General features: G+C 40.4%; 2 protein-coding genes across 6 annotated transcripts; one reads left to right on the top strand and one right to left on the bottom strand.

The window, feature by feature from the left end:
• The first annotated feature begins 25,823 nt into the window (after nucleotides 1-25,823).
• Nucleotides 25,824-35,107, top strand: LOC124273222 (nuclear nucleic acid-binding protein C1D-like). Its single transcript, XM_046708439.1, has 5 exons — nucleotides 25,824-26,258; nucleotides 28,105-28,171; nucleotides 32,852-32,907; nucleotides 33,120-33,264; nucleotides 34,376-35,107. Exons 1-5 carry the CDS (start codon nucleotides 26,121-26,123, stop codon nucleotides 34,480-34,482), a joined length of 513 nt encoding a protein of 170 aa, XP_046564395.1. The 5' UTR covers nucleotides 25,824-26,120; the 3' UTR covers nucleotides 34,483-35,107.
• Nucleotides 35,108-35,329: 222 nt separating this feature from the next.
• LOC124273220 (cilia- and flagella-associated protein 36-like) lies at nucleotides 35,330-56,119 on the bottom strand. Of its 5 annotated transcripts, none has more exons than XM_046708437.1 (11): nucleotides 55,999-56,116; nucleotides 53,046-53,110; nucleotides 52,510-52,620; nucleotides 51,727-51,941; nucleotides 49,431-49,572; nucleotides 48,722-48,850; nucleotides 47,227-47,466; nucleotides 46,615-46,888; nucleotides 44,349-44,398; nucleotides 36,998-39,577; nucleotides 35,330-36,787 (listed from the first exon to the last, which is right to left on the bottom strand). In XM_046708437.1, exons 1-9 carry the CDS (start codon nucleotides 56,102-56,104, stop codon nucleotides 44,394-44,396), a joined length of 1,287 nt encoding a protein of 428 aa, XP_046564393.1. In that variant the 5' UTR covers nucleotides 56,105-56,116; the 3' UTR covers nucleotides 35,330-36,787; nucleotides 36,998-39,577; nucleotides 44,349-44,393. The 5 variants fall into 5 exon arrangements, with proteins under 5 accessions (XP_046564393.1, XP_046564391.1, XP_046564394.1 ...); XM_046708435.1 differs by lacking the exon at nucleotides 44,349-44,398 and having other exon boundaries at nucleotides 35,330-36,579; nucleotides 36,632-36,787; XM_046708438.1 differs by lacking the exon at nucleotides 44,349-44,398 and having other exon boundaries at nucleotides 55,999-56,119.
• Nucleotides 56,120-72,089: the final 15,970 nt, after the last annotated feature.

The raw sequence follows: 72,089 nt of genomic DNA, 5'->3' as shown, positions 1-72,089 counted from the left end.
GGACACTAAAAATGGACTGCGCACATTGTTTCCATATGGGGAATCGAACCGGATCTTCGGCGTGACGAGCGAACGGTTTAACCACTAGGCTACCCCACCGTCCCTCCACCCATGGGAAACAGCGGCATGGTATCTCAGTGGGCTGACACCGTTAAACCGACATGCGTCCAAACATGTATAACTCACGTGCATATGTATGTTCAACGTATGTGCATGCATGTTGCTGTGTAAGTGCACAACATTGACTGCGACGTTCAGCAATTAACCGAGTTAGAATCGATCTTCAGTAACCCATGCTCGTCGTAAGAGGCGACTAACGGGATCGGGTGGTCAGGCTTGCTGACCTGGTTGACACATGTCATCCCAATTGCGTAGATTAGTACCCATGCTGTTGATCACTGGATTTTCTGGTCAGACTCGATTATTTACAGACCGCCGCCATTTATCCCGATTGCGTAGATTGGTACTCATGCTGATGGCCACTGGATTGTCTGGTCCAGACTCGATAAAATACAGGCTGCCGTCATATAGCTGGAATATTGCCGAGAGCGGCGTAAAACAGAAAACCAAACCATTCAGCTTAATTATCTTGTGCACACTGAAAGTATACTCATGCCATTAATGGTTCAGCCTTCAATTTTTTTTCATTATTTGGGTGTTAGGGGGTTGGGGTGGGGAGGGGGTGACATTATTGGCATGAGTATAGATTAACGTTCCCTTGAGTGTTTATTCATTTTTTGTTAGTAGATACGTGTTTTACATTCAAACCTTGCCAAAGTTGGACCTTGCTGCCAAGTAAACAAATGCCTTGTGCCGTCTTTATATCATTAGTACTCGATCACTGTCTACAAAGAATTAGTTTTATATTCATTATTCGATGAACATTTGCCACTGACGTAAGATCGTGCTATCTGTAATGTTTACAGTGTTATTGAATGTATGTTTTTCTGTTAAGATAATCTTAGAGCTGTTAGCTAAAGTACGGATTGGAAAACATTGACGCCGACGGAACCTGCACATGTGAAAAGCAATATCAAGGCTATGAATGACAATTAGAAATGAAAATGTATGTCAACCTCTTTATTTTAGGAACACGTTTCAGTGTATATCCACACTCCTTCATCAGTTGAATGAGAACTGGGATGTAGAGAGCTTCTATACTGACATGTGAGGACCACAAAATTGATCAGATAACACAGATGGACACTTGACAAGGGAAGCCAGTGGTTCATTTGTGCTGACGGGTAATGACAACGGACAAATGGAAGCCCAAAATAAATTAGTACTGATAGCTAATAAGCATTGATTGGCAAGGCAGTAAGAATCCCGAAAATTTGTTCCCCATGATAAAGAGTTGAAATACTTTTATTTCCCTGTTTTGGAGAGGAAATGTGCTTAGTGACGCCCAGTACTGTTGTGAGTGATCTGTCTGTAACCAGTGACAGTGTATTGTTGAATATTTCAGACGAAAGTATAAACAAGTCTTTCTTCAAAATACAAACACATTCTATCTAAGCGCACAACAAAAACGCGTGGGTGAGGTTTAACGCCGCTTTTAGCAATGTTCAGCAACATCACGGCTTGGGACACTAAAAAAATGGACTTCAAACATTGTTTCCATATAGGGAATCGAACCCGGGTCTTCGGCGTGACGAGCAATAGGTTTAACCACTAGGTTATCCCACAACTAAAAGTACTAATAATCGTCCAACGGTATAGCAGCCATAACTAGTGCTCAAGATGTGACGTCATTCAGGTGGTGTGCCGTGTGCACACTGTCAGTGTTTCTTCTTGTCAAAATCCAAAGTGTGACTCGTGTTTACTGGGAATGGATTTTTTCGCGACCACAGCCTACTTGCTCGTCACTCAACTCATGAGGTTTCACATCTGGAAAATGTACCGTATACTGAATCGGCTCGCGGGTTTCACCATTTGCACACAATCAAACATCAACAAAGGCGATGGGCGTTTACTTGTTTTACTGGAGTAGTTCACCTGATACAATGCCACTTGTCACGAGGATAAACACATTTTCATGTTTTTGGCTAAGCGTTTTCTCCATTTGTTAAAACATTTTATGGTTGTCACACCAATGTTAACCCGATTCACATATATGCTGTGCAGTGTTACATACATGACATCAAACTGCCTTATTTAACAGGGGCGACGGGGTAGCCTAGTGGTTAAAGCGTTGGCTCGTCACGCCGAAGACCCGGGTTCGATTCCCCACATGGGTACAATGTGTGAAGCCCATTTCTGGTGTTCCCTGCCGTGATATTGCTGAAATAATGCTAAAGGCGGCGTAAAACCATACTCGCTCACTCATATTTAACAGAAAATCTCAGTAACGTAACCATAGTAATTCGTTCTCAGTCAACTGCTTTTTCAGTCATTTTCAGTGTTGATGACCCCAGTTCTTCCATACATCTATAGTTAAACTCTCATGCCCTAACATATTAACTATAGCAATATGAAAAAACCGATGGTAATTATCTAGTACCATATGACATTCATCATTGATATATTCTACCTCAGCGATCAGCAATGATGTATCCACTTTCAATGATATACAGTCGAGCACCGTTGTGTCGAACTCTGATAACTCGATATCTCGGTTGTCTCGATATAACATCTCGGTCCCGTCAAAATCCTTCATAATTTATCATTATTCAAGCTCTTTGAGCTCGATACGGATGTCTCGATATTTCGGATATCTCGATATAATTTCATGGTCCCAGCATCACCCTATTAACTCGATATTTGCAAAGAAACTCGATATTCACCTACCTGTCATAGGCAAGTATCCCTCTGAACTGAGGTTGTTTCCATACGTTTACACACGGTGCGGCATGAATGAAAGGGATACTACAGTGTAAACTAATTAGGACTAATTGAGTTGAAGGTGTCACTTGTTTGTTATTTAATTAGGATTAATTAAGAAGGAATTGATTAGGAAGTACCCACTGCATCCTCCTTCAGAGATAACCAATGTAGCCCTTTAGTACTGGGGAAGTTTGGTCAAACTTTGACGTGTTGGCGTGTTGCCTTGATGAGTGGTATCTTCTGCATCAGTCATATATGCCCGCATTATGATATTATCAGTGAAAAGTCATTGATCAACGTCATGTCTTCGATCAATAATAATAGAAGTTTAGTTTCGATATGTGTGGGGGCGCGGTGGGCGATCTGGGCGATCTGGCTAAGGTGCCAGGCTAGTGATCCAGCGAGATTGAGGTGTCCGGATCGTGACCGGGTGTAAAAACCTCGGAGTCAACTTTGGGTGCAGACTCTTTCAGTGTTGTCACAACCCCTAGTGTACAGTACACATCCCTGTGCACTTAAAAGAACCCACGAATCCGTTTGTATATGACCAGATGGTAGCCACATGAATACGTGCAAACACCAAGTTGCGGGTACAGCAACGTGCAGTGAGCTTGGACAAAGTACTGTGACTATGTGTCCCAGTCCACCCAGCTGTGAATGGGTACCTCGTTAGGATGAGAAGGCCACAATAACTCGGTGCGCCTAGTGGCTGCAAGAGTTGTATGATCCCCAGGGAGTTGAGATTGATAACACGATGTGCCGTTGTGACTGACAATGATCGAGGGAAAAAATACCAGCGCCTTGAGCAAGCACTAGTTGCCTGGATATGTGCGCTATGTAAATATCATATTATAATAATAATGTGTGATCGCTGATATGTACTCGGTACGTGATAGAGCTCCAGTGGTGTGCCCCTTGTAATTAGCATATAGGGAGGGACAGCAGAGCATCACTGATGAGAGTTTCAGGGATTTGTAAGTCAGTGTATTGTGAAGTTAAGTATCATGGATATTTTAGAGGATGTCTTTATGAAACAATGTGCTCAGTTTCCACTATCAAATATACCCAGGGGCGGTGGGGGTAGCCTAGTGGTTAAAGCGTTCGTTCGTCACACCGAAGACCCGGGTTCGATTCCCTACATAGGTACAATGTGTGAAGCCCATTTCTGGTGTCCCCCGCCGTGATAGTGCTGGAATATTGCTAAAAACTGCGTCAACTAAACTCACTCACTCAATCACTGAAATATACCCCATACAATACCTATTTTCCCTTATTTTTTTGTTGAGTATATTTCAAGTATTGATCAGGGCGGCTCTATGCTTACTTTCTTGTCCCAGATCAGGGATGACAGAAGCCAAGGAAGGTTCACATCAGCAGAACGAACGACAACTGTAAGCTCGAGAACAGTTATTTTCAACCGTTCACTTAAAGGTTTATTATGTATGGATAGACGGAAATGCAGAGGGATTGGGACATTCGTAGTGCCGGTGCTTCACCGCACAACAAAATCCCTCCATGCTGTGGAGGTTGTCCAGTTAACCAGGGCAGGACGTTAACAGTGGATTGTATCTCTTCTGCACAAGTGACCTTTGTTCCTCTGAAATAGTGTCCATTACCCCAAGTTAATCTCTGGATAGCCTCCCCTTGATTGCCCCGGAAGATAGTTACTGTGTTGATATTGGAGGGCTTGAGATGTGATCCATGGACAAATAGGTGAATCCTAGTAATTAAGTAGGCAAAGACTGGTGATGATGATGATACTGCCAGTCCACTCCGATCAATACTGCTTGACCACTTAGGTCAATCCTGTCCGGCAGTTGCATCAAGTTTCAAAGCCACGCTAGATATGCCATAATTTCTGTGTTCTATCGTAAACATCTCTTCTTTGCCATTTTATAATTCAGTTGACTATTGTGCGGCATCAAACAATATATTAAGTTTCAGAAGGCATTTGATCATTCCAGAATTTTCAATGACCTAAATTCTTCTCTCACTCCAAGATGTCTTTGTCTTGTATTCCCTTTGACTGTACGTGTCTTGACCTCACGTGTCTACCGCCTGTCTCATGTAATCATGATGTGTTCCACCGACTGTATGTGTTCATGAAGTGTTCCACCGACTGTATGTTGTGCTCATCACGTGTTCCATCAACTGTATAATGTGTTCATCCTGTGTTCCACCAACTGTATAATGTGTTCATCCTGTGTTCCACTGACTGTTTGATGTGCTCATCCTGTGTTCAACTGACTGTCTGATGTGTTCCACCGACTGTATGTTCTGCTCATTGCGTGTTCCATCATGCAACTCTATAATGTCTTCATCGTGTGTTCCACGACAGTTTTATGAGTTCATCCTGTGTTTCACCAACCGTATAATGTGTTCATCCTTTGTTCCACTGACTGTTTGATGTGTTCATCCTTTGTGCCACTGACTGTTTGATGTGTTCATGATGTATTTCACCGACTGTATGGTCATATAAGTGTTCACTGAGCCCTGTCTTCCACCGACTGTTTAATGTGTTCATCATGTGTTCCACCGACTGTTTGATGTGTTCGCCTGTGTTCCACCGACTTTATGTCCTGTTCACAAACCGAAACATGAGTCTCATTGACCTACTTTCCAGCCGATCCGAAACTTCTCGTGTGAAAGTGAAAAGACACACTACAAAAAACTATGGTTACACTGAATTCGAATTTCTTGTTTCATAGGTAAAAGGTATTTACAAATACATTTCAATTTTATTGTTTAATAAAATCGTATTTCTATATTTTATGTGGAGGTTTAGGCAGCATACGTCACAGACTGCCCCTGCTTGAAGAGGTCGTACAATGATTCACAATTCATTTGGCTCACTGGTTAGACCTGTTATGTGTTCTTTGCGCTAATTAAGTGTATTTTAGTAACGTACATTGTGATTGATATAATATCAAGTCCGTACCAGACCGCCAAACTTTTCTAGCGGCCGAGCCTCATTTTGAGGTTTCCACGATTTCCAGATTTCCGTTTGTCAGAGCGCGCTGTACGACAGAGCACGCTTCACAACGAGTTTGCAAGGATTAGAAGGAGCGTATTGTTGCAATATACACGTGATTAGATGTATCAAATAATACTAATTAATATTTATATATCCAGCTGAATGAGTTGGTCTCAAACCTCTGGACTGGTTATTGTACTAAGTTGCGCAATAGGACGGAACCCAGTCAGCACGAAATGAGACTGTTGTGTAATCAATGTTTTGACTTGCGTGTGTTCCGCCGACTGTGCAGTGTGTTCATATTGTGTTCCACCGATTGTATGTTCTGTCCATTTTGTCATTCCACCTAATATACAATGTGATCATCCTGTGTTCCACCCACTGTATGTGTTCATCCTTTGTTCCCAAAGACTGCATGGTGTTTTCATCCTGTGATTCACCCAACCGTATGGTATCATTGCTCCAGGCCCCCTCTTACCATACAATATTTTCATCCTGGGTTGCCCCTGATTATTTAACAACTACACCCTATGTCCTCCCTCACTTCCCAGTCATGTTTTCACACTCTACTGCCCACTGACGCCGGGTTGCCTCAAGCTTGTCCCTACCTCAGTACGTTTACCAATGATAGCCTGGACTACGGCAGTGGTGGCCAAGGAAACCACGAGTGGACCTTGACATCTCCATCCGTGCATACCCATCTCTACGGAGAACACACCAGCATCATCAAACCACACATCATCCGCTCTCAGTTTCAGAACCATAGTGCTGATGCCATTCTCCTGGATTATCCAACCACGGCGTGATTGCCTGATACGGTTACGTGCAGAAAGTAAGGACGGAATGGCCACAGAGCGGAATCAAGACAATTACCACAGCCTGATGTAATTATTGAAATACACGTATGGAGGCTGGTTAAGATGGGAATTATAAACAACACTGTCACGGAAAATTATCATCAATAACTGATTTGATTTAGTGCTTGTTTTTCATCTTAAACCTAATTCCCTTCTTATAAAGTAAGTTGTTACCAGTTATCGATTCTGTCTTCATCGCCATGCTCACATTCTATGCACCGTTACATAAGTATTCGCAGATCCATAATTTGTCTTACAAGAGTGAGTGAGTGAGTTTAGTTTTACGCTGCACTGCAATATTCCAGCTATATGACAGTGGTCTGTAAATAATCGAGTCTAGACCAGACAATCCAGTGATCAACATCATGAACATCGATCTACGCGAGCTTGATCAACCGACACCGTTAGTAGTCTTTTACGACAAGCATGGGGTACTGAAGACCAATTGTAACCCGGATATTCACGTGTTGTCGTAAAACAGATAGAAACAAGTAAAAAATAGCAATCACATACTTCACATAGATACTGGTTCGTGTGAAATCTATGTGAGTAATTATTAATCAATTATTAAATTAAACGTCACAAAGTGGTGGCTATTATACTTAATTCCACTGGGGTTATCGTAATGGTTACAGCGTTCGCTCGTCACTGGAGGTCCGGGTTCGAATCCCCCATGGGTACAGTATTTAAACCCATTTCTGGTGTCCCTAGTCGTATTATTGGTGGAATATATCTAAAAGCGGAGTAAACCATACTCACTTAATTCAGCATAAGCATTGTGCGGTTTTGGTTCTTACGTGTATATTAATGTACATAATTCAATCTTACGAGAGATAATATTCACATCTATTTGACCCGTATAATAGTAGCCACTGCCCATCTACCGTAGACGAACTGTACACTATGAAATTGTATTGGTGTGCTACAGTTGCACTTCAACTGGATGGCCACAAGGTTAACTCACACGGAACTGATCGAGGGTCTGATTATTGGCACCGTTGCATAATCGAAAATTCCAAGGATCAGGGGGGATATGGAGAACGGTCTTAGGTTCAATAAACCCATTACACATGAATTTATGAATTCATGGATGGTTTAGCCATCGTGGGATTAGCTGGCGTGACCTGCACGCTAATATGGCGGATGTTCTTCATCCTAACTTGAGATTAGTGGCTCTGATATGGGCACAGACATGGCCGATATTCCCTGTACTTGTGAATCGTGGACCCAAACTTAAAGTATTACCAAACCGATTGTAGGAGTGAGTGCGAGTGAGTGAGTTTAGTTTCACGCCACACTCACCAATGTTCAAGCTATATGGCGGTTGTCTGTATATAATCTAGTGTGGACCAGACAATCCCGTGATCATCAGCATGAGCATCGATTAAAGCAATAGGGATACAATGACATGTGTCAACCAAGTCAGCGAGCCTAACCACCTGATCCCGTTAGTCGCCTCTTGCGACAGGCTCCTGGTTACTGAAGATCAACTCTGGCCCGGACCTTCACGGGTCGATTGTATGAAGAGGCACAAACCCGTCACGACACAGCTGTTCTCCGACACCATCTACATATTTACCGTTGGTCGGAACTAGTTGCCGAAATGACAGGTATAACCCATGCAGTCTTGGATTCCGTAGGTTTAAATAGTAGCTGGGATTGTGATAAAAACAATGCTGCCTTGGGATTCGTGGAACCGCGCCAACATGGAAGATATTACAGATGCCATCATGGGATTCGTAGACTAGAACTAGTCGCCGATATGGCAGGTATGACACACGCCATCATAGGATTCGCAGACCAAACCCCCGCCATCATGGCAGCTATTACCGATGTCATCATGGAATTCGTAGGCCCACACTGGGCGCCGACGTGCCTGGTTTCACCCATGCCTTCATGGGATTCGTGAGCCCAAATCGGTCGCCACAGTTACCATTCACTTTTTAGACATCAACTTGTTAGTTGGAAGCGCAGGCTAAATCTAAAGAGTCCGTCAAAACGCTGGCAGTGATAACAGAATCAAACCCGCCATCTGCACCGATTCCACCTTTAAAAGATATTTGATACTGAGTGCATACATAGTTGGACTTTCAAAAAAGTATTATTCCATTAGAAAAACACATTTAGATGCCATTCCTTCATATCTTTGTTTTCTATCAGTTAATGAGGTTGTATTTTCGAACAAACGAATATTCAAGCTGATAACCCATCAAAATGATAACAAATGTAGCAACAGTGTTTGTGGCGCCAATTAGAACCACATGTATGTAGCTGCATACAACCTGAATTGGGCGATGAACCGAGAGTGAGTGAGTACGGTATTACGCCGTTTGTTAAAAAGAAAATATGCCAGGCGAGGAACACAAGCCACGGACCATAAACGACTGAAAACAAGCACTTTACATTTTTTTAACTAGAAAAATATAGTACTCACGTGTTGTAGAGTTCTGTATCCATACCACATAGATGTCCGTTCTTCTAGGCATGACAATCCTTTAAACAACACGTCCGGCCACAGCACCGCCACGCGTACAATGTCCACTCAGAGTCCGGCACAAGGGGAGAGAAATGTGGATCTGACCGTACCCCTAGGTCCTGGGACAAGTCGAGTTCACCACGACAGTTCCCCTTCTTACACCTCGTGGTGAACCTCACAGCCAATGTTTAACACCTCAGCTGACATTCATCCACGACTAACGTCCTCCGAAAATATCGGGCCATGCCCTAGGGTCCTCTCTGGAAATTATTTTAGAGTTCCGAACGGTATCTGTAATGCCTTACTTAATGTGCATCAAGGAAAGCTAAGAGCAGGGAGGGAGGTTCTGTGCGCGGCTGTAACACCGTCCCGGCGATTCTCGCCGCCGGCAGTCAGTCAGCATAGTCCCTGCCAATATACCAGCGGTTAATATATGGTCCCAAATTTCCATCTCTTGAAAGCTTGAGTTAATAGGTTTATATAATGCTGATGCATATTCATAACCATGCAGGAAGGATGATCTTATGATAAATGTTTCCTGTGTTGTGTTACAGATTGTGTTATTTTATTAGATTGACGAGTTGTGTTATTTACTACAATAAAAGACTGGGTATGTTTACGTCTCTATTGCTTAAAACATAGACTGTCAACAAATCTAACTTTACTTATCGGAAGGGTCAAGCCGTTAGATGGGTCAGTTGAGACGCAATGGACAAACGTTCCCCACAAACATCGGTTTGATCGCGTGCGTCTGTCATCTAAGACAATGTGGGGGCGATGTGGGTTGTTTGATGCTAGAAAATGTCATGTTGCTTGAAATGCCATTTGTTGAGGTCGGCTAAGATGAGGGCTCCACAAGGTGGTCATAGCGCTACTCCAATAGGTTAACATGACCTTACGATAGTCGTACGTTAAGATGGATTTAGCATTTTTAGGTACGGGACCTGGTGCACTGCAACATTCATATGCTTACACGTGTTTTAAAACTTTGCACACATGATAAATAATTTCGTAAACATGATGGATTAGAGAATTATGATTAGGCAACACAAGGTTAGATTAAGGCGCTATAAAATGCCTAACTTGATATCATAACTTGTAACTTATTAAAGTGTGGACCAGACAATCAAGTGAGTAACATTTACAGCTATGATTGGATGCGACGTGCATCAGCCAAGTCAGCGAGCCAGGCACGAGTGAAGATCCCGGTTACAATTGGTCTTCAGTAACCCATGCTTGTCGTAAGAGGCGACTAACGGGATCGGGTGGTCAGGCTCGCTCACAACCAGTTGATATATGTCATCGTATCCCAAGAGCATAGACCCATATTCGCGATGTCAATCACTGGATAGTCTGGTCCAGACTCAATTATTTACAAAGCGCTGCCATAGTGCTGAGAGCGGCGTTAAACAATAAACAGTAAGTATGACCACTCAGCCTCGTTAACCGCCTCCGTGGTGTAGTGGTTAGAGCGTCCGCCTGGAGAGCGGAAGGGCGCGGGTTCGATCCCCGACCGCGTCATACCAAAAGACGTTAAAATATGGTACTTGTTGGTCCCTGCCTGGCGCTCGGCATTAATGGGTACAACAAGGACTGGTCGGCTCGGAGTCAGTATAATGTGTCTGAGTGGGGTATTCTTGCTTCACTGCGGCATGGTATCTCAGTGAGCTAGCACTATAAAACCAACTTAAGTCTGGGCTAGTACAAGCAGCCGCACATACACATACACACGCATGCACGTCGTCATATGAGCGAAATATTCTAAGCACGATGATAAACCCCATTTCACCTCACCTCACCTCAACCTCGTTAGTCACATCTTATGACAAAGTTGCTACCCCTTCGACCTGATAGGGTAAATATAAGGATAGCTTAAGGTCAGTTAAACGCTGACTTTATAGAATATTTGACTGTTAACAAGAGCATCTGGCCTCCTGCATTTGGGCACTTTGGCTTTGGACAGGTGAGGTGAGGTGAAATGGGGTTTTACGTCGTGCTTGAGAATATTTTGCTCATATGACGACGTGCATGCGTGTGTATGTGTATGTGCGGCTGCTTGTACTAGCCCAGACTGAAGCTGGTTTTATAGTGCTAGCCCACTGAGATACCATGCCGCAGTGAAGCATGAATACCCCACTCAGACACATTATACTGACTCCGAGCCGACCAGTCCTTGTTGTACCCATTAATGCCGAGCGCCAGGCAGGGACCAACAAGTACCATATTTTAACGTCTTTTGGTATGACGCGGTCGGGGATCGAACCTGCGACCTTCCGCTCTCAGGGAGGAAGCTGTAACCACTACACCACGGAGGCGGTCGCTTTGGACAGGAAAGGACAAAATCAGTGGCTATATTTATATGTTTGTGGTTTAATAAGCGACATAGATAGGATAGAATATTAAACACTGGTAATTTTCCACTGTGCAGAAGGGCCGTTTGGGTAGGGGAGTGGGTCAACATTCACCATTTGGGCTGAAACCCGGGTTCTATGCTCCAAATGGGTTCATCGTTTCCTGTGTCCTCCGAATGCTGGAATATTATTATGATGCTACAAAACACAGTAGCTACGTTGGTACTCTACGTGTAAGTGAGTGAGTATGGTTTTACGCCGCTTTTAGCAATATTCCAGCAATATCACGGCAGGGGACACCAGAAATGGGCTTCACACATTGTATGCATATAGAAAATTGAACCCGGTTTATCAGCGTGACGAGCGGACGCTTTAACCATCAGACTACCCCACCGTCCCTATACATGAAAGAGAGTATACACTCATCGCACAGGAGCTTGTAACGTAAGTGAGTGAGTTTAGTTTTACGCCGCACTCAGCAAAACACTGGCATCAAGGTATACTGACGGGATCTTAGCTCTATATAAAAGGTACGACCCCGTCAGTGACAGTATAGATATTGACGCCAGTGTTTTGCGTTACAAGTCCCTGTGACTCATTGTATCCTGTTTCAACATGCAACAAAATGGCGCCCTAAGATTATGTCAAGCCGGAAGTGAGGCGTACGTGACTGAGTCTTCTGTGGATGTTATTTGCCTCATGTTTCTTGTCACAACTACGTTGATTATTCACTTCCTCACTGGCGGGCATTAAGCCCGTGTAAACCTCATACAAATCTGTCACGTGTTCGTCTGGCACAGGTGTCGTCTGCCAGACACCGAGCTGAATTCGCAAAGGAAGAAGCAGCATCTGAGAAAGTTACGACTACGCCGTTGGTCTCGCGGCCATGCAATATGTAAAGGGCTGTCGGAGTTGACGCGTCACAGTTGGGCTTCTTGCCACGTTCAATGAACGGGGGACGACAGAGGTTAAGTATGAGGATCCTCCCTGTCAGACCTAAATGTATTGTTGAAAGGGGGATGTTCAGCGACCTAGGATTCGGCTCGCCTCCAATGACATGGCAGCTGATTTAGTGATATAGAGTTATGCATGTTTCCCACGAGTAGTATAAATCTAAGGATACCAATATTCGTCGTGATCACATGGCTAGTATGTATGTACCGATGATGAATATTTTTATCACGTATTCTGACTATCAAGTGAATGAGTATGTTTTTACGCCGCCATTACCAATATTCCAGCAATAACACGGCGAGGGACACCAGAAATGGGCTTCACACATTGTACCCATATGGCAGTGTATGTAATAAGGCCCGTCCAACCGCCCGAGGCGGGCTAGATTTCTGACAGACGGGCGAAATTTACAGTAAATTCACCATATCTTGGTGTCTGGTCTGGTTAAATCCATTTTGGGCTGGTAACATTTTGAAGTTACCAGCCCTGATGTCTGGCTGGGTTTTCGGCTAAATTCATACACTGCATATGGAAGATCGAACCTGTGTCTTCGGCGTGACGAACGAACGCTTTAACCACTAGGCTACCCCACCTCCCATCTGACAAACAAGATGTACTGTTTGGAAACATGTTAGAGACATATGGTGGTTATGATAAGTGTGTATTACTATATTCATTAACATATGTATTATACTGATCATACATGCAGCTTCCTGTGTTACGAGGGGCGGTGGGGTAGCCCAGTGGTTAAAGCGTTCGCTCGTCACGCCGAAGGCCCGGGTTCGATTCCCCACATGCACTCATTGTGTGAAGCCCATTTCTGGTGTCCCACGCCGTGATATTGCTGGAATATTGCTAAAAGCGGCGTAAAATCAAACTCCTGTGTTATGTTTTTGAAAGGCCTTTAGAAGTTGGACGAACATGAATAAATGACACATTTTATGGATAACAACTTCTTTTAATTCTTTATCAGAGCTAATTCCTGTTCACCTGATAAAGGAACAAGAATTAACTCTGAAACAACGTGATAAAGAATAAAAACAAGCTGTTGTCAGTAAAGTGTGGGGGCGGTGGGGTAGCCTAATGGTTAATGCGTCCGTTCGTCACGCCGAAGAGCCGGGTTCGGTCCCCCATATGGGTACAATGTGCGAAGCCCATTTTGGTGTCCCCCGCCGTGATATTGCTGCAATATTGGAAAAGCGGCGTAAAACCATATTCACCCACTCACTCAATAAAGCGTGTCATGTCGTCATTACCGTGTTGATTTCTATGGGGGTACCCGTTTTGTATGTTTGTTTGTTTGTTTCCTTGTTTGTTTAGCGCCGCCTTCAGCAATATTCCAGCCATATGACATCGATAGCAATGATCCAGTCTGGACCAGATAATCCAGTGATTGACATCATGAGCATCGACGGTGACATGTATCATTAACCATGTCACAGTATATAACGGATATGTTTGAAACAACGCATTTCGTGCCCAAGCTTATTGTGCATGTGTCGGGTATCTAGTTCAACACTGGAACTGTTTGACATATCTTGAAACATCAGTACTTATTTACGATTTGCAGAACTGTAACATTTTAGATATCGGTATTCAATTGCAAGCTTGTCTGAGTTATGCCCCTTTACAGGACAGTGTGACGTACTGTTACTCCAGATATTGGTTGACCTATCGATGACCTTATCTAGTCGACGTATGAGACAATGAGCGACAGGGAATTAAGGATTATCTATCCAGAGTGAATGGGTTCTGTTAATTATGCCCTTTTAGCGGGATAGTCTTATTTCGGAGATTTAGTTACTGACTGACTATATTGGTTGACGCCGCTTTTAAATGCCTATGATAGGCGGGGAACAATTATTGTACCCATGTGAATGGGTTCGAATCCCGAGCGGAACGAGCCAACGCTTTAACCATTAGGCTACCCCACCGCCCCTTTAGTAAGTGAGTTGGACGCCCATTTTAACAGTATTCCAGTCATATCGTGTCGTGTCAGCATTGTGTGGGACCAAAGGTTGAAGGGATGCAGAAATCAGACGTTTAACACTATAGTGAAACCCACGAGTATGGTTATGGTGTTGACAAGCCTAGAAACAAAGGCCGAACCGGGACTGGAACCCGTAATCATAGGTTTACCAAAGGGATGCCTTTCTACCCCTGATCGACTGGGCCACCCGTGGCTCCATTCGAGTGAGTAAGTTTTGTTTTACGCCGCTTCTAGCAATATTCCAGCAATATCACGGCAGGGGACACCAGAGATGGGCATCACACATTGTACCCATGTGGGGAATCGAAACCGGGTCTTCGGTGTGACGAGCGAACGCTTTAACCACTAAGCTACCCCAACGCCCCACCTCCATTCGATGAGTGAAAACTATGGAATCCGAGAAGGGATATTGTCGCGTTGTCGCATTGTCGCCCTCTCAAAAACAAATAAAATGAGGCAAAATAAACCAAAACGCAACACGCGACATCGCGACATTTCGCTCATTTGTCGCATTGTCGCGATTTCGCGTGTCGCGTTTTGGTTAATTTTGCCTCATTATGCTTGTATTTGAGAGGGCGACAACGCGACAATGCGACAATGCGACAACGCGACAATGTCCTTCCAGGATTCCATAGAAAACAGAGCAGAACAGAACTTTATTGCTTTTCAGGCCGTAAAACAACTGCATATGAAGATCACAATGATTACAGACATTTTGGCGACAGGGCTGGTAGTCTGAATATAAGACATATAACATACACATAATAAATAGTTGTACATAGTACTTTCTTTTACACAGAGGACTTCCATCTAAATTTTACAGAAAAAGTGACTTTATAATTCACTTAACCACTAGGCTACCCTAACGCCCCGCTTCCATTCGAATACTGAAAACCGATGCCGTCATGTGTCGCGGGGAACACAGAATACGCTGTAGTGAGCATTTGTTATTGTGTCCCTGTCAACGATATCCCACCGCGCAGCTAAATCTGCTTCACATACATTACCATGGGTGAAATAGATACAAACACGACGAGCAAACCCCAGAAGGCCTACCCAATATATTGATAGCTGAAACTATTCCTTGGCGTTCGCTACAATGGCGTGTGTAGTAGATCCGCAAGGAATTGTAATCATCTGTGTGACTGAACTAATGTAATGAAGGGAGCATGTGGATTAATGGGATATCCCGGAGACTGCAAAGCAAACACACTCTGTCGCTCCCATGCTCAGAACATCATTCTAACTTGTCTTCAGGGGCCAAAACAAATACGACCTATCTGAATGAAGTGGAAACGGACCGCACTGATCTATGGTAAAACTGGGCATGTGTCTATAAACTCCAGCTCCATCGCTGACAGGGGTCTAGTCACTGACCTTTGGGAGATATATGTGGGTTGTGTTTGTGATGAACAAACTCTGGTCTCAAACAATCTGGTACTATCAACTGAGGTGTATATATTTCGTAATAAACACTTGACGGTGTATTCAATTTCCCGTCGCTGACGTAGACATCATAAACTTTTACTATTTGCCTGGAAGAACAGATTAATGACCCTCTGTCGAGCATAAAACGGTCCTACCGGCGTGGGTGGATCTGAAAAAGGACTGTCGGTACCATAAATAACAGCACATGTGAAACAGATAAGATATTGTTATGAAACTAATTAAGAAATATTGTGAATGCAATAGACAATCGTAAAACCAGGCAGATAATAATATCAATGTAACATAATTTGGGCAATGGTGTCATTATGAAACTAATCAGACAATAGAGTCAATGTAAAACAAAACAGAAAATGCTGTTAGTATGAACCGATTCATGCATGTATAGTTGTGAAACCATGTGAAACAAATCCGACAATGCTGACAATGATAAACAAGTGACAGAATGGTGTCAGTGAGAAACGATTCGGGCTAAGGCATCAATGTGAAACAAGTCAGAAAATCGAGAACAATTTTATGAATGTACAACTTCTTTATTCTATGTAAGCGACGTTTCGACATAGAATCTAATGTCGTTGTCAAGCAAGTGTAACTACCACATCGCCATGTAGACGACGTATGACTTCTTTGATTGGTATTCTAGAAGTTGAGGAGATGAAGCATGACAATTTTATGGATGTACAACTAGTTTATTCTGTATGGGCGACGTTCCGACAACGACATTAGAATCTATGTCGAAACGTCGCCTATACAGAATAACAAGTTGTACATCCATAAATTTGTCCTCATTCGTTATCTCCTCAACTTCCAAAATTCCAATCAAAGTCAATGGAGAGCAATATAAAACAAATCAGGTAACGGTGTCAGTGTAAAAACAATGGAGAACAATGTGAAGGTAAGGTTTGGGCGTTTTTAGTCAAGTTCAATTTTCAAGTGTACGCTTAATTTAGACAACTTCATCGTAAGAATATCAATCAAACAACGATATAAAACCTGTACAGATATGACAGATGTCAATGGCATGACAGCGCGATGCCATTCGTACTTCCTGGTATGAACTTGCGCTATGCTTTCAATCAATAACTGGTGCCGAGTGAGAACGTGAGTTTCCGGCTCACACGACCACAATAAATAAAACGTTCCCACAAATATGTATTGATTGGCCATATTTATTTTATGTCGACCTTTCAGAATATATTTCACGTCAAAAATACGATGCATGTATTTTATTTATAAAAGTAGCCATCGTTTTAACTTTCATTCATAGTTTTTACAGATATGTGTTTATGGGATGTATTCTGGGACAAAGTTTGGCGTCGTCGAGGTCAAAGTTCAAATATTCATAAAACATTGAAACGTACACTTAATACGATAAACTTCGGTGAAGATTTTAAAGACACATGGAGGAAGATCCAAGAATTAGGCCTTTCACAACTATACAAAACTAAAACAAAGACATCAAGCTTTTTTGTGGGATAATAGATGCTCTAGCATTTCTGCCTTGTGAAGATGTGAAAGATGGGATGGATGGTTTGCAGTCTCAGTGCCCTGATGAACTTCAAGACTTGGTAGCTTACTTCAACTCCACACATGTATCAGGAAGCTTTCGAACCATTCAAATTCCAGGGGCCATGGGAGAGTAACAGCCACCATTGAGATTAAGAAGATCTAGAGTAGCACCCATGTTTCCACGAGAACTTTGGACTGTTCATACAGTCACTGTTGAGGATCGCCATCGTACCAACAACACCTGTGAGGCAGTGAATCGTGGCTTTCATGAAATGATTGGTCATGATCACCCATCTGTTTGGGTTGCAGTTGAGTCACTTCAAAAGGATCAAGCTTTGGTATCAACAGCTCTACTCAAGATGACCCAAAGCCTGCCACCACGAAAGAAGATGAGGATGGCGACCGTGACACTTCAAAAAGGACTGAAGCAACTGTGTATTGACTACATCAACAACGAAAAAACAATGGAAGAATTTCTGAAGTCTATTGGTGCCACTATTAGACTGTACTAAAACAGTACTGAAACAACTGTCATTAACGAAAAAACAATGGTTAAATGTATTAGAATGACCAATGAAGTGCTATTCATTTTAAACTATCAATGTGCTATATTATATGCTATTCTTGTGTAGTTTAATATAAAAATAACATATCATTTATATCATGTTGTATTATAATTGTGGGCAAAGCAAAGTTCCTCTCCTGTAAAAGTTCCTGTTGTGGTTGTGAGCAAAGTTCCTCTCCTGTAAAATGTTGTGGGAAAGTTCCTTGTGGGTTCCTCTCCTGTAAAAATTGTTGTGGGCAAGTTCCTCTCCTGTACATCCTTATAAAGATAGTACATATTAACCCTTTGCATGATAACATATTAACCCTTGTATTAACCACCGTATTTACTTTGATCATTGATAGTTTGTAGCGATACGTGTACATGACCTTGAATTATATATAGTCGTACTAGATCTATACGTGCGTGTAGAACGAAGTGCAGTTATTGACTCAACACGGAAACGTACACTTAACACGATAAGCTTTGGTGAAGTTTTATGTATATGTCTTGTAAAATCAGTTTAAATGTCTGGTAAAGTCAGTACATATTAACACTTAACGTGATCTTACTGAAAATCGGCATTAAACCTAATCCATACTGGCCAACGCGTACACCGTTATGCATACAGATATAGTCTGTCTCACAGTCCTTGAACTATATGATTTTCCCTACAGCCTAGCCCTCCCTGCAGCGGTAAGGCCCTAAATGAAGCAAAGTCAAGATGGCTCATTTTCAATTTAAATGGTTAAATTTGTTACAATCAAAATTACACATATTTGGAGACTAAGCGTTAGTCAAACTCAATGTCTTGCTTGCGTATGCTGTGAAACAAGGGCCTCATACAAAACTGTATACCTAGTCACGTAAAATAAGATGTATGATAGATACATAACAAGTATTCATTTCAATATTGTACAGATATATCGCTACTTACTTAGTGTGTGTTTTTTCGATAATGATGTAATTCTGATCTTTATACAGATCAGTTTAAACTCGATAAAAAAAAAAAAGTGTTTAGTTTCCAAATGAATCTCTTTAGTTTCCGTACGAAACTAATTTATCGAACACAGCTCTCATAAAACAGCCATTCTCAGTTAAAATGTACAATTGCCAGTGGAAACTCGAGGGGAAAAAATGTTTAATGTTCGGTAAATTGCTTTACTTTTCATGAAGTACAAGCATTAGAGAATCTGTTACCAAATATTCAGCACTCAGGCACAAACAATTACCTCGTAACAGCTGTTTATACTATTGTACCCTGAAGTTACAATGAAATTTACGTGACGACACCCAAGTCATAATGACAAGCTGCCTTTCAAACAGCAATACATTGATTTTTTCAAAAAAAGCAGAATAAGATAGACAGTTTTGCATGTCATTTGTGTGGAATAGCAATCTCAATATCTGGGTGTGTACTTTATTATTTCAGATCTTTTTATACTGGGTATGAAGGGAAATGTCATTGTTAAAATTGATACGCTTTCTCAATTATAGAGATAAACAAAGTTGCTGCGTTTCATATTTGGTTATCACCTGTCACTGTGATGCTGTATCGTCAGGCAATAATCACACATGGTGGTCACAACGATCCCAACAGTCATCGGCATAACAACTCATTCTATTTAAGTGACGTAAATTACACATTTTCGTTAATTTCAATACAAATAAACAACACAAAATGACAAAAGGTGCAACTCTTAAATACTTTTATTTAGAACGTTTTCTTCCAAATTGACAACTAATTAATGAAACCAACAACTTATGGTTAACATGATCATGAACATTAGCCACAGAGGCCCTGGTCAAAATACCTCTGTGACGTTAATTACCTGTCAACAACATTAATGGACATTAATGATACTGTCATAGGTCATAGAGTAAACCATTTCAATAAGTTTCTGTAAAACTTCATATATTCAAACAACATAATTGTTTCCATATATATCCAAAGTGTACCGAAATTCTATCCCCTTTGTCTGTGTAATGTATTCAGCAATCATTCGGTGTAGCCCTTTTATCATAAACCCCCCTCAGGGCAGGACCCTTAATTCTTAACGACCTTGCACAACGCGGCGTAATGTCCCTATGCATAAAACCCGACTCACATGGTCACTCAGGGAGACCAAGCAAGGAGACCAGTCAGAGACGACGCGACGAAACGGGCCCAGATCACCCACCGAAGCGGACGGACTGTGCGGCTAGTCGGGGCGTCGGCCAAGGCCGTCGCCTCACCAACGACTACGTCGACGATGAAGAATCTCCGTCCGACTTCTGAATGTGTGTAAGTGACAGAGCGGGTCTCCTCATCGGGAACATTGGCCACTCGGTCCCGATGTGCGTTCTGTCACGTGATTTCCATCTTATGTACCATTTCGACCATTATTATCCAACCATAATAAACATGGCTGCTGCTGACTTCAACTATACTGCTGACTTTTGTCTTCCGCCTCTTAAACTACCATCCGAGAGTACCACAACGAACGCTCTTGGACAATACTATAATAAGCAAGGAGCACAGCAGAACAAAGCAGAACTCGCGAAGAACGTTTGACTTTTGAACTTATAAAACTTTGAAACTGCAACATGAACTTCATCTTTAAAAAAGTCCAGGAACTGTCATCCATAACGTAAAGTACACATTTACATCATCAACGCACTGGCGAATAGTTTGTTCATCAGTGGCACTCAGCTTGAACATTCTACGGCTTTTACCCGTTGGCACTGGATTTTCTTGTAGTATGTAGAGAATGTTGTGTCGTTCCACCCATATCTCGTCAGCTTTTCTTGGCCACTTGTATGTGCTTAGTTGCTTGTATGCTTGTTCCATGAATGTGATGAACACCTCATTGTCCCGTTATCTATGTTGGTGACTTTGCCAATATATGATTCACCTTCATACAGAGCACAGACGTAATCATCAACGGACAGAGCTTTATCCTTGTGTGCTTGAACTGGCACTGCATTAGCCTCGGCGACATTTTCGTCAAGAGCTTGAACTGACTCAGGTATCATCTCGACATTCCTATTTTTGGTCACTACCGTCGCATTAGATCCTGAATCAGACTCTCCGTTTGATGCTTGTGCAGATCTCTGCATCTTCTGTGTCTTGAAGAGAGGCTGAACATTCCATCCACAGGCTGTGTTGACCTTAAATCCCACCACCTCAAAACATTCCGAACACGTACACGTCATTTCTCGTGTCATCAGGTTACCTGGACAATTAGAGACACTTGAGACAGAGTGAAGCTTCAATGTCCCCTTGACTGGATTTACATCTTTCTGTTGGGATTGAACAAGCGTAGTTGCCAGGTCAAATTCATCTCTTTCTATGTAGAAATATGAGATCTTACTTGAAGTTGATTTTGACCACTGGTAGTAGGCACTCTGAATGTTAATGTTTTGTGTCTTGACAGCATTGTCTGCCATACGTTTGGCCGCACCTCCAATCCCATCACAAGCACCTTTACCATGGCCGGACTCAAAATACTGCCATGATCCTCTGCATCCAAAGAGAGTCTGATGACGAGCTATGACATCAAATGCACTTCTGTTTCTGTACTGTGACGTAGGCGAATCGGTCCAGTAATGCACATGAGTGACATTTTGGCAAATAGATTTTACATCTTCAATGAGTTTTTGGAGGATAGCAAATACCACTGAAAAGTTGTGTTGTAAGACAGAAGAGACATAAATTGCTCTTGTGATGCAGTTCTCCATTGTCATCCCGGTAGTAGATAACAGCAGGGTGTAGAGTGACCATTTCCTCATTCCAATAGGCGGACTGTACCTCGTCCATAATCTGACAACTGTAAGTTTCAGCGAAGTCCATCTGGACCAAAACATGTTGCTGATGAAGGTTATCTTTCATGTTTCGGAACTCCTTAAACTGGTTCTTCACCCGTTTAACATGTTCTGTAACTTCTAGGAAGTGTTGTTTCATTTGGGATAGAAATTCCGCTTTTGGGATGTGTACATCAATTATTTTCATTCTCTGCTTTCCGTCCTCAGTTGTTACTTTCCTCCATTCCTTAATGGTCACTGTAGTGATATCATCATCAAGTCCAGTGAGCATATCAGTGATGTCAGCTTCACTATAAGTTTCAACAAACTTGTCTGGACTTGTAATTGTGGTCAGATGTAGAGCTTTTAGGGATTTTAACTTTAGGGCAAAGTTCTGATGTCTGATGCAGAGACATGTTACACGTGCAGCAAAGTTGACTAGTGCTACATGCTTTGGTCTCATCTTGCAAAATGATGCAAAAGACAACTTAACATGAGTGTACTCCGACTGGAACTTGAGATGGAGGTTTCTGAGATAGTCACTGCAGACATACTTCTGAACTTTCTGACCCTTCATCTCACCCTTAACAGCGTCTTCTTTTCCTGGCATTAGTCTAGAGTTGTCCTCCCTCTCCAGAAATGAAGTGACCTGGCGTTGTAACTGAAGCCTTGCTATTCTCATCCTTCGGGATTGACCAATATTCAGGAGTTTAGAATGTGATGTCATAAGACGTCTTCGATCCATACTGGTGCTCTTTGACAAAGTCATTGTGATGTGGTATTTTCTGATAATTTTACCTGACGCAACTTGGGCCACAAGTCCCTTCAAACGAGAAGAATTTGTTTTGTTTGCAGCAGCAATTTCTTCTGTGAGACATTTTCCCAAGATTAGTTTTTTCCTGATCTTAGGACTCTTCATAGGACTTATACCAGCTTGTCGCATTTCAGTGTCAACCATTTTACCAGGACTCGGCTCAATGTTAGTTGGAGTTTTTATCTTCTTTTGCAGTCGCTCATAGCGCTTTTCAACAGTTTTAACCCGCCGCTTTAAATTCAAATTTTGCTGTGACAAGTTGTTAATGTTTCTTCGGGCTTTAGGCACTGCTCTGCTGATTCGTTTTCTTGTTCTTGCTGGTCCTGTCTTCACCCTCCTAAAAGGGGGTAGCTTTACAATCACTGGTTCGTGTGTTGTACTGGACACACCATTGTCATCAGACATTGCCGTCACTATAGGCCCCTGTAAAACAACTTCTGCCGTTGCTTCAATCTGGTTCATAGTAGCAAGAATGGATTTTACTTTTTCTCTATATTTTTTTACATTTCTTTTGTTTCTCTCCCTACGTTTTTCTGTTTCAGCTCTAGACAGAGTACTGGTTTGCTTATAATACTTCTTATCACACTCTGTTTCGTTCCTGTTCCATTTGTTTCCCAGTTCTGACTTTTTCCGTTCTCTGTAGTCTCTTTGTCTCTCTGCTTGAGATTTAGCCATAATATCTGCAATAGTTTACCACAATTCAAGCAACAATGTATAAATTCCATCATTTAAAGGTCAAATGCAACGTAAAACACAACTTTGCAGATTCTGATACCTTTCGGTATGGACTTACCGAAACAAATCGTCAAAAATGCAAATTCAACTTATAAAGTTAAAAAATAACGCGATGAAAAAAAACGCGCGAAATCGGAGTTCAAACGTTTCACTAATTTTCCCCAGACTTTTCTGGGGAAAACGGGTTTCAACAGCTGGGCTGCGCTCATAGCATGTGCGCAGTGAAAAAGGTTCGCGCAGCTTGGAAGCGGGTTGTCGGGTGAATACTCGGTGAAGGCTTTGGTGTGAGCTATTTTTCTAATGTTTTGTTGATATCTCACAGGCGCGAGCTTTTTATATGTTATGACAGTAAATTAACTGTTTATATAATTTCATTTGTCTATTTCACCACACGTTCTTCTTACCGAGTCACTTTCTCAGTTCGATACTTAAAAGCAATGTCATTATTTAGCGTTGTACAGAATTTCTAACTGTGATATAGATATGTCGTTGTCACAGACAAAACTCAATGTCTTGTTTTATTGACACCTGTGTGTCTGCCTGCCTGTCTGACAATATTCAATACACAGCTGCCATCACTGACCACATGCAATTTGAACTTAACACCAATAAGGCTATACACCAGAAACAAAATGCATTGATTTATGACCCGAGTTCGGTCTCTGTCACATTATGTAATTACACAGACAGGCAGGTGTGATACTTGAACACATGACATGTTATGATGTCTGTTGATTGCAAAATGTTATACACAAAAAATGAGCATGTATTTACAAAACACAACATCTCTCTATATACACACACAATGAGCCGTGAAGGCATCTGCAAATGAACCAGCCGTTACACTTAAGTGCACACCCACCCGCTCTGACTGGGTTCGGTATCCCGGCTGCTTCGTTTCTTGGGAAGTAAACCGAAGTACACAATTTTGCACTTTTGATTTGCGATTGTACGCTTATAATTTTGTTTATATGTTTTTTCATTACCAGCAATGTATATTATATGTCATGAATAAGTGATAATTGTGTTTTAATTATGTTTGATTTTTTGGTTGCATGTGACCTTAACATAATGTCACTTTCCAAACTCTGTGGAATCTCTCAGAAATCCCAAATAAAGTAATGTAATTTACGTTGTAATTTACGTTGTAATATACGTTATCAGTAAATATAAGTCTTTATAAATGCATTATTATGAATCGCATGCAATGGCATCACTACTTTGAACAGTTTCCCAATAGCCATTTGTTTAAGAATAAAACATGCATGTTTTTTAAGTATTATCATTATACCAGGTGTGCAGTTTTACAAGTATTATATTATACTAATGTAGAGGCTGACAAGTAATTTAGAGGCACTGACAAGTAATGTTCGTCACAATTCCTGTAATTTACGTTGAAGGGCCATGCATGGAAGGCAGAGAATGGTTTTCATGAAACATGTCTGAATTATGAAAGTATTTAACTTGATTAATCAATACATTATCATAATGTTACAAAAACGTAACTCAGAAACATTATACATCATGTGGCAAAACAGTACAGTCATCCTTACCATTGGAAAACACTTATTCCACTTCAGGAAACTTCCGTTCGTCAATGTTCTCATTCGAATGACGTGCAGAAATGACCCCTGCTTCCAACACGTGATTGCACAGGGTATTTGGGGTGCACATTTTCACTTACACGGAATTTCTGAACATGTACTAAACGTAAATTACAAAACGTAAATTACATCCTTATATTACATGTCCAGGATGAGGGCTACATTGCTCCGTTTTGGTGATTTAATGTTTGGAAACATACACGGTTATGCTATCCATTTAAATGGATTAGGGCCAGCATCGATTCCTATGAGACTTATTTTACTGTGACCGTCACGTAGGATTACATTCTTAAAAAATCGTTCTAATAACTAAAGATAAAATGGGTTAGTTCGTTCTGTAGATTCTCCTTGTTGATCAGTTGACATTCGTTTGAAAACAATGTTGTTCTCTGCATAGCATACCACTCATTTTACTTATTTAACTTGTTTGTAAATAGTAAATGTTATGTACATCAGTTACCATAACGTAAATTACGTTACTTCTACCGACAAAATTGAAACAAAAATTGTCTTTCTGTTTCTTTCTCATCCATGGTTTTTATTATCTTGAATATAAAAACTCACTTTGAAATTTTATTATGCTGGTTTACAAGGTTGACTTGTCTTTGGAATATTATCTAGAAGAGAATCATTGACGGCAATATCTATCACCGACAGCACAAAAAGCATAACCAACAGTAAAGGAACAGTCAGTTTCAAATATTTTCTCAAATGTTTGTGACTATTGGAGTTTACCATAAACTTCTATGACATTTGACTATTGAATACTGTCGATTTCACATGAAAATCAGTTTCACTTTATGGATAGCAGGGACTGTAACCAGTCCGACAGCATTTGTACAACTTAACTGAGAATGGCTGAAAATCATGATATATTAACTTTTAGTGGTCAGCGCATATCCTCTGAAGAGTTGCGTCCCCCTTAACCGGTGACGGTTCAACTTGACAGCTTATCGAATATAATGCACCAGAAAACATATTTATATTATAATTGCTACTGTATAGTTCTATTTCAACAATGTTTACAACACATTTTATTTCGGTTATAACAATTCAGGCTGTGAAATAAAACGGAAGCATCATATATATGTTTTAGGTGATAAAGAAAACATAGGAAGCTGTACGGATTATCGGAGCGATCTAATACCAGTGACACCGCCCTGTCACAACATGTGGTGAGAAAACGAAAACAGTTTTATGGTGAGAAAACGAAGACAGTTTTGAAGTTTTTGAAGTGCTGAATCTGGTGAACAACTAAAAATGACGAGTGGTCAAGATGGTGGTGGTATTCCGAGTGAAATGAAAGAAAAGCTGGCTTCATTTGATACAGCCCTGACCAGCTTGGAGACCGAGTTGAAGCCGCTGTTGGCGAAACCAAGAATGGAGTTCTTTGAAAAGGTGGCACTGAAATCTTTTATTTAGTAGTGCGTAATCACGATGGCGATGGTAATAGAAGACGAACCATAGCATTCCAACAGTCACACTAAAAAGATGTTAATACAGATAGGGGAAGAATTCCGATCCCCCGCTTGACATGAATGCTATTTATTATGAGTGAGTGAGTGAGTATGGCTTTACGCCGTTTTTAGCAATATTCCAGCAATATCACGGCGGGGGACACCAGAAATGGGCTTCACACATTGTGCCCATGTGGGGATTCGAACCCGGGCCTTCGGCGTGACGAGCCAACGCTTTAACCACTAGGCTACCCCACCGCCCCTATTTATTATGATGTTTTCTAGAGGTTAGTATTTAAGCTTTGGGTTTAGTTTTAGCATTATGTCAGGGTTAGGGTTTGAGTAGGCTTCGATAAAAACCATCTATTCTTTGGTACATGGAATTATTTTGACAAACAGGGTTACGGGCGGAAATCTTTCCCAATCATCTCATTTTTGTGTGGACAAGGTAACCCTCACACTTACCCAGATTTATTTCAGTTATTCACTTTCATATTGCATTCAAATGTAATATATAATTAGTAAAAAAAATTGATTAATTTTGTACATGCATGACATGCAGGGAGGGATCATTCACATTGTACATCATTACATGCTTCTCCATAATCATCATCATCACACCACCTAACCATAAATTAATAATGTCCATAACAGGGGTGGAAATAACTTTAAAATTGCTGGTGTACTCCGGTACAGTGGCACATGTAAAATCACTTGCCCCGATAAGTTTTCCACTATACCGGCCGTTTTCTTGTTGATTTTTTAAATAAACAACATTATTAACATTGGAAAGTCAACTGGACACCAGTACAGCGTGATATACAAATTTGCTTGCCCGACAGAAAAAACACTGGACTCGGAAGTCGGGCAATGGGTTATTTCCACCCCTGCCATAAGTGGCTGGACCGATTGGAAGTATGACCTCAAGTAGCTATATGAAATGTGATTTGTTAAGTGTTTGTATTAGTGAATATGGCTGTGCAAGTGGATGAGAGTAATGTCTTTCACTCCGCTTGATATGACTGTACACATGGTACAATAATATACATGAACAAAAAAGATTAGTATAAGCATGGTGAGTAAGATTATAGAAGATTACAGATAATTATTGTTTGTACAATCGATTTGGACCCATGAAGATTCAGGTTAGAATTGGTCTTCAGCAACCCATGTTTGTCATAAGAGCCGACCAATGGGAGAGGGTAGTAGGGTTGCTGGCTTGGTTGACCATTGTTGACACACGTCATCATTTCCCAGTTGCGTAAATCGATGCTCATGCTGTTGATGACTGGATTGTCTGGATGGCCATTCTCTCCTTCCTCTCCAGACTGCCTCCGTGGTGTAGTGGTTACAACTTTGAGTGTCTGCCCGGAGAGTGGAAGGTTGTGGGTTTGATCCCCAGCCGTGTCATATCAAAAGACTTGGAAATATGGTACTTGTTGTTCCCTGCCTGGTGCTCGGCATTAATGGGTAAAACAAGGCCTGGTCAGCTCTGAGTCAGTATAGTATGTCTGAGTGGGGTTTTCATGCATAACTGCAGCATGGTATCTCAGTGAACTAGCACTATAAAACCAGCTGAAGTCTGGGCTAGTACAAGCAGCCACACATACACACGCTGCACGTCGTTATAGGAGCGAAATATTCTTAAGTAAGGTGCTACACCCGTTTCCACCTCACCTCCTTCCTCTCCATCTCTTTCTGAACCACCACCACCAGCACTACTACTACTACTACTACTACTACTACTACAACTACTACTGTTTTATGTCAGTATCTTTGATTTTCAGCTGGAGCCTCTGGACATGGGCAAGATGGACCTGGTGGCCTCCTATGCTGTCAACTCATTGTTCTGGAGTAAGTTCACCCAACGGTTTCCACTATCTTTGTCATCATGGTACCTTCCCAATACAATAAGTCAGGTATTGATGTTGGCATGTTCAGCCACTTCAGTTCTCATTAGTCTTTGAATTGAGGTAAACATGATACTGATAGATTGAGGTTTGAAGTAACAAGACCTTGACATTCACAATTCTAATGTTCAGCATTAAAGGCACTATGTCCCACCACACTTCTCTAAAAATACGTAATGCATTTCTCTCAATAATACTAACTATCAGCCCTCATAAGCATGATAGGCATGATAAGAGGATTGTTGTGGTCCTTTGAAAAACAAATTGTAGCCAAAATCCTAAACTGGATTATGTTTCAAGTTCTGCTTAATTCATTTTGTACAAGTAACAATGTTGGAGTAAACTGCAGTTATATTGCTTTGTGGGTATTGAATGTACGAAGAATAACTTTCTCATTTATTGTTTTTAGCGGTATGTAAAAGACAAAAACAATTAACTCCCTTTTATCTTTAAAGGTCACATAAACCCTAGGGGGTAAAAATACATAAATCACTAACTGGCATCGTTATAAATGAAACCCCGTCATTAAAACTACTCATTTCGACCTTTAATTGACTTAAATCGACCTTTTTGACAACAGTGCACAATTCTCACCCGCGAACGAAATTTCAACCAATCAGAGCGACGCGACTCTGTGACGTCATATGAGGAATAGCTTTGAGGGCCGATGCAGAATTCATCTACATTTTAGGGGGTAAATTATCTTGTTTACAGGCTTGTATAAACCTGAAATCGTGACAATTGTTGTGGAAAATGAAAGCTATATGTTCTCACAATCTACTGTCATTTAATTTTGTCTCCTGCTTTGCCTAGTTTCCGAAGTTACAACTTGTTTTCATAGACGCTTCTGTCACAATTGATTGGTGTCGTTAGGCCCTATTTGTATAATGACTGATCCAAATTGATCCCATTTCTGTGTTTTTTACCTCGATATTTAATCATGTCATGTAAAAATCTGTTTGTATTCTCAAAACAGTGTCGCTCCATAAGTTTTCACATGCAATACAGCAATTAATACTCTCTTTGTTGTAACCCGTGTTTGGTGGTATAAACCTACACATGTTATTTGTCATCATTCACTTGATGGTCAGTTAATGAATTTATAACAGGTATAATTAGTGGTAACACACTTAGATTACCCGACAAAGGTTCCCATTTGGCATATCTTGTGTCTGAGTAAATATTCAACATTATAAACATCGATCAAAGGATTAACCGATAACACGCTGATTGATTAATTACTTTTATCTTACACAGCGGAATTGTTGAAAGGTAGTGTTTATGTATGTAGATTTACTAATCTATACTGAATTCACTCTGCCGTGTCGGTGTTCTGCGTAAAAACAACGCCCTTCTTTCAAAGGATTAACCGGCAATACATTGATTGATTGCCCATTATTGGCTAACTAAATTACCGCTTTTAATGAAAGGCGGACATTATGCAATTAGTTGCCAGGTGTGCTATCTTGGGTGACCAATGAGACTATACACCAATACCTGAAAAGATTTATCACTTTTTCAGATATTAAACTGTTAAAAGACACATCATTTGGAACAGTTTTGTGGATATTGATGGATACATTCCTCAAACAAGGTAATGGCCTGATATTGTTCCTATAACTTTAATCTGTTTTAATTTTAATATTTGCATTTTGTTTTTATTCATTTGTCGTAGCATTCAACAGAATCATTGTTTTCGCCGTGAAGTGTAATGAGACAGACAACATACACTAGGGTGTGTGTGCTAATTATGATTCACATTGGCAAACTATAAAAATGTCTAGATATTACAGTTCTGTTATAAATTCACTATAAGTATCAGCAGATCGTCAGCTTTTATTTAGTTTCAAAATGCATGAAAGTATGATAATAAACTAATTAGGATTATAAGACCAAATATAAAGACGCATTACTGACTAGTATCTACATACTGGTGAGTGGACATTAACCACGTGAATGTAGCAAGAAATTTATCGCTAGTATTGTGACTTCGACCCCACCTCGCTTCGTGGAAGAAATCGCTATGTTATAAGTTGTGTCATGCAAAATCCTTTTGGTTATGATTCCAATACATATTTAATTACAAGAAGAAAGTAGTTTTGATTTTCTAACTTGATGAAAACAAACTATAATCTCATTAATTCTAACAGACTTTACGATTTTCAAAATGGCGGCGCTCTGTCGGGGGAACATCCGCCAGTCTGTGGATAAATGCTATGTAGGTTTGTTTTCACAGAGTTACAAAATCAAAACTACTTTCTACTGGTAGTAAAATATGTATTTGATTGATGGCCAATAGGATTTTGCATGACATAGCTTATAACATAACAATTTCTCCTGGCAGCGGGTGGGTGTCAATATAATACTACTTACAATATTATTGTTACTTCGACCACAACCTCACTTCGAGGAAGAAATCGTTATGTTACAAGTTGTGTTATGGAAAATCTTTATGGTCATCAATCATATACATATTTTACTATAACTAGTAAGTAGTTTTGATTCTTTAACTTCCGTGAAGCCGATCTGAACACAAGTAAGATATCGCTTCAGGCTTCCACAACGCCGCCCGCGACTCACAAACATAACCCATTTAGCACTAACTGCGGGTCCTGTGGAAATCTGTGCGCAGTGACACCATCACCCACCCTAGGAGAAATTGACGACAAAGCAACGATTCGGCATGTCGCCGTTCATGTCGAGAAATCATCAAAATGATGAGCTGCTATACACACTTTCTATACAACTAACTGAAAATCGTTCCTCATATGACGTCACTGCAGTGCTCTGGCGACAGAGTTACGTAACCTGTCTGTGGTTTCGTTAGCGGGCGAGAGGGAAGCAGGCGACTTTTTGGCCACTTTTAATCGCTCGGTATTAATTAACCACAAGTTTTTAAAGAATAAATTTGGTGTTCCGCATAAGACTAACCACAAATATTTCATATGTAATGGTTAAAAGAGTAACAAAAAACAAAGTTTAGTGGTTCTTTAACGGAAGTACCTGTACATGTGTTTTCCATGATCAGTTTGAATGTAACCGCCTATGTGGGAACGTTTATTAAATTTTTAACCCCAACTTGGATGCCTCTGTCGTTCATGAATGAGAAGCAAGATGTCAACAAACAAATTGATGATTTTATCTTTCTTTGCAATGATGAAAATAGAAATTTTCATTGAAATATTATTAAATGACTGTTAGATCTGTCCTGCAGCAGAACTGTGGTACTCCGTAGCCCCAGTAGTTATGTGGTAGGGATGTAGATCAATCAAGTCAATACAGTCAATATTGATGAGCCATCTGACTTAGATTTTGACAAGGGACCAACAAGCCAGTCACTACAACTAGATTCCATATTAATTGTATGTGACACAAAACCAAATATTTTCCCATTGACATCTATAGTTGTTTTTTTAAAAAATTAACTAAGGCCCCCAAACAGTGTGTGAAATAGTTTCCAAAGTTTGCTAGCCAGTCGGGCTAGCTATGCCTGAAAGTTACTCACCCTCAAAATAATTCAGAGCCCGAAATTTGAATGTAGAAACTAAGCAAAAGATTACAAAAATAGGTGAGAGTAAGATATTGTCAGCATGGCATGGGTTTCATCATTGAGTTGCTAATATGATAAACATTTTTATCAGGCCATAACCATTTAAAAGTGCATTATAACTTATTAAGTCGGAGAGAGTTATATCTTTAGAAAATGACCCCATGAAAATTCACTAGCCAGTCGGGCAAGTGACTGGGGGCGTTTACTGGCCCGACTGGGTTTTTGCAAGCCACGGGCTACCGGGCCAGTGGCTATTTCACACACTGCACTCAAGAGCTATTACATGTACATGTGTGCATATTCTGGTCTTAAAGCAACAATAAAACCAAATTTATGACTACCTCAACCAGTTTCTTTTCTGAGTAGAGAAGCCAAACAGACCAACGCCAGTCCTGCACAAAATGTCACCGCTTGAAAATACATGTGGTCACATTCAGCATGGGTCACCATGTTAAAAATGGAAGCACGAAATATTGAAAAATATAGTCAGTTTTAATTACTAGATGGATGTACATTTAAATGACACAAAAATCTTTCACAAATTCATCCAATCATAGCTGTGAGATGAATCAAGTCTGCACTGAAGGCTCCATATGTGCTTGTTACACTACAGATTCTGATTTGGTGTAGTAGAACCTGTAACAGGCAACCAGCACTGTTGATTATCTGTTTTGTCCTATTGATTCAATCCTGTGTTCCTGTTGTTGCAGACCGCCTCCGTGGTGTAGTGGTTAGAGCGTCCGCCCGGAGAGCGGAAGGTCGCGGGTTTGATCCCCGACCGCGTCATACCAAAAGACGTTAAAATATGGTACTTGTTGGTCCCTGCCTGGCACTCGGCATAATGGGAACAACAAGGACTGGTCGGCTCGGAGTCAGTATAATGTGTCTGAGTGGGGTATTCATGCTTCACTGCGGCATGGTATCTCAGTGAGCTAGCACTTTAAAACCAGCTTCAGTCTGGGCTAGTACAAGCAGCCGCACATACACATACACACGCATGCACATCGTCATATGAGCGAAATATTCTCAAGCAAGACGTTAAACCTAATTTCACCTCACCTCCTGTTGTTGCAGTGTATCTGAATGTGTGTGGAATCAACCCCAAAGACCATGCCATCAAACAGGAGCTGGTAAGACGGAATCTGTTGGTATTTTAAGAGTAGCCTCCCTTTATGGTCTTGTCCAACTGGTAGATAATTTTATTCAAAAACTTGTCATCTAAAAAAATGTCATCCCAAACCTGCCAACCAAATGTAAATCCAAATATATGAAGTAATGGTTATCATGTTTCTGATGCTCTTTACTGTGAAGAAGGGTTTCCAGTTTCCTGTGTGTTCTCTAGGAGCGAGTGCGTGGATACATGAACCGTGTAAAGGAGATTCAAGACAAAGCAAAAGCCCCGAAAGTTAACTCCGGAGCTGCTAAACGTATGGTGAAGAGTGCTCTGTGGCAGGCGGCACAGAAGAAGGTCAAGCCACAGGGTAGAGGTGAGACAAGTCAAAGGGTTAGGCTTATGGAAGTGAGATTAGTTACTGGGTAACCTACCCGTGAAGGTCCGGGTTAGAATGAACCTTCAGTAACCCATGCTTGTCGTAAGAGGCGACTAATGGGATCGGGTGGTCAGGCTCGCTGACTTGGTTGACACGTCATCGGTTCAAAATTGCGCAGATCGGTGCTCATGCTGTTGACCACTTGATTGTCTTGTCCAGACTCGATTATTTACAGACCACCGCCATATAGCTGGAATATTGCCAAATGCAGCATAAAACTAAACTCACTCACTCACAGGGTAGCCAAGAGACCAGGAGTGAAACGTTGCATCAGTGCTCAATTGTGTCGCGAAGTTTCTTGCCACGATACAGTACCCAGTAGATTTTTTGCTGCGTTTATACACTTGCTAAAATAATGTGCCCCTCCTCCTATTATCTTTGCAAGTCAAATATTGCGAAATATATTTGGGGTGAGACAAGCCACATTTTTGCCTGTTAATTGGCTGAATTGAAAGCAGTCACAGACTACAGGTTTAGCCGGCCACATATTTAAGCAACAATGGTGACACCTGCAAGTTACAGTATCCTTACTTTCAAAGGATTTCAAGGGGTAATTTCGTTTTAGGACCCACAGATTCTACAAAAATAATCATGGGATATAGTCAGACCTTGTTTATCCAAACACTTTGATTTTTTTATTGAATTGTTCGGACAAACGAATCATTCGGATATCTTGCCGACAACAGCCTTGGTTTTCGGATATACAAGGCAAATTTGTCATATTTTGCTGTTTCGATACCAAAATTGACCGTTCATATACGGAAACCGAACATTCGGATATACGAAGTAAATTGTAACTGGAAAATTTCGTTTTTTGTGAAGAATGTTTGGAAACCGAGGTCTTTGGATATCTGAAGTTCGGATATACGAGGACTGACTGTACCCAAACAATTTGTGTTTAAAGGATATAGTCCAAGAAAAGCTCCAGGTCACACCATTTATTTGTGGAACACGTCCTTATTAACTTAACTATGGTTTATCTGATATGTATCCTTACTCTACGTATTACTAGTGAGTAGGATTTAAATAGGTAATCTCTTCTATTCAGACGAGGCAGGACCATCCCAGTCACATTCCAGCATTGCCCCTGGAGGGAACAGGAAGAGGAAGTTTGATGATGTTGAGGAGTCTGGGAAGGGCAGGAGGACCAGGTGACAGGATGCTAGACAGGTGGATGTTGAAAAGTTGTGCAGATGCTGATGTACTAGCAGGAGACCTACAACAGTCAGTACCAGGATGAGGGTACATTGGTTGTCCTGGACCAGTTGCGCCATCTCATTCTTGAACCGATGTTTATCTGTTGGTGACAAACTGACTTACATGGCCCTGGCAAGTTCGAGAAATGATGTGTTGTTAAAGTCCCCTGTCCAGGCTGACTGCAAGACTGTGATCTTGATGAGTGTTGTGCTGGAGGATGCAAAGCTGTGTATCTCAGTTACTTGAGTTGATGCATGAACTGTTGTTCAGTTAAGACACCTGGAAGGTCAAGTTGCTTATCTGGTGTCAACTGGAACTAAAGTGAGTCCTGTTCACATGAAACACACAGGACACTTACATTGCTGGAGAGATCCAAGAAAAAGACATTTAATTTTAACTATAGTACGTATGGAGGTCAGCTTGCACATATTGCCGAAAAATAATTTTGTATAAGTACCGTAATATAGGTGAAAGTTTGTTAAAAGCAGTGTAAAAACACCTCTCAATAACATTGCCTTATTTAACTTGAGAACTGTTCACTATTGGAGTCCCAGAGAAATAATAAACATTGAATATAACATTGCTGATTGAAAGAATTCTTTGCTTGTGTTTGTTGTATGCAGTAACTATAATGTTTTACATGGTACTTTGGTAGCAAATTATATTTCCTACACATGCACAAGATTAGTTGATCCGTACATTTTCTAAAATGAGTATAAAGTTACTGTTGACAGATTGCTGTGATGTGTTCATTTTTAAGTGTGATGTAGATTTCTGGTACAAAACATGTAGGAGAGACACAATGTAGCTGTGTAAAATATTTATTGCACAGGATGATATGAACAGATATATCACAGTGGTTGTGGCAACAACTAAGTGCATAATAACAAAAACATGTATAGAATTCAGATGTGTGAACACTGAAAGTGTGCAGTCCTCAGGAAACAAAACATTTTGTACATTGGACGGTTTCATGGCCCATGAAGACATGAAAATTTTATTGACAAGAAGTTCAAATTTCCAGAGCTGTTTCCTTGCCCCTTCTTCAGGGAACAAAACCATTTTTGGGTGACCAAAGCTCATGTAAATGGAAGAAGCCCAGAAATGTCTCTCAAAACATATTAACCAATGAAGAAACTAGAGCGAGTTCGGTTTTACACCGCTTTTAGCAATATTCTAGCACTATTCTTGAACACCAGAAATGGCCTCCACACACTGTACCATTTGGAGAATTCAACCTGGCTTAAAGCACACACTTTAACCATTGGGCTACTTCTTGGCCTCAAGACTGACTGACTGAGTTTGGTTTTACGCCGCTTTTAGCAATATTCCAGCAACATCACGGCGGGGGACACCAGAAATGGGCTTCACACATTGTACCCATGTGGGGATTCGAACCCGGTCTTCGGCGTGACGAGCCAACGCTTTAACCACTAGGCTACCCCACCGCCCCCTCTTGGCCTCAAGAGGCAAAGAGTAGCCCATAAAGGTTATCCGTAAAACTTCCACGTCTTCATGTTATCCAAGCTTCTAAATGCCAAGCAAAGATCATATGATCCTACATCACGTTGTAGACGGTCAGAGATGCTCTGCAACAAACGCGACCAGTTGTTCACAGGCCTATTTCTCCAAGATTGCCCAACATCAGTGAGAAAATACATGGAATGTTAAAGAAATAAAACAATCATAATGACAACAAATCCCATCTGAAGTAACTCATCAAACATAAACAACAAACAAATAAACATTGGACGGTTTCACATCACATTTTCATACAGGCTTAATATGAGAGGCATACACAACCAGTTCCATCTGTGGAACAAGCTTAACATTAGAGGCAGCGAAGATCACTGGTCCTGTTGCTCCACGTGTCTTAGCTCTGGACAACGATACCAGTAGTTGATTAGGTGGACACAAGTAACATCACATAGTAATATTTGCAGCCCAAATTCAAGTTCAGGACTGTGATACACAGATCCAGTTCAGGATTCTATTACACAGACTTAGTTCAGGGCTGAATCTCCTAGATCCAGCTCAGGATTGTATTACACAGACCTAGTTCAGGATCGAATCCTCTAGATCCGGTTCAGGATTGTATCACACAGACCTGATCAGGACTAAATGCCCCTTGATCTAGTTCAGTATTGCATTACACAGGCCTAGTTCAGGACTGAATATCCTAGATATGGTTCAGGATTGTATTACACAGACATAGTTCAGGATCGAATCCTCTAGATCCGGTTCAGGATTGTATTACACAGACCTAGTTCAGAACTAAATGCCCCTTGATCTAGTTCAGTGTTGCATTACACAGGCCTAGTTCAGGACTGAATATTCTAGATCCGGTTCAGGATTGTATTACACAGACCTAGTTCAGGACTAAATCCCCCTTGATCTAGTTCAGTATTGCATTACACAGACCTAGTTCAGGACTGAATCCTTTAGATCTAGTTCAAGATTGTATTACACAGACCTAGTTCAGGATCGAATCCTCTAGATCCAGTTCAGGATAGAGTCCCATAAAGCAATAACATGCATAGTATTAAGGTCTATGTTTGAAAATAGGAGCTACAATTGTGAAGTTTGATGAAGCTGACAGGGTGTGGATGGTGAGTTTCGTAGTCCTGTTTCTCCTTGGTAGCAATTAGTGTGCATGCTTCTATGGAAATTACAGCAGTGATTGCATCATGTGTATATTTTGTACTTCACAGGAAAGGTGTGTTTGGATATCCTTTCAGTTCCATTTGACACACTCTTATAAATTTGAATGGAATTTCACTATCTGGTACAAATTAGGGATGTCAATTTCGAAGCTTCATGAAACTTCAGACTACAAAAAATGACCACTTGAAGGTGTAATCTTGGTAATACTGGAATTCTAGATTCACCAGGTGTGAATGTTAAACACTCAATGAGGATGAACATCTGTGATAATGAAGGCAGAAGGCAACAAAATTGTACTACTGAAGCAAGGGAGCTAACTCCAGGCATCTTAGTGTCAGTAGTTGCACTCATTGATGTTTACCTTTTATGTACATAACAGTCAAGAACACCTACAGAATCAAATGGTTTCCCAGGAAATAAATGCCCATTAGTGTCTACTGTGCGTTATGAGAGGTGACATCTTTGGTATAATATTCAAAGCCTTAGCCTGTGGGCTTCTAGGTTAGAATTGACCTGAGCAACCTCATCCTCTAGAATCTCCAGGGTATACATTCCGATAAATTTCCACTCTACCCTGGATGCATCTACGGCTCGGCCCAATAATGTTATTACCTCCCTTGGCTGGCTTTTTATCCAATCAGGTGTCTACGCTGGAAACTTGAGTGTACCAATCACAGAGCTTCTATCACAACTCACTTTTGCTTCTTTCATCTAACCGATTAAACTTGGCAACACAAATGTTGCAGAGGTACTCTGAAAGAGGTAGAATGACTTCTTGCATATATTTTTTTAATGTTTCAGACTTTCCAATTTGTCGGTATGATTTTTCCCGTAAATCTGAGTCACACAGCGAGCAAACATTCGTAGGTGCGGCTGCCATCTTAGTTGACACTGGCAAGCTTGGTTGTAAGGGCTGATTGGCAGAGGGCAGAGCTAGCAAAGGGAGGTAATAAAATGTAGATGCATCCAGGGTATAGTGGAGATTTATCGGAACGTTTACCCTGGAGATTATCGAGGATGGAGCAACATAAGCCAATCATAAGATGAAGTGGGACTGATTGGTCAGGTTCAAGGATTTGTTTGTGTCACAGAACCCTGATGGAATGGTTCTCATAATATCAATCACTGGATTGATGGTCCAGTTATTTATAGGCCATCGTTCTTCAGCTGGAATGTTGCTCAGTACAGCACAACACAACAAACAAAATATCCATACCTGAAGCATGTGCTGTAACATAAGCTCCATTAGGATTGGAGATGACAGTCTAAGTACTACTAGTATTTACCCTATATTCACCAAGTGCATGATAATATCAAACTGTGACTGCATCCACCATCTCATCTCACTACCATGTTTCCTTACATTCAGACATACACATGCATCAACACAAGGCTTTCATCATACACAGAACATATTATGCTACATATATAAATCATTACTAGCTATATCACTAACTCCATTCATGGGCATACATACAGGTACCCAGCAAAACATTCAGTAAACAACTTGATTGAAGTAGAAGTGAAGAAACGGACATGTTCCCCCCGTAAGCTTGACATGTTAACCCTGCATCTGAGGATGCTGAATACTGATACAACACTGGACATCAAGCCTCATCCACTTCACTGATGCAGGGGATCAGCTGTCACATATTATCTGGACGGTTTTATGTAAAAGAGATTATACCTTTAAAAAGACAAAAACTATTGTGACTATGAAACATCATCTTCCCAAAACAACTGACGATAAAAGACCATTTTTCCATGCCAAACTAGGGTGGAATCTTGTGGCTTGATGGTAGCTCCACCAGTTGTCAATTCTATGACCTACCCAATCAGACTCCATCTCTCATATCACTTGCATGTGATTAAAACAAAATGGTTGCAGTCAAGAAACTCACAATGATAATCATGATCTATATTGTAATAAAACGGGTCTCACTTGAGCCACTTTAAAGAAAAAAGAAAGATTTGGAAAATACCAGTTGATGCTCATTTGACAGGACACCAGATCCAAATTTTGTTACATGTCCTTTAGGGTACGATGATTTAGACTCGTTAGGTGTGACAAAATAGAACTAAACAATTCCAGGAAGGTTGGCAAGGCTGAAAACTGGACTTTTATAGTCATTCAAGTCCTTGGGAAGTCCCTTGGGAAGATAATGCCAAATGGACAGGAGTTTTAGATGTGGTACAGCAGAGTGCCAGGACGGATAATTCTCTTGCAGGGTATCGTCGGAATATTGTTGTCTTGGTCTGTTCCTATTTCGGTGCGGGCTGTGACCCATTGGTCTGTTCCATATGGTGCGAGACAACACAGTTACAACATATGGTTGGCGGTTGTTTTCAGTGGAGAACAGTAGTTGCAGCGCCATCTAATGGTGACGATCTGTGAAAACATAAACAGAAGGATATAATATAATAATCAACATCTAACTGCTCTTTCACAAAACAGATTTATCAAACAAATATTTCTTTCCACGCCTTTACCTTCATGTCAAAGTACGTAACTGTGGTTTTGGAAGAGACAGAGGACTGATATATTTGAACCACATGGCATTCCAAGAACTTTCTCCTCATAGATTTAGGCATCCTTGATAATCTCAAGGGTATATGTTCTGACAAATCTTCACTACTACCCTGGATGCATCTACGGCTCGGCCCAATCATGTTATTACATCCCTTTGCTGGCTCTGCCTTCTCACAGTAGCCAATCAGATAAGCCCTTACAACCAAGCTTGCCAGTGTCAACAAAGATGGCGGCTGCAGCCACAAAGGGTTGCCCGCTGTGTGACTCAGATTTAGGGCAAAAATCATACAGACAAATTGACAGGTCTGAAACTCATTCTACCTCGTTCAGAATACCTCTGCAACAATTGTGTTGCTAAGTTAGATAAAAGAAGCAAAAAAGAGTTATGATAGAAGCCTTGTGATTGGTATGCTCAACTTCCCAGCGTAGACACCTGATTGGATAAAAAGCCAGCAAAGGGAGGTAGTGAAATTATCGGGCCGAAGTGTAGATGCATCCAGGGTACTAGTGGAGATTTATCGGAACGTATACCCTGGAGATTATCGAGGATGAGATTTAAGCAGAGACATATTTCTAAATTGAAACATTTTGATAGACAAAGGCCAAACTCATCCTCTGACGCTTCAGAGCTTCAAGGACAGACACAATCTGTGAAAGAGATCATATAGATATGAAGAAAGCATCAAATTATCCACTGATAAAGTATTTGTAGTTAAAATGTCTTCATCTTGGCAGTACTTTATTCAAAGGAGAGCATGCATCAGATTCCAAAATAAACCCAACATTTCAATTCAGGTTGGAACTAGATGCTGTACAAAGGATACTTGAGAACAGTCTTTTCAACTTGTCACAGTAACAGTGTTGCTGCTTGTCTGGATGAAAGCTGGATGTCAGCCCACTTGCACGAAGCGATCTTAGAGCTAAGACCATCTTAAGTCTGTGTTAGAGTATAGGTGAGGTGAGGTGAGATGAAATTGGGTTTAACGTCGTGCTTGAGAATATTTCGCTCATGTGACGACGTGCATGTGTGACTTTATGTCTAGCCCACTGAGATACCATGCCGCAGTGAAGCATGAATACCCCACTCAGACACAGTATACTGACTCCAAGCCGACCAGTCCTTGTTGTACCCATTAATGTCGAGCGCCAGGCAGGGACCAACAAGTACCATATTTTAACGTCTTTTGGTATGACGCAGTCAGGGATCGAATCCGCGACCTTCCCTCTCCGGTCGGATGCACTAACCACTACACTACAGAGGCGGTTGTTAGAGTATAGGAGTTACGATCATCGTAGTGCTAAGATTGCTTGTGCAAGTGGGCCCAGAGTGATACTTGTACCTTTCTAAAATCAACAAATAACAAGACAAACATTGGCAAGGTATATCCTTTGGATAAACAAAAACATAAAGGTGAAACCGTTTTATGTCATACTGATGATAATGTTTATTATGCAAATATTCTGAGTCAGATATTCATTAACACATATCCGAATGAAAGCATCACACATAAAGTCAAGCGCCTGTTTCCCAAAGCAATCGCACCACTATCACATTCGTGAGTATAGGAGTTATGATAGTTATAGCGATATGATCATTTCTGAATTAGACCCAGGGGTGTACTGAACACTCAGGCCTGTGACAGTAACAGCAGATAACCGAGACAGTGGTGACAGGAGGGGTGCAAGAAGGAAGAAGACAGAGACAGAAGACACATACGATTCAAACGGGTTTGATAGAGATGAGGTAAAGTGTGTGAAAGACGTGGATGGCATATAATCATTAAGTATCATACAACAGAGTAGTGCAGGGGTGGAAATAACTTTAAAATTGATAGAGTACTCCGGTACAGTGGCACATGTAAAGTCACTTGCCCTGATATTTTTTCCACTATACCAACCGTTTCCTTGCTGATTTTTTACATAAACTGCATAATTAACATTTGAAAAAGTCAACTGGACACCGGTACAGTGTGATATACAAATTTGCTTGCCGACAGAAAAAAACACTGGACTCGGACGTCGGGCAATGGGTTATTTCCACCCCTGTAGTGAAATGACATAATTCAGTCATCATGGTCATACAGAAAATATAATGCACAAAGATAGAAAATCCTGCATCTCCCATGTAACAAACTGTGCCATGCTGTGGACGGATCTCACTTGTTACATTGATGAGATTATCAACAAACACTTTCTGCCCCTCATTAAAAACCATGTTGACAGTACTGATCTTGTAGTTTTCACAAGGAATCGGTTGAGGTATTATGTCCCTTTGGCTGTCTTTCATACAGTGCTGAACACAAAGGTTAATGCAGCCTGTGAAGATTCTGCCTATTCAACTAGCACCGTCACTGCTTTTGTTTTTAATTTCAATCAGTTACATGGTGGGATTTTCTTCAGATCAATCATATGCCCAACAGATGACTTCACAACTTGTTCTTACATGAGACATGATAAAAATTGTTATAACTCCTTCAACTATGAGCGAGTATGGTTTTACGCCACTTTTAGCAATATTCCAGCAATATTCCAGCAATATCATGGCAATTTTTTACCAGTCCTGCCAAAATCTAGCCTGTCCTCCAAATATAAATAAAACACCATTTCAAGACTTAAAACTGGTTTGTTTTATTTTAAGCTATAATTTAATATGCACACACAGAGCTTGGACTGTTAAATCTCTCCTAGTGGAATCATCTGATTATTCTAGTATCCTTTAGCAGTAAATATTCAAAAAGGTTATAATAAAATAATGATTATGTCATTGGTTTGCTAAAACTGACCCGACATGAGGACGACCAGATTTTTTTACCTCCACAAAATTCTTTCCTCGGACACTGCATTGTACACATGTAGGGAAGCGAACCCAGGTCTTCGGCGAACACCTCCTTGAAACGGAAGGGACATATTACAAAATCAAGAGGTATTAAAACATGTTTTTAAATGTTAACTAAGACTTACATTTCATCAAAAAATAAAATCGTCTTATCTAAAGATATATATCGACATAACAAAATGTAAATTCAAATGAAGGCCTGAACTATGATTTGTTGTATTTTTAGTGCTGAGACAAAAAGGAAATGTAAATTCGTCCTACACTTGAGCTGGCTGACTTTTTCTCATATATTTTTAGTGTCTGGGTGACAGCCTAATTTACAATATATCTTCTGCATGTTAGAAACTAACACACTAAACAATGGCTCACCAGCCTAAAACAACCATTCAAATACCAGATAGTTGCCACATTTGAAGTCAAATTAGACGACAGTAATGTGTTGGAGAAACCATGCCTTGATCAACCAATACTAGTACGAAAGACCTCAATGTGGTTTCAGGTGATTTTTGTAACATTAAAGCTTACAAAAAGTGGATAGCAAACAATTTGCTCTAGCACTACCTTCAGCAAGTTCAGCCTAACTAAATTAATCTAAGCTATCTTCCCAAAATGTTTTTCCATTATTCTAATGACTCTTGACCCTGTGATGCCTTAGTAATTTGATTATTATGAATGTGATGAAAATCACATAGAATATACATAGGTTTTCTTCATGTAGATCTACAGGTAGCTGACATCCGTGACAAAAGTATTAGCTGTCAATGAACATTTCAGGGTTCAAAAATCATATAAGTCAGGTCAGTCATTCAGCAAAACTTAAAAACAATATTTTTTAGAAGTTGGTTAAAATGGATGCATGTGCAGATGGTCAACCAATGTGAAACAACCCAAACAATGTGTTGTGAACCAACATCGTGAAGTTACAAACAGGTTACATTATAAACAGAATCATATCAAAATATTGTTACACAATCATATCACACAAATAAGGACATAATTCCAAATTATTACAAAATAAAAACATCCAAATCACTTGGCAATTATCACAGAAAAGCAAACAAAAAACAGGATAAGCATGACATACTCAAGCATTTCGTTTCAGAAATACACATATATTATCTATAAATACATATCTACAAAATGAAAAAAAGACACAATTCAAGTGGAGATCAGTACAACGCCAAATCACGACTTTCTCCTATTTGTGTTGTATTCTCTTGGGTCTCAGAGACAGAGTTTGTTATACTAGATTAACTCATAATTAGTACAACAGGCAGGCTATTTGTAACCATAGCAATGGTTTACCATACATGATTCCACTGCAGAAGGAACTTCTTGGACATCAGCAACAACATGACTCTGCCCCAAGAGTGAATATTTGAATCCACTATTTTTAATGATACCTTGCATACAATTATAGTGAGTGAGTGAGTATGGTTTTACGCCTTTTTAGCAATATTCCAGCAATATCACGGCGGGGGACACCAGAAATGGGCTTCACACATTGTACCCATGTGGGGAATCGAACCCGGGTCTTCAGCGTGACGAGCTGAACGCTTTAACCACTAGGCTATCCCACCACCCCGCATACAATTTTAATGTCCTAGGTGTCTATTGATTGGATTTCATCAGAATCTTCCCAGAACTGATGCAATCAAACACATAACATTTTGGTTAATTTTATGTAAATGGTGAAGTGTTTGTCCTATATTGTGATGTGACTTAAGTGCATGATGTCAGTCAACAGTGCCCACAACCTAGGTCCACTCACAACGTGGTTCACTCCAGTCTCACCTTCAACTCCTGCATCAGCTCAGGGTTACATCTATACATGCTCAGCTATCCTGGATCAAGGAGACAGGGCTTTATACATATATTCCATACATTCTGAGATATCCTGACCCAAGTAAGCGAGTATGGTCCTACACCGCTTGTTGCCAAATACAGCAATAGGGGACACTATAATGGGCTTCACACATTATACCCATGAGGGGAATTGAACCTGGGCCTTTGCCATGACAAGTGAACGCTTCCACCTCTAGGCTACACCACCACCCTTCCTGAACCAAGTGAGTGAGTGAGTTTGGTTTAATGCCGCTTTTAGCAACATTCCAGCAATATCACGTTTGGGGACACCAGAAATGGGCTTCACACATTGTACCCATGTGGGGAATTGAACCTGGGCCTTTGCCATGACAAGTGAACGCTTCCACCTCTAGGCTACACCACCACCCTTCCTGAACCAAGTGAGTGAGTGAGTTTGGTTTAATGCCGCTTTTAGCAACATTCCAGCAATATCACGTTTGGGGACACCAGAAATGGGCTTCACACATTGTACCCATGTGGGGAATTGAACCCAGGTCTTCAGTGTGACGAACGGGCACTTTAACCATTAGGCTACCTCACCGCCCCTCCTGAATCAAGAGATGCCATGCTAGATATGGGTGGGGTTTTATGCTCCTCTATATCATGGGATATCAGCTGGATGCAAGCTAGAGCCCCATAAGCTGCGGGTTAGATGCCAAATGGTTTCCATTTCTTTGTAACCCAAAGCATGGGTATGAGGCTGGTAAACCAAGAACAAAATCATGGCAAATTGGGATTTGTACAATCATTCAGAGGTTTCTGGTACTCTAAGAGCTGTTTGTTGACACTTGGTGGGACATAAACAACTAGGGCACCTGTGCCCTTGAGACGGGATGAAAGTACAAATATGAGCAATTACTTGACAAACATGACAGAATAACTCATTTTCATATTACATTCATAAGAGAACACTCCAGGAAATCAATATTCTGCAATTCATCATTATAATATGATATGACGGTGAAATTGCTGATCTGAGGCCCATTGCACAAAGCTATCTTAGTACTAAGGTGACCTATCCCCATACTTTAACATAGGCTCACCTTCACCACATCACTAAGATCATTTCATGGAACAGGAGTCTGGTCTGCCTTGAGAACTCAACTTTCACACAACATATGAAATGTACATTACAGAGCACTATACTTGAACTAAACTAAGTAAAAATTATATTGGGTGTGGTACAAGAAGGGTACAAGAAGGGGATATGAAACAGTGTCAAACAAAAATTCAGGTGAGTCAGTGCTGCGTGGTAGGGATGTGAGTGGGTGTAGTACAACATGCCGATGTGGGCTTGTGCAGTATATGCTGGGGGATGTGAGTTGTAGTACCGGTACATGAGTTAGGGTATTTGAAATGACAATGTGATTCTGTGTACAAGTTGTGGATGTGAGTCTGTGTACTACTATGTGGGTGTGCATCCCTTTTTTCAAGCAGAAGAAAAGCACATACAAAATACAAATCTCCAAGTAATTTGGTGTTTACAAATTATTTTAAGAATTGATTGCACTCATCTGCCAACTTTCCTGCATGTTGTATGTCTAGTGTATACATTAAGTCAAAAAAGCTGCATCTGTGCTGGTTTACACAAACCGGTAATGTACACACCAACCAGACCTGTGCAGAGCAGTGGAACCTTTTCGACCTTTTCTTTGACAATCAAACCTCAATTATTAGTGGTGAGTGAGTGAGTTTGGTCTTACGCTGCTTTTAGCTATATTCCAGCAATATTACGGTGGTGGCACCAGAAATGGGCTTCACACATTGAACCCATGTGGGGAATTGAACAATAGGCTACCCCACTGCCCCTCAATTATTAGTGACACCAAACTTATATTAGCTTCAGCTCTAAGATTTCCTTATTTTTTGGATTTGAAACGAAAAGCAATTGTTTATATCACTGAAAAAGGTTCAACTGCACTGGACACAAGTAAATATTGCAAGTTACTGGGGGTAACACTGTTGCTATATGACGAATGTCCGACAACACTGGTAGCAACAGACCCTGGACTGAACCATCTGTAGCGAAAATACAACAGTAGAGAGCATAACAGTGCAGAGCCATGCAGGAGGGTCTCTGGAGTCACACCTTTGGTCAAGTGTGCATCTCTGGGTGAAGCAGGGTGAAAACTCATGCAGTGTACAGCCACCAGTGTCCAAAGTACAGCATGCACACAACATCAAAACTTCTTACCAATCACTTCAGATTTGAGTCTGTCAGCTATGGCTTTTCTCATAGCAAGTCTTTTCTCCATCTCAGGGTCTCGTTTCTCAGGTTCAGCTGTCTTGCCCGACATTGCAGCACGAGCTGCCCTTGCTGACTGTGGCCGCTGCGGCTGAGCAGACTCAACTCGTCTCAGCTGCTTCTCTCTCTCTTCCTTCTTCATCTTCACGAGTTTGTCCCTCTGCTCCTTCAGGAATTTCAAACGTTGTTGACGCTCATCCAGTGACATTGCTTCCATCGATTTCTGCAGTGAGAAAGGCATTTTGATCCATCAATCCTGTGCACACTGTGACCAAAATAACACAAGCAGAAATGGGCTTCACAAATATTTTGGCATGACGAGCAAACCCTTGAAGCACTAGGTTACCCCACTGCCTCTAATTGGATATGAAGCAAAACAGTTCATTTTCCTTGTTTCTGAAATTCTTAAAGGTTATGAGATTTTCTATACAAATAGCTCTTCTTTTTTTTTATGTGGATAAACCTTAGAACCAATATTCATTTTCCTTCAACCTCTGTCCAAACTGAAAAGTCTTGCAAACATCTTGTTTGGTCCATATCCCATCTACATCTTCCACCCACCTGCATTGCCTGGTACCTCTCAGACTGCTGGACACTGGAGCTGGACTCATTCTGGGCAGACTTCATCCAGTTGGCTGCAGCATCAGCATTGCTCACCCCACTTGCCTTTGGCATATCCACATGCTTGTTCTGCACAGGTGATGTAAGTGGAGCAAAGCCAGTGGCAGACGTGGGGGATTTGGGGGACGCAGCAGTGGCTTGTGGTGGACGGGAGGCAGCGGGCATGGCAGCTATTTTGGGCTGAAAGGTTCAGTAATCATATCAAGCATGATAGAGTGTAAATACAATATGACTGTACCTGGAAATATGACAGAGTTTTAAAAGTGCACTTGATCAAAAGTGGTACACTATACAGAGTCAGATTCAGAATATGTGGTATGTGGGTGCACAAAATATCTTAGTCAGAAGCTGACTTTACCAATTACCCAGTTCACATGTCTGAAAAAGAGAGCAGGACAACCTCCCATCTGGATCCACTAATGCATTGTCACAAGTATGAATGTATTACAAAAAGCTGAACAACATGAGGATTTCATTTAGTAAATCTTGCTGTGCTCTAGTGGTGTTCCGATTAATTGAAATAATCGAAGATTGGTCGCAGTGACCAAACGACCAAGCAATCGATCACAATTTCTCATAATCGAACATAAACGATTTTGGAACTACTGTTTTAGTCTTTGAAAATTTTGACAATGGAACATATCTTAGAAGTTGTCAGGGCCTGAAAACGTGTTTAATTCTTAGAAAACTCACTTCACTTACTGAAAAGCGATGACTGAATGTTTCTCTAAGACTCAAGGAAGTTTATGATCATGATATATTAGTCATCACTTTAAAGTACCAAGTTGCATCATGTTATACATATCTGCAATAACAACCTGAATAGGAAAATCTGAAAAATGACGCTAACCAATTTTTTTCGAGGATTGTTCGTTGGTAATGAAGCAATCATCAATTGTGAGATTTCAACCCATTCCCAACACTACTGTGCTCAGCTCTGTTCCCAGGCCAGGATCAGCTGGTCATTCAATTGATTCCAGTTACATGATGTAATCATAAATGTAACCTCACACAATTTTGCAAAATAGGAAAACTTAGAAAATGAAACAGCAATAACAATATTGCAATCTAGATGAATGAGTACAACCAGATCTGTCAAATTCTCAAGAGGCCTCTCACAGGTAGTAGTCGACAGCTGTTGATAAACAAGTAGACAATAGGTTTGGCTGTACTACAAACACACACAGAATGTTGTACCTAGCCACGAGTCAGGAATCTGAGTAAAATTTTGTGTGGTAAGCTCAGCTGAAGAAATTATCCATGCAATATCACTAAATTCCAACTCTACTCAAATGATGGATATGAATGATGTAAGAGGTATATTTGGGCTGAGTATATAAAAAATACTTAGCACAGACTGAGATGTAGTTGAAACAGTCCTATTAACTATTTTTTTGCTCAATAATATGCTTTGCTACAGTACATGAGGACTTACTGCAGATCTGAGGTCAGTGGCTGGCTTGCTGGGACTGGTTGGCTGGACTGTTGCATCATGGGAGCCAGCAGAAACAGGGGGGACAACTGCAACATTTCCAAACCCACCACTGGATCCACTCTTGAGGGCCTGTAACACAGAAATGTCATCACATCTGAATAAAATGGAAGATACTAGAACTGTCAATGGCATGAACCTGAAATAATCAGTAGCTATTACCTTCCTGTCGGTACCCACTCAGTATTAATGAGGGGCTGACTAAGCACTTTTATCTAGATGGTGCATTCTAAACATGTTTTAGGAAATAACTCAAATAGTCAAATTACTTTTTCATAATACACCACCACCCAAGAACTCGCCATGTCAATAACGCACCATCACCACTTCACGTGTCACCAAGTCATTAATACTCCATCCCCTAAAGACACACCATGTCAATAGTACACCATTCCCCAAAGACTCAACAGTACACAATCTCCACCAAGACTCACCATGTCAATAGTACACAATCCCCCTGATTCACCACGCCAGTAGTACACAATCAATAGTACACAACCCCCTAGACGCACAATCCCTATGTCAAAAGTACACCATCTCCTTAGACAAACCACGTCAAAAGTACACCATCTCCTTAGACTCACTAAGTCAATAGTACACAATTCCCCCTCACTCACCATGTCAAAAGTACACAATCCCCGCCCAGACTCACCATGTCAATCTTCTTCTCCTCCACCTGCCTGCTGTCACTGAGCCGCTTGGCCTCACACATTGAAATTTCAAGCACAGCCTTCATCTCCTTCTCCTCCTGGCTGCTCATACGTTTCTGATTCTCAAACTCCTGCCGTGATTTCCTGACATTCACAGAACAAATTCATTGACATCAAGTAAGAAAGAAGTTGACATGAGAATAACTTTCTAGCTTTAAGAAGAACAAGTGTTTGCCACTGATATGGCAAGGTCCCCCGCCGCTAAAGAATGGAGTATCTATAACATATTTACTACTTTTTATTTTTTGGTCACATAATGCCTGAAATGACTGCATAATCACCTAATGTATGCTGTCGACATAATTGAAAACATTGGGTGCAATGCTTTATGAGATATCAGGTTTAAATAAGTTTGAAAAGTGGTCAAAGTGTTGTAGTGACCTTGAAGATAAGGTCAAGGTCACTCAAATCAACTGGTGTCTGGGTAATTCCCCAATGTAGGCTGTCACCAAATTTGAAGATATTGGATACAACAGTGCATGAGATATCACGTTAACAAGAGTTTGAAAATGGTCAAAGTGTCGTGGTGACCTTGAAAATAAGGTCTCACTCAAATCAACTGGTGTCTGGGTAATCCCCCAATGTAGGCTGTCGCCACATTTGAAGACATTGGGTACAACAGTTCATGAGATATCGCGTTAACAAGAGTTTGTAAAGTGGTCAATCATTGCACACGGGTAAGGCAGCAATACACTTCACTGTGACACCACACGTCTCAATAGTGAAGCCCTCAAACAACATATACCTTGACAGGGAGGTCCTGACACAACATATATCTTGACAGGGAGGTCCTGACACGATATATTCCTTGACAGGGAGGTCCTGACACAACATATATCTTGACAGGGAGGTCCTGACACAACATATACCTTGACAGGGAGGTCCTGACACAATATATACCTTGACAGGGAGGTCCTGACACAACATATATCTTGACAGGGAGGTCCTGACACAACATATATCTTGACAGGGAGGTCCTGACACAACATATATCTTGACAGGGAGGTCTGGACACAATGTATACCTTGACAGGGAGGTCCTGACACAACATATATCTTGACAGGGAGGTCCTGACAAAACATATATCTTGACAGGGAGGTCCTGACATGATATATACCTTGACAGGGAGGTCCTGACACAATATAAACCTTGACAGGGAGGTCCTGACACAACATATATCTTGACAGGGAGGTCCTGGCACAACATATATCTTGACAGGGAGGTCCTGACACACCATATACCTTGACAGGGAGGTCCTGACACAACATATATCTTGACAGGGAGGTCTGGACACAATATATATCGTAACAGTGAGGTCCAGACACAACATATATCTTGACAGGGAGGTCTGGACACAATATATATCGTAACAGTGAGGTCCAGACACAACATATATCTTGACAGGGAGGTCCCAGTGTTCACGAATAGCATCTGACCCTCTGACAAATCCGACAGATTCGCCAACGGTCAGACAGAAGTCTACAACCCGCCGGCCCCAGTGTCTGACTGTATATTTCACTGTATATTTGACTGTATATTTCACTTTGACTGAAGTTGTTTTATGTGACATGTGACACTTGTTTGCTGTTTATAAATCTTATGTTTGTTAATAATTTCAATGTCAGTTATAAGAAATATTAAATCTGAAATGTGTGTTTAATTTTATTCCATGGGTCCTGAGCATTTTCAATGGGTCAGACAGACGTCTGAAACTTACAGGACCCAATGTCCTGTGATTTTGAAACTCCATTCGTGAACACTAAGGTCCTGACACAACATATACCTTGACAGGGGGGTCCTGACACAACATATATCTTGACAGGGAGGTCTGGACACAATATATACCTTGACAGGGAGGTCCTGACACAACATATATCTTGACAGTGAGGTCCAGACACAATATATATTTTGATGGTGAGATCATGATACAATACATTTCTCTAATGTGAGGATGTGATGCAACACATATCTCAATCAACAGGTCGGGATATAAAACATATCACTACAGTGAAGGCAAGACAAAATCCATGTCTCAATAGTATGGTCATGAGACAATCCATACCACGAAAGTGACATCATGACACAATAAATATCTCCAACATGAGGTTGTGAACACTATAGACATGTGGGGGATGTCTGTAAACTGGAGTCTTGGTTACAGCTGGCTGCGTTTCCAACACAATCAACAAAACCTTCTCACACTGTTCTCATCCAGATAAACCCATACAATTTACTTACTCCATTGCTGCTGCTAGCACTGCATCTTCCTCCTTTTGCCTGGTGTTCATCCTCCGTGGTTCCTCCTTGCTGACATGAGTCAGACTGCCGGGGAGGGCTCCGAGATTCTTCATGATCATCTTTAGGGCTTCCTCTTGGAGGACAATGTTTTTATGAGCCATCACTCGCACAAACAGTCCAAAGTCGACCGAAGACATCACCTGCTCCAGCACAGTCTGTAACAGGAACATTCACCAGAATCAACACAATGCAAACAGAGAAATAATGCACATATTTGCTCTTTCAGTGTTAATGTAAGCCCAAAGTTACAAAGTATTTTAGCATGTTGAGGTTGTCAGTAATTACTGCTTTGGAAAAACCCAGGCAGAATGGTCGAAATTTTATGGGAGTACTTTATATGAGCTATGGAATATCTCTTCCATTTCAAATGGTTATATTATTGAAGGGAGAGGTAGATGACAGGTTTCATGGAAAAATGTAATCTTTCATCAAGAATGCCCCATGTTGACAAATATCAAGTAGTTAAATTCACTTTCCCGATATCGGAAGCAAAGCTCTAACTAGACTGATGGAAGGTCATCTGTGTTACCCTTAAGGATGTCCTCAGTTCTCTGTGCAGATCTCATTTTAATGAGTATTTATTTGTAGGTTACCGGTACTTCTGGGCCCCATAACACAAAGCAATTTTAGCTTTACAACTGTGGTAATTCTCTGCTAAGTATGGGAGTTATGATCACCTTAATGCTAAGATCACTTTGTGGAAGGTTGCCCTGACTGACTGACCTGGAACACAGTCCTGATGTCCTCCTTGTCATTCATCTCTTGCACTGCACCCATGATGGCCTTGTAATCCAGACCTGTGTCCTGCTCGAAGGACAGCAGCATCCGGTCCACCTAGTGATGTAATCTAATCATTTGAAGATCACATCTAACATTTAGAAAGAGGTCCAATGTAATATATCTTATATCTGGGACTACACTTTCTCAGTTAAATACAGATTTTAGTACTTTTGTTAGTTTGAGTCCTGTTCATTGCACTCAAAGGTGTGCTGGTGATTAGGCATAATAGCAGTAGTTTATTTGATATTAAGTCACACTTGTTGGATTGTTCAGCTAAAATTCTCAATTAAAGCATGGCATATCCATGAGAAAAAGTCATTAAAGATAAGTGAAATCAGGCATGATGATAGCCAGTATCCGAAAACAATACCAGCAGACATTGTTAACATGACAATCTCCTAAAATATGACAATCTCATCCTAAACATGGCAATTTAACCCTTAACAAGACAATGTGAGCTACAGATGATCAGCAATTACCAAACGCTTGTAGTCTTCATGGGTCTTGCGATATTCTGAAGAGTCTTCTATTTCTGGATCAAAAACTGCAAAACAGGGAAACACATAAACAGAGAAATGTTGTTGCAGGGTTTGATAGTTGGTTGGTTTGTTGTTTAATGCCGCTAATCCAGTGATCAATCGAGCATCAATCTACACAATTGGGATACGATGACATGTGTCAACCAAAACAGCGAGCCTGACCACCTAATTCTGTTAATCGCCTCCTACGACAAGCATGGGTTACTGGAGACCAATTCTAACCCAGATATTCATGAGTCTGCAGGATTTGAAAAATATCTGGAATAATAAAAGGGTCCTTACCACCATAACGTCAAAGCTTGAAGATTCCATGATGGGGCATTGCTGGAATATTGTTAAGAGTGGCATAGAACCCAACTCACTCACTCATATGAGTGAATGAGTGAGTTTGGTTTTATGCCATTTTTAGCAACATTCCAGCAATATCACGGAGGGGGGTATCAGAAATGGGCTTCACACATTGTACCCATCTGGGGAATTGAACACAGACCTTCAGCATGACAAGCGAATGCTTTATCCACTAGGCTATCCCACCGCCCCCACTCATTCATATGATTCCGAACACTGTTCTTGTGAATTAAAATGGCTACATAACAATGTCTACAATCTCAGTGGACCGACAGATTCATTTTTTCAGTAGATTCTTAAAAATAGCAGCTATTACATCTAAGAGCTAAAATATTTTCCTCTTATTTTGCACTCTGCTGGACATATTTAAAAGAAAAAAATGTTTTTCATGATCGTAAACTTGATGTTAGTAATAATTTGTAAATATACATCAAGGCACCATTCTCTTCCCACAGAGGTTACTCCTGTCATATCTTCCTACATAACCTCTGTTCTAATACAACCCTTTCTTGGTGTCAGCGTTCAAGGCTCGTGATTGGAGACAAGCCGATTTAGTTGTGCAATCAGCGACGTTGTTTCAAAAGTGATCATTCGCAAGGCCTCGGTAATTTCCGAATGCTTCGTGGAAAAGAACCTGAAAAACGCTTCTTCTAGAACTCAGTCATGTAATGGCGTATCAATGGCGCTCACTCGCTGACAACGGACAAGCTTCTTCCATTAAACGCCTTGTGTGTAACATCAACACAATTCCCGGCAGATGGGGATATTTGTCACTTGTGTTAGTCAAATTGAATCTAAGTCGATGTAACAATTGTAGAAAGAAGGGAGATAATTAGGTTACACTCTTTGCCGCTAGGGGATTTTACGAGGACCGGAAATATGGCCGTATTAGAACAGAGGTTATGTAGAAAGATATGACAGGAGTAACCTCTGTGGGAAGAGAATGTCAAGGCACAAGATCTTATCAGTAAAATAAAGGGAAATAAAAACATTTTTAAAAAAGAAGAAAAAAGTGAAATAGATGCTTTCTCACTAAGGACTTCTCCTATCATAACTTTCACACACCATAAACAATGTTAATGTCACAGGTTTGCAAAATTGAAAGACATCAACCATTCAGTCGACAGATGTGGCAGCAAATACGGTCTATCTCATTTTTCAAGAAAAATACTCCACTTTCTCAGACATGTTATAAATTGCTAAGTGCATGACCCAATCACTTCCACAGTTAGTCTAAACACGACTAAAAACATGGGAAAGACTACAGAATACTGGATACCTTCCGCCATCTTTGAAAACTTCAGAACTGTGCAAAAAAAATGCTCAACTTGACTCGTGTTTTGAGTACTTCGCTATCTTAGTATACTTACTTTTTTAGCCTTTGGATATCCATTACTATCTTCTTTGGGGTTAGTTTAACAAACATGGTTAGGGTTAGGTCAGGATAAAGTAACTTTCCCACGCTCATTCGCTCCAACTCCCAGAATTCCGTAGCTTCATTTTTTGAAAGGTGTATATATTTTTCTATTTGTGATAACTAACCTTTCATTTTCAAAATTGTTGGTTAGTTTTACTAACCTGAAGTCATCCCAAATAATCCAATTTTTATGGTTATTTGTTTTATTTTGATTTATGCTTCTTCCCAGTGTTATTTTGTTCAATTTTATGGCTGACAGAAGTCGCCCCAGTGTCTGACTGTAAATTTGACCTTTGACTGAAGTTTTTATATGTGACATGTGACATACATGTGACACTGTTTGCTGAATAAATGCATGTGACAATGCCAATTATAAGAAATGTTAAATCAAATAATGGTCCTGGTATGTATCCTTACAGGACCCAATATTCACCATTCGTAGGCTGTATTATGCCTCTGTAGGTGTATTATGCCTCCGCATTATTTCCCATAACATTGATGATAGATGATTAATTTATGATGATGATTCAACTAGAAAACAGATGACTCCAAGAAAAATATTTGGAGTTTATTATTTCGAGTTTCTATTATTTCGAGTTTCATGTTTATTATTGTTGTATGATTTTATTTTTTCACATTTTGAATATCATTTCTACTCAATTTTAACAAACTGTTGAATTTAGCAATGTTACAGAAAGTAGCTCTACCTCTCATTTCAGTGTTCTTTGTAAAAAGTAGATCCTAATAATTATCACTGTAAGTAATTTGACTTAATTTGTTCTCACGAAAAATGGGAATACATGATATCTTACATATTGAATGTGTTGTTATTGCTAATGTGATGCACAAAGTGGCCAGGATACGGCGCACTCGGTAAAGGACGCTATACCTCTCACTTTTTATCAAAATTAACACGTGAGAAGGTCATTTCCGTGACAAATGGCATTACAAGATATGTCCGTCTGTGAAATGCGAAGATAGGACTTAGAATAAGAAGAAATCGAATAAGAAGAAAAAACCAATGAAAGGCTGATAGATCTGGAGATCGAAGTTTATTTTCAGCGTTGAAAACATTTAAGACTGTCAGCCACAGCAAACAATTATACTCTTGTCAGTGCAATTACTTACTCATGCACCTATCTTCCATAAAGGTTAAAACAGGAACTTGAAATATTGGGTTGCTTAGGAAACAAAGCAACTCATCCAAAACGTATTCTCTGCTTCTCGACGCCATTTTGAATCCATACGACGCGATGACAGATCTCGCGAGAGTCTGCGAGTTTTCACAACGAACTCCGAACTCCGAACTCCGATCTCCGAACTCCAAACATCTATGATATGAGTTCAAAGCACATCCTTTCTCAGTATTTAAGTCATGTCCCTAACAATGAAGAATATACTATCAATATGTCAGAATAAATGTACTGTTGTCGTATTCGTTTGCAATCATTAAATGTTTGGGGCATTACACGTTATAAAATATTTAAATATACAATGGAGTGAGTGAGTGAGTATGGTTTTACGCCGCTTTTGGGATATTCCAACAATATCACGGCGGAGGACACCAGAAATTGGCTTCACACATTGTTCAAATGTGTGGAATCGAATTAGGATATTCGGCGTGACGAGCGAACGCTTTAACCACCAGGCTACCCTACCGCCCCTACAATGCAGTATGTTAGCAAAAGTTTCGGAATATTTTAATGCCAGGTCCAGGTCATTTATATGTGCATGAATGAATTTTGTAACTTCAGAATCATCCTTTTCTCCTCTGACACTATACACAATAGTATTCCTATAATTATCGAAACTTTTGTTCGGATCTCTATTAACTCCAGATCGCCTAAAACAACAACAACAACAACAACAACACCACCCCCACCCCTCAAAAGGGCAAACGTTTTAGCAATCCAATTTATCAATTTTGGAAAATCTCTATTTTGCATCAAAAATGAAATTTGATTAATGTTATCTGATAAATAGCATTTTTCTTTTACGTAAAATAAGGAAATAATATACACCGCATGACAGGCCCGTCCGTGGGGTAATGTACACGGTTTCAAAAACAAAACTTAGAATCAGGATGTAATAAAAACTAAAACAAAACAAACCTCAACATATAATGCAGTATGTGCATGTGCCAAGTCAATTGTGGTACATAAGATGCCGGGACCGCCTCCGTGGTGTAGTGGTTAGAGCGTCCGCCCGGAGAGCGGAAGGTCGCGGGTTCGATCCCCGACCGCGTCATACCAAAAGACGTTAAAATATGGTACTTGTTGGTCCCTGCCTGGCGCTCGGCATTAATGGGTACAACAAGGACTGGTCGGCTCGGAGTCAGTATAATGTGTCTGAGTGGGGTATTCATGCTTCACTGCGGCATGGTATCTCAGTGGGCTAGCACTATAAAACCAGCTGAAGTCTGGGCTAGTACAAGCAGCCGCACATACACATACACACGCATTCACGTCGTCATATGAGCGAACTATTCTCAAGCACGACGTTAAACCCAATTTCACCTCACCTCACCTTCATAAGATGCCGTATGCTGGATGCCATATACCCTCTAAAATGTGTTTTACTGTCTGATTCAGTTGGTGCAGTGAGCGTGTTTATAGTGACGTTTATAAGATTTTGTTACCTGTGTATAATTTACATGACCAATAAAAATCATGTGTTTATTATATATTCAGGTAGACGCAAATAAAAGACATGATTAGATTTGTATATGCTGCAAATGAACAAACCTATTTGTTTTTGTTGATTTGTACATTTGCCATTTTTCATGCAGAGTATTTCTTACCATGTAAACACGTAATTTATTTAGCTCATGGATAAATTGCATCAGATTCAATTGTTCCATAGACCACTCGATCGCATCAATATGTTGTCAGTTAATTTCCCGATATTCAAATCTTGTCTGATTGAGTTTGGTTTTTACGCCGCTTTTAGCAATATTCCAGCAACATCACGGCATCAATAAATGGGCTTCACACATTGTGACCACGTTACCTTTTCCCGGCGTGATGAGCCAACGCTTTAACCATTAGGCTACCCCACCGCCCCTCAAATATTGTGTTAGTCCAATCACGCGAGTACAGCTTGCATAAGGAAACGCACTTCTACATCACCATCACTTCGCACTTCTACATCACAAATGCAGATTCTCCATTCTATAAACATCTTTGCAACGGAAGTTACACATTATTTGACACCGACAGCTACAGACCATGTAACGCTTAGCATATTTTATTCATCATGAAAATGACAGTCATGGGTAAAATTGTGTAAATTATAATCATAACAATGTGTGCAAATATGAGGTAAAAAGTCTTCTCCCGAAGCACCCGATACTAAAATAAATGCACGTTGAACACATCCTCCACAAAAAGACACTGTACGGAGTTTCGAGTCTTAGCCACTCATAGCCCAGGATCCTTGAAAGTCGCATCGAAGCGCCGATTCTCTCTGATTATGACCCATGGTTTGTAAGCACCATGTACCCCTGTGATTTCGTCAAAGCAGTGCTTTCAAATTGCATCCCAGTGAACTATCTTTTAATATTAAAGTGACTCGTCACGATACAATGTATTATCTTAGTAGCGCACAGGCGGTGTGGCATTTAAGCGCCGCAATTCGCCACATGGGAAACCTCTGATAGTGGGTTCGAATCTCAGTTCCCCCGATTATGTTACTGCGTCTCTCAGCACAATACCCATGCTCTGGGTTCCACCAAAGTGGTTAACGCCGTACACGTGCAATACTTTGTGTTCTCTCCCAGCACAAAGCCGACACACTCTGATACAAACAGAATACTGGTCAAAGCGGCGCTAAACCCATCTATCTCATGTACTCATTCAAAATACATTACATCCACCATATTGTGGTACATCGCGGTGGGCAGGCACGTTTATTGGTTAGGAATCTCTATAAAGAAGATTTAAACATTTTTAACATTCTTCCCACTTCACTAAACGTCGACAAAAGATCTGTTTTGAAGTGTCATGCTTCCGATTCTTATCTCGCTAGTCGCTACTGCGAAGTCAATGATTGTCGATATTAAAGTATTAGCAACAAAGGCTTCTCCCATTTAAAGCGTTGGTCGTAATTACAAGCACTTACCGAGCTAAGAGTATTCACTCAGGAAAGCAATACCCATCCCTGCTCGCAAGGCTAGGCTTCTGTGCTGACACCGTCAACAGAGCCGCTCGCCATCCCGCGTTGTAAGACTATAAAGTCACACTTCAGTAGTGCCTATAAAGAGCTCGCTACTAAAATCGAAATACTAGCCAGTTCTGAAGTGATTAAGTATTTTGTTTAGGAACCTACCCTTTGAAAGTCTGGCAGAATATTTTGGTGGTTGTCTGTTGATGTCGATGATGACACGTTTGGGTTTCAGATCAAAGCTTTGTCATTTTCCCACTGTCATAAACGTCATTGATAGTTAGTAAAATGTAATTAGTCTTTGGATAGATAGATAAATAGATAGATAGATGAATAAATAGATGGTATTACTAGCGGTAGTTATTATTAGCAGTTGTTGTAGCAGTAGCTGCAATAGTATAGGTAGTAGGGGCGATAGTAGTAAAGGTAGGAGTAGTAGTAGAAGTGGTAGTGGTAGTAATGGTATTTGTAGTAGTAGTGGTATTACTATTAGTAGTGGTAGTGGTAGTTAGTATTAGCAGTTGTAGTAGTAGTAGTAGCAATATTATAGGTAGTAGTCATAGTAGAAGTAGTAGTAGTGGTAATAGTAGTGGTATAGAATGACCAGAAATTATTGAGAATTTTAGGAATATGTTTAATTGGATTTCTAGATAAACAACCTTGACCAGCTATCAAGTGCTTGGTTTCATTCAAGAGACAACCCGATAATCCTTTTTTCATTAGTTTGTGAAGAGTTATCCCCCTTTGTTTATTTGCTAGCAGACGACATTTTCAGTGATCCTCAGTATGGATGATTTAGAGAAGAGGAAGTTTATTTTAGAGTATTATAACAAGGACATCAGATCAGCTAAATTGATTTCAAGTAGAACAGGCATCCCTTTGTCCACTGTTTATCGTGTTTTGAAAAATATTGCAAATAGATATGGCATTGAGCACCAGGGAGGCGCAGGTAGGCCCAGAAAATTGACTGTCGGTGATAGGAGGCGGCTTGGTATTCTTGTTTCTAAAAACAAACGAAGGAGTTTCGAGGAGGCTGGATATGATTGATAAAGGAACTGTGGCTGTCTGTAAGGAGACAATTAGAACTGAGCTGCATGCAATGGGATGGCAGAAAAGTCGAGGAATTCCATCACCGATCATGAAACCTGAACAAAAGGAGCGAAGGTTGAACTGGTGCTTACAGCATAGATGGTTTAACTGGGACAATGTGATTTTCTCAGATGAATGTTCTGTGTGGCTGTTTCCTAATACACTGAAATTCTGGACCAAACAAACTGAAAAACCTTTGTATCAGCGCCCAAAGTACAGTCCGAAATATAACGGGTGGGATGGCATATCTGTGTTAGGGGCAACGCCCCTCTGGGTATTTGAAGGGAATATGAACAGTGAGCGGTACCCAGATATTCTCGAGGGACATTTACTTCCATCTGCTCACGTGTTCTATGGAAATGTTTGGATTTTCCAGCAGGACAACGACCCAAAACATCGTTCAAAGCATTCACAGGCCTGGTTTCGGACCCAAAATATGACAGATTGGCCAAGCTATAGCCCTGACCTAAATCCAATAGAAAATGTTTGGGGACTTATGAAGGAAAGTGTCAATTAAAAAAATCTGAGAAATATTGCTGAAATGAACGAAGAGGTGGTCCAATATTGGGACAGCATGGACCACGACTTTCTAACGTCTTTGATCAGTAGTATGGCCCGCCGCATTGAAGCCTGCATTGCTGCCCATGGTGACTTGACAAAATACTAACTGTTCACCTATCTTTGAATCTGGAGTTATGTTCTGCTAATAGTCACATTAAGTACGTGAGTAATGAGTGAATTTTTTTTAAAATTTACAATCTAAAATTCTCAATAATTTTTGGTTGTACTGTAGTAGTAGAAGTAGTGGTGGCGAAGGTAAGAAGTAATAGTAAAGGTATTATAGAGGTAGTGGTAGATTTAGAGATAGTTGTATATAGATGTTGTGGTAAAGATTCTGATAGGGGTAGGAATAGAGGTAGCGGTATGAGTACCGGTCGTGGAGTAGTTAGTAGTAGAGGTACTAGTTCAGATACACAAGTGGAAGTAGTGGTACAGGTAGGGGTTGAAGTATTGGTAGCTGTAGTAGTAGAAGTAGTTTTATAGTAACAGCAGCAGAACATTTATATTCTTCTTGAAGCTGTAATACTGACTGGAAAATCTTGTTTGTCAAAATAGGTCCTAATTAACAACGTGAGAAAATATAAACAAATTATAAAGTACAAATATATCGGTTGCTGCGCGTGTTTGTCTTCCCTGTGCCATAAGCTTGTCCCGGAATTCAACATTTCCACTGGCAGATTCCTGTTCTACAGTGAGGGTGGGCGACAGAGTCGCATGGAATGTTATCGTTTAGTAATCTGTCCCCGTGTCTACAATATAGGTGTTGGGTAACACGGATGAAAGGGGTAACGTGTTGAGATATTCGTAGCCGTGGGTTATAGGGACGGGTGTTGTGAAGACTGTGATAGGAACAGTGTTAATAGCAGGCAAGTGATCCTACTATCCTAACACAAGTCGCGCCCTTCTGTAATACAGTAATCGTGAAATGCCTTTGTAATAAACCCCTGACTTGAATAGGCCGTAGCTGCTAGATGTGTCTACTGCTGTGATTGATGGTGTGAGTGAGAGAGTTGAGAGAGCCCCGATCCCGATCCCGACCCCCCAATTTCCCTCCCCCAACTCCCGCTCTTCCCCCAAGTTCAACCTCCACACATCTGACGCAACCCCAAACACATTACCCCCCCTACTTTACCGTTCCATGCCTAGCTTCTGTACCTCACTACTCCATCACATGGTTGTACGACGACACTTACTCACCTACCCCCATCTTCTTCCTACCCAGTGATTGTACCCTCAATTGTTCTCCAGAGAGGGTACGTATGTCATGATTTCTGTGCACTTAAGACCATGGTAGGTTTAAGGGCACAACATACGTACGACCACAGCATTCAATGCAGATTTATCACTTCCAGAGTTTTAATCGTAGAATTTGTGATACTTTAATGTATAGCTAATTTGCTAAAAAAAACACGCCAACACCCGAGGGTATGATGTAAATCCAGCTGGGGTCCATGCAGGTAGCAAATGTATTGCAAGGCCCTATGATCCCAAGTATGGTGATCAGCCTTCAGTTGCTGGTGATGTTTATATTGTATTGTTGTCTATAGTAATATCATTTTATGATAGCTAACTATTTTAAAGTTAAGTTCTGTGATAGTTTAGTTACTTTACTGTCCATCGACGACAGGTTTTTACATTCTAAATATATTAATTTTGATATATAAATTGTTCTCGTCACGAAGTGGCTGAAATATTGCCGATGTGACGCTGAATATTAACTCACTCACTCACTCTTCCTACCCACTCTCACTACCTCTTTTCGCTGTTTTCGGTCATTCTAACACGCGCAATGATAATACTGTATACCACCGTTCTCGCCTTCCATTAGATGCTTGAGTTTATTTATCGGCTTTATAGTTTAATGAAGACCGCCACTGTCCGTTTTCAAGTATATGTCTAATACTACCCATCTTTCTTTCTCTTCGTCAAGTTTAAAATGCTCACCCCCATCCCACCCCCACCCCAATCGCTTACATCAACATAGATAGCCCCTCCCCCATCCATCCCGTCTCCGCCAACCGTATAGTATTTCCAAATAATCTCAGTGACGATCTTATAAGTCGGTTTTAATTCAGATTTCTTGTTCACTTTTTATATCATTTCACTTTATAATTATTTAAATGTATACAAAAGCGGTGCTTAATGCGCGATCATTTTAATTCCGGCGTTTAAGGGTAAAAAGCGTTGGTGAATGAGATTGTTTTGTATGATGGGATATGTCAGAGGGTGAAGTTAACCATTGCCGACCTCCGCGCCACTTTGATCCCCTCGTCCTGACCCTCGGTGTCAATATCAGATTTCAATATTGAATATGGAACGCAAAATAGCCAGCATCATTTTAGTGCAAAAAATGTTTTATTAATCACGATAATTGCGTTTGATAAGACGCTGTCTACACATTGAAATCCCACTTCTCCCAAGCGCTAGATGGCGTCTCAAGATAACGCTTCAAAGCGGCGCGCGCATCTTATAGACCCCATCACTGGGTATTTATCTGGGTATCAAAGTAGCCCCATAAAGGATCTTAGCACGACTTTACAAATATTTCTTGTTCAGACGTCTAATGCTTGTGTGGTGCGGTTGCTATGATTTATATGGCCATCTATAGACTACTTAGCGCGAGACACTCGAGAAAGGTTGTAAATAAAAGTGTCTTTCAACACTCTTCAAGAGTATATTCAAGACAATCCCGTACATGGCTTAAACGAAGATCAACTTTGTTAACACACAATTACTGTGGATTTCCTACTCGTTTTTTCGCCCTGTATTCGTGTTCAGAGTCAAATGCGACACCTAGCCCCATCTACAGCCTTCCCAAACACCGTATACGGCGTGGGACCAATTGTTCTGTTTATGCGATGTTTACAAAAGATAAAGTATTTTGTTTACTGAATATAGAAGGCTACACAAACATGAATTTGATTTATTTAAATTATAAAAGGATGACTCCGAAGGCACGAATATATCCTGTTCGCTTTCTTGTGTTTAAATGCCCTGTTAGCTTTCTTAAATATGGCCTATAAAATCACACTAGCAATCTTAGGCATGTCAGACAGAGAAAGTGTTTGTCAGAATTAAATATGCATCACTCTTATAAAAGTCAACTTACAACATCGCCTGAGAGGGATTTAGCAAAGGCCTGAGATCAGTTTATCTAATAGCGAAAAGTACATTTACAAAATGAACACTGGAAACGTGTATATGACAAGTATGAGACATTGATACAAAACGTTAAAGGAACATTTGGGATTTTTAATTCTACTGCGTTCATCTTCAAGATACAAAATATAAAGAAAAACAGTAAATGATTTTACGACCACTTCACTCAGTTTCATCATTTGAGGTGTTCATCTTCGATTGATCATCGGCAGAATTTCAGCGGATTTTGTCCCATGTACAGTCCGTTTGAGTCAGAAACGGACGGATGAATTGCAAATTTTATCATTGTACAAAATTGCCACATAAATATAAATAGTACACACGTTTATCATTTACTAAAACCCAACAGCTTTCTTATATTTGAAAATTTTCCGGACTCCACCAAAAAAGGTTCTTTAAGAAACTATCATTAAAATTATGACACAGTTCACTATTTGTTACGAGGGAGGAGTGCAGAGAAAGGAACAGCCAGGTGTTAGAGAAGCACGTGCACAAGTGCCCACCAAGTTATTGATTCATTAGCCTATGCTGTGCCGTCTCCATCCTTTCTCGCACACCTGGCTGTCCCTTTCTCTGCACTCCTCCCACTTATAAATAGTGAACTGTGTCAAAATTTTAATGATAGTTTCTTAAAGAACTTTTTTTGGTGGAGTCCGGAAAATTTACAAATATAAAAAAGCTGTTGGGTATTAGTAAATGATAAACATGTGTACTATTTATATTTATGTGGCAATTTTGTACAATGATAAAATTTGCAATTCATCGGTCCGTTTCTGACTCAAACGGACTGTAAACTGAAACATACATGTATTTTGTTAACAATCAGTAGGGTTGGGAAAAAAACCCTTTCCTTCTACAAGTAGAACATGGAAACTGTAGCAATACATGAAGCAAATGGTATTATTTGCAACAAACATGAGTGGACACAACATGAATAGTTAAATTTAGTTAAAAAATATAGTTATGTGCAATTTTAATAAGGAATTCATTGATGTTTTTGTTGTTGGGCCGCATTGTAGAAGAATAGTTAGTTTATATCATACAGAACAATAATCTTTAAGATTTGATGTAATTACAACATTTGAGGAAATAATGTAAAACTCTTTCCAACTCTGAACTATAGTTACACAAAGGATTTTCTAAACGTTTTACCTTGAATAAGTCGGTTTTATGATATCTATACTGATGACTAAAGTTAGAGCACGGTGTTATTTAAAATATTTCTTTCCACTAAATACCATGAAAGGGGAATGAAAAACGGACGAAGACAAAATCTCCCGATCAAGCTAAAATGTGACAGCAGCAGAACATACATTTTACATTAGTTTAAACATATCTTGCCACATGCAATATATCACAGGTAAAGTGTCATTTGTAAAACACACTAGAGTACAAGTCCATCCAAATCGTTTGTTCATAGTGAAGGAGTTACATACAGAATAGGTAATGTCAAGAAGTAGGTCATTATCTTAATTATATTTCAGGAAGGAAATGCTATATATATACTGACGAACATAAGAAAGTAATACCTGGTGTTTTGGGACTATTAAAAAGCACATAAATATTTTCCTAGCAATGTTATAATTGGGTACGATATCTGTGGTGTTTTGGAAACACTTGCACAACGTTTGTGACAAGGTAGAATCAAAAACTTTTTTAAATATTACTGCTGTTTTTAAGAAAATATTACAGCAAAGAATCAGGTGTGTACTTTCTTTTGAACGTCAGTTTATTATTCAGTTCAGCAACCACACACATAGATATCATTATTGTTATGGGTTTATAATGCCAGCGATCAAAATTGTTAAGGTACAATATCAAATGGATCTGAATAATGCGCCAGTTCTCATTTTATAAAACATGCCTAATTGCTATTTGGTAGAAGCGCCATCTATCTGTATAGGTCGAACTAGTTGTATAATTTCAAAAGATGTGTGGCCATTATACCCCATCAAGATACATATTTCTAAAGACATTTCTTGAACCTCAGTACAAGCATTGCATATATGGTCACAATAAAATATCATGGTAAAATAAGATTTCAACCTTTTGGTTAAAACATTTGGTCTTAGTATTTCCTATCAGAAAAGAACAAGACACAGAGTCGATTTTCTGTTCTAATATATTTAATCAACTTCCCTTTGACTTGTAATAAACCTGATTCCACATAGAGCTAATGCCATAAACGAATACTTTGTACAGAGCAGCTGTTCTAAATGGAGACTGATGATTGATTATCTTTCGTAGGATATGATAAGAAAACAATTGATTTAGAGATTAACAAATTGATATAACCTAGAGAATAGTTGTTAAAATATTACTGAATGTACAAAGGTATTTTCTCTGTTATATGCTTGTGGCATGCAGGTTCTAAGTGTACCATTTCTGTTAGTTTGACATGCTTCAGTGGAATTTCTTTGCACCTTACCCGCTATCATTTTCACTTTGTCCGGTATTCTTGAGTAGTTTCACAAATACTGAATAATATAAAGATTAGGGAAGAGTATTTCCCCCGTGTTTAAATCTATAACAACTACATGTTTCTAGTACAGCAAAAATATCCAAAGTAGCAAAAATGTCGGACATGAAACGCTTCAACATTCATTCAACACTTTGTCATATTTTTAAAGTTTTTCTTTAAGTAATGTTTTTAAGGAAATAAAACTGATTAAAAAGAGGAGGCTTTTATATTTCAAATATTCCAGATCATCACTTGACAATACTTAGCAATAGTCGACCATCGATCGGTCACGGTCCAGCTGTCTATTGGCTTACAAGTTTGAATTGCTGAAAGTTTATTGGTGGATTCATCACAGAGGTTGCTAGGCTGCCACCACGTGACCCGCCCTCGCGGCGACGTGAATAATTACTGATTATTCGACATCAACGCTCCGTGACAGGTAAAAGTAAATGAATCTAGATATTCCATTAAGAGAGGTTTACGTGCCTGTAAGCGGTCAGATCATACTGACTGAGCAAGGTTTAGCCTATCGATAAGCCAAGTGATATCGTTCTGTCGTCAAATCCCCTCCGTTTGACGAGATTTTCACATTGGACTGTCTAAGTACATGGGTTGATTGAGATTCTATCTTAACTCATTCAATGGATGCCAAACAACGGACGCATCGCTCAACTGGCGCCTTTTTCTGTGTGAAATCTCACGGTCTCTCGTGCGTGACGAGAACACAGGATTAGAATCTGTCCCCAGATCTCGGGAAAGCAGGAGACACTTTGTTAAATCAGTAATGCTTTTAACTGCGTCCCAAGGGAGTGCTAAACATCGAAAGTGGCGATATATTATAACTAACTCAAACAATGAACATACGTGGTTAATTGTTTGTGTAACTTGAACAATTTTACCAGCAACTTTTAACACAGATAAGGCTTGTTTTCAGATTGTATTGATCAGAGACAACAAAGGAATATTTAGTCGAGTGTTCTGTTCTAAACCATAGCACGATACAAGTACGTTGTATTTATTCACGCATTTTCATCACAATCCAAGGTTCACACACTCATTGATTAAGTCATTTCCTTGATAGTCGTTGTAATGTAAACACACCAGAATGTTTGACATGGTCGTTTGGGCGTGTATGAAGACAGGAATTAATATATATCTCCCTTTGAACAAAGACCAGAGCGAGTTTATATTGATAGTTAAAGGAAATGTAACTTTTGAGTTAAAAACGTGCTTTTCACATTATGTATGTTTGTATGTAGATATGTCAGTATGTCAGTATGTATGTATGTCAGTATGTATGTATGTATGTGTGTGTGTGTGTGTGTGTGTGTGTGTGTGTGTGTGTGTGTGTGTGTGTGTGTGTGTTTTCCTTGTTTGCTTGAATTGACTTAAAAGATCATACAAAGATTTAAAAGATCGTAAAGAACGAACGCTAACTAGGCATGATGGCAAATGTACAAAACACAACCAAAACCTTTGTCTGTCCTTTGTTCTGATTAAAAACTGTTGACATTAGTGTTTTTGTAAGACACACACACACGCACGCGCGCGCTCGAAAACAAAAATACACGCATACATATTCAAAATACGCGCGTGTGCTCGCACAGAAGCATCACCACCAACACGCGCTCGCGCACAAACACACACGCACAAAACACACACATGTGTCTTTAATAGTCGGTTTTCACGGTTTAGTCACACGTTGATTACACACAAGGCAATTGTGTTAATATTACCTTCAGTCTCATGTCATGTCGTCAGTCAACCTGAGACATCTATTCATGTTTGACCTAAGCCTGACTTGACTCGTACCAGTGAGCCATACAAACACAACCCTCGTGTGCAAGCGCTTTGTCAAAGGGTTTTCAGATTTAATAGAGTGCAAAACGTTTTTAAAACATATTTTATTACAATATGTTAACATCAAACACACACCACACACACCGGCGCCACACAGGTAAACATACCACAGGTTGATACTGGTGGAGTTTATTGGTCGAGTACCCGTCTGAAGTTGTCTCTAACTGGGTCTCGCTGTGCGTGGCGCAAATGTATTTATCTTGAGTAACTCTGGTGTATGGTGTCGACACACAATTACCTTGGAACTGATATCATTCTTGTAGATTAATAATTAATCTATTGATGTTGCTAATACGGTTATACTCAAAACGCACATATGTTCCGATGATCATTTAACGTTTACAAAGCAAAATCACAAAGATGCATGTTACCTGTTACCTCAACAGAGTTGAGATCTCTACAAGTACATGGGCAACCTATTATGACAGCGTGGAATTAATACATCTGGTCGACTAGGAACTGGAGGTGTTATTTTGCCTTTATAACAATTCACACGTATGTGCGCCGGTTAAGTTTGCTCCCTTTCAGCTATGTTTACTTCATAATCGATTCTGAACCAAACTTTCTGCTCTTATTGGTGAAATCAAATAAGGGGAATTTGTCAAAGAAGATCTGATTGATCTGGCATTGTTGAATAATGGTGAAATAGCCAATTCTATTCCACTGATTTACCCACCCGAAAAGGGGCCACTGATAAAGCGTAATTTGTTTCTCATTTGGATTTATGCACATACACTAAAGGCCAAAAGAAACGTTACTCTCCTGCCTTTATGAATTACTTAAAAACTATCAAAGATATGTTAGAAAGCATTAGTTTACAAGAAAGCTTAACAACACAGCTTTATGCAAATCACAAATTCTCAAATACATTCATATTTAGGTGAAATGCATCTTTTTTCACAAGAGTTAAATCGTCCTATTTTCGACCAAAAAGTTCTTTAAGAAACTATCATTAAAATTTTGACACAGTTCACTATTTGTTACGAGGGAGGAGTGCAGAGAAAGGGACAGCCAGGTGTGCGAGAAAGGATGGAGACGGCACAGCACAGGCTAATGAATCAATAACTTGGTGGGCACTTGTGCACGTGCTTCTCTAACACCCGGCTGTCCCTTTCTCTGCACTCCTCCCTCGTAACAAATAGTGAACTGTGTCAAAATTTTAATGATAGTTTCTTAAAGAACTTTTTTGGTGGAGTCCGGAAAATTTTCAAATATAAGAAAGCTGTTGGGTTTTAGTAAATGATAAACATGTGTACTATTTATATTTATGTGGCAATTTTGTACAATGATAAAATTTGGAATTCATCCGTCCGTTTCTGACATAAACGGACTGTACGGAGATGAAAGTGGTTGGATGTTTATTAGCTACGGGACTTTCCATACAAAATGTGCTTTCTTTGCTGAAAAAATCAACCTTTGTACAGGGTCAAACTCTAATGAACTGGAAATGTCTGCCTAGTCTCATTAAAATGTAAACCCCTTGACGTGCTGCAGGTCGGTTGTGTTAATTCAAGCTATCTCCATTATACCAGTTAATTATAATTGTGTTTCTATGTACGTGTTGCCAGCCTTAGCAGGCACACACGTATGGTATCCTAGAAGGGACATCGTCGCGCCGAGTGAATGAATGAGTGTGTGGGTATGGTTTTACGCCGCTTTTAGCAATATTCCAGCAATATCACGACGGGGACGCCAGAAGTGGGCTTCACACATTGTACCCATGTGGGAATCGAACATAGGTCTTCGGCGTGATGAGCGAACGCTTTAACCACTAGGCTACCCTGCCGCCCAGCTTAGCAGTAGTTCAGTTGTGTCACGACACGTCAGCGTAATGCTGCAGGAACGTCATTACGGTGGTAGACATTTACGACTCGAGCACCAGGATGTTGCCAACCAAACTGGAAACATTAACGAGGGCAAATCGTGATTCGAAGCCCTAATCATAGGTGTCTGGCGAGCCCAAGGGACGCAACTCTGAACACGGAGAATTGCTTCGTTTTAGACAACCAGGCCGTCCTTGCCTCCCTTGGTAAACCGACAAGCAACGAATATAATAATTTACCTAAAAAATCGATCACTTGTCCTTTGTTGCGTTTAGAAATTGTATTTTGCGTTTGTTGGTTACCGCCGCTCTCAGCAATAGCCCAGCTTTATGGCGGCGGTCTGTGAATATTTTGAGTCTGGACCAGACAATTCAGTGATCAACAGAATGAGCATTGATCTACGCAGTTAAGATACGATGACATGTGTCAACCAAGTCAGTGAGCCTGACCACCCGATCCCGTTAGTCGCCTCTTGCGACGAGTATGGGTTACTGAAGACAAATTCTAACCAGGACCAGGGCCCCGTTTCACAAAGCTATCGTAGCGCTACGACTGTCGTACCTCCTTCACTGTAATACATACTCACGACAGTTGTAGCGCTACGATAGCTTTGTGAAACGGGACCCTTGACCTTTAGGTTTTGTTTTTAAGGGCGACAATGCAATAATGAAACGCTTTTCAAGTGAAAAAACAACAACATTGTCGCATTGTGTTCTCCATCTAAACTATTTGTATGAATATGTTTTAAAACGGGTGAGGCAGTGACAATACAACAACGTCATCATGTCCCTCTTAGGCTTCCGTACAAATCGGCTGGTGGAAAGTGACCAGAAGTCGTACGGTCCAACTCTCTGTCCATTAGGAATTCCAGCAGTCATCACATTACCTGATTTCTCCCTTGATTAACAATCACACTGACATGTTTTAATTCAGGTGATGAAAGTAACTGCCTTCGGTGTCGTAATAATTCAGACCCAGTCGGATTCGATTACCGCGAGATCATGACACTCAATGCCGTAATTAGTTAACTAAAAAAATAAGCATGAATATTTCATTCCCTACCAATAGGATGATAATAAGTTCGAACGCTGCCATAAAACTTACAGAGGCAGCAGCCTGGTCTCCGTGCACAGTCAAACGCTCTTGATGAGGATGGAGATGATGCTGATGGGGAGGGGTGGGGCTAGCACCGTCCTCTGACTGGCTGGGGGTAAAGCAGGTAGCATGCTTGTGTAATGTGCCCATAGGGAATACCTGTAACATACTGAATGTATTGCATCCAGGAGGTAGCGATATCTGTGGCTGTGTTCAATGATTACCAAACAGATGTCGATAATTAGGCCTTAATACACTGTCACAATCAGGCGATCCCACTTCTTTCGTATTGTTTTTTCACAGGACATGTAATGAGATCTTTTCAATTACATGTAAATAATTAACATTTTCAAATATTTCAAGGCGCCAAACCCTTTCGTCAGCGGGTTGTTTTGACACGATCTTGCTACACTTTCACGCTACTGTGCCTCCCCTCATTCCCTGTTTAAACAATTAGTTTCAATATTTCATCATTTGATATCAATCACTTCCAAAAGCAGTCTTAGATTAAAGTGTTATAAGAGTAATAGAGGCGATCTCCCCGGGAGATAGCCTGACACGCGCTCGTTCCCGCCACTTCCATCTCCCGGTCGTAACCTCGTCTTAAGAACGTTGATTAGGTACATCGTTATACAACTACTTCAATGTCGTTCTAACGCCTGGGACTTGTTCATTGGTGTCTGTTTTCACACCAGGAAGAAATAAACGACACCCAAAATATATACGCTTTAAATATTTTAACGTTGCGATGTAAAACGTGGATTTATGAGAAGAAATGGTTTGGTCTAGTTGACATGACGTAATTCAAGCACTGTGTTCTGTGTGTCGCGTTTAACGTGTAATATCATGAGAAGAAATTGATATTGAAAAGATAATAGGATGACGGAAGTTTCAACATATATTTAAATAGTATACACATGCAATGGTGCTAGTAGTGGTCTAGCTCCGTTACAAAGAGTACGACGTCACTGTTGAGTACGACGTTACTGGCGTTGCAGACGCGGATGGAC

The sequence above is a fragment of the Haliotis rubra genome, unplaced genomic scaffold, assembly GCF_003918875.1.
Source record: "Haliotis rubra isolate DU_JTF1 unplaced genomic scaffold, ASM391887v1 Scf178, whole genome shotgun sequence".
Lineage (NCBI taxonomy): Eukaryota > Metazoa > Mollusca > Gastropoda > Lepetellida > Haliotidae > Haliotis > Haliotis rubra.
The sequence above is the reverse complement of the archived record's forward strand: the minus strand, read 5'-3'. Positions and strand labels throughout refer to the sequence as shown.

Coding starts and splice junctions, on each gene's coding strand:
- LOC124273220 (XM_046708438.1), bottom strand. CDS start 56,104: ATGGCGTCGAGAAGCAGAGAATACGTTTTGGATGAGTTGCTTTGTTTC. Junction 49,573..51,726: donor GTGCTAGCAGCAGCAATGGA/GTAAGTAAATTG, acceptor TGTGAATGTCAG/GAAATCACGGCAGGAGTTTG. Junction 48,851..49,430: donor AGGAGAAGAAGATTGACATG/GTGAGTCTGGGC, acceptor TCTGTGTTACAG/GCCCTCAAGAGTGGATCCAG.
- LOC124273222 (XM_046708439.1), top strand. CDS start 26,121: ATGACGAGTGGTCAAGATGGTGGTGGTATTCCGAGTGAAATGAAAGAA. Junction 28,172..32,851: donor TGTCAACTCATTGTTCTGGA/GTAAGTTCACCC, acceptor CTGTTGTTGCAG/TGTATCTGAATGTGTGTGGA. Junction 33,265..34,375: donor GGTCAAGCCACAGGGTAGAG/GTGAGACAAGTC, acceptor TCTTCTATTCAG/ACGAGGCAGGACCATCCCAG.